At 43.3% G+C, this 60,948-nt stretch overlaps 1 protein-coding gene across 3 annotated transcripts; it reads left to right on the top strand.

The window, feature by feature from the left end:
• The first annotated feature begins 12,822 nt into the window (after positions 1–12,822).
• LOC119137032 (ephrin type-B receptor 3-like) lies at positions 12,823–57,356 on the top strand. Of its 3 annotated transcripts, XM_037275991.1 has the most exons (15): positions 13,645–15,086; positions 23,572–23,636; positions 26,062–26,734; positions 30,006–30,161; positions 32,541–32,876; positions 34,238–34,362; positions 37,528–37,684; positions 37,850–37,958; positions 38,959–39,011; positions 43,387–43,509; positions 44,737–44,984; positions 47,108–47,323; positions 50,868–51,017; positions 52,638–52,831; positions 57,126–57,356. In XM_037275991.1, exons 1-15 carry the CDS (start codon positions 15,029–15,031, stop codon positions 57,235–57,237), a joined length of 2,775 nt encoding a protein of 924 aa, XP_037131886.1. In that variant the 5' UTR covers positions 13,645–15,028; the 3' UTR covers positions 57,238–57,356. The 3 variants fall into 3 exon arrangements, with proteins under 3 accessions (XP_037131888.1, XP_037131887.1, XP_037131886.1); XM_037275993.1 differs by lacking the exons at positions 44,737–44,984; positions 47,108–47,323; positions 50,868–51,017; positions 52,638–52,831; positions 57,126–57,356 and adding an exon at positions 43,812–44,706 and having other exon boundaries at positions 12,823–15,086; XM_037275992.1 differs by lacking the exons at positions 44,737–44,984; positions 47,108–47,323; positions 50,868–51,017; positions 52,638–52,831; positions 57,126–57,356 and adding an exon at positions 43,583–43,738 and having other exon boundaries at positions 12,823–15,086.
• Positions 57,357–60,948: the final 3,592 nt, after the last annotated feature.

The raw sequence follows: 60,948 nt of genomic DNA, 5'->3' as shown, positions 1-60,948 counted from the left end.
GTATCCGACCATCTACCTGTCTTCCATCTCATCCACAATGATAGTAGTCCTGAAATCAAAGATCATATTGGAGATCAAATGAAATTCCGCAAATTTACTGAGAAAAACATGGTATCTTTTATATCTATCATCAGCTCTGTGTCATGGGATGAGGTTATCCTGTTGCAAGATGTCAACAAAGCCTATCACTCCCTTCTAACAATACTCACAAATGCATTAGAGTCCTCCTTTCCTTTAACTTCTAGTCGTAAAAATAACTCTAAGGGGAAACCATGGATAACGGATGAACTAAAAAAATCTTCACGTAAAAAAAATAAACTATATAGAAAATCTATTGCAAATCCCATCCCTATAAATATAGAAACATACAAGAAATATAAAAACAGATTTACAGCTTTACTAAGGAAAACCAAACAAACTTACTATGCTGATAAATTTACACAAGCCTCCGGTGACATCAAAACAACGTGGAATCTTATCAACCATTTATTACATCGCAAGAAATCAAAAACATCTACCCCAAGTGAGATGCTGGGGAAGAATAGAGCTCATTCAAACCCAATAGATATTTCTAATGGTTTCAATGATTTCTTTGTAAATGTTGGCGCTACCTTGGCATCTAGCTTCTCAACCTCTGATACAAGCCCCTGTTGCCTTATTAAAGGGCAGTTTCCTTCACTCTCCATTCTTGACCCTCCTAGTGTTGAGGAAGTTTACAACATCGTCATGAGCTTGAAAAACTCGGCCCCTGGCCATGATGAGATCAGAAGCATACTTATTAAGAAAATCATTCATTCAATAATAATTCCACTAACACACATTTTCTCCTTATCTTTAAAATTTGGCATTGTACCCCAAGAATTAAAAATTGCTAAAGTCATTCCTATCTTCAAAGCTGGTGAGACTAATGAATATGGTAATTATCGACCTATATCCGTACTTCCTTGCTTCTCCAAGATTCTAGAAAAACTGGTTTACTCAAGATTGGCAAAGCACCTAGAAACAAACAATATTCTCTATAAACATCAATACAGTTTCCGCAAAAAGTTTTCTACTGAGCATGCACTGCTTCAGCTTGCCAACCACATCTCAACGGCTCTTGACAATAAGAAATTCGCTCTTGGTGTCTTTCTAGATTTAAGCAAAGCATTTGATACTGTCGACCATAAGATCCTTATCGCTAAGCTAGAGAGATATGGAGTGAACGATTCTGCCCTGAAATGGTTCACAAACTATCTCGCCAACAGAGAACAATATGTATATATAAATGGTTGTTCTTCCAACAGATCTAAAATACTATTTGGGGTCCCGCAGGGCTCAATATTGGGTCCTCTATTATTTTTGGTGTACATAAATGATTTTTCCATGTCTTGTTCAAATTTTCTTCCTTTGTTATTTGCGGATGATACCAATCTCATTGCCACCCACGAGGATTTTAGTTTCCTCATTGCACGTGTGAATACTGAGTTGCACGCTGTTACAAAATGGTTCAAAATAAATAAGTTGTCACTCAATATAAAAAAATGTAACTTCATGATCTTCTGCAATATAAATAAATCTTACCCCAAAGAACAGACCAAAATTTACATAAATAATAACGAAATCCATCAAGTTACTAGCACTAAATTCCTAGGAGTTATAGTAGATAAACACTTAAACTGGTCTGAACACATTGATTTGGTTTGCAAAAGATCCATGAAAACGCTAGGTATTTTACGAAAAGTTTGTCCCTTGGTCCATCCGTCTGCTCATCTCACTCTGTATTATAGTTTCCTCTTTCCTTTACTCAATTACTGCAACATAGTCTGGGCAGCTACATATCCAACATACCTCAGCAAATTACTCATCATACAAAAGAAGTTCCTAAAAATGATCTCTTTTTCAAATAGATATGAACCATTGTTTAGAAATTATTCATTACTGCCAATTGATAAAGTAAATATTCATCAAACCTGTCTACTCACCCATAAATATATATATAGGAAACACTGTCTTCCAGCCACTTTTCATAATTTCTTCGCATTTGTATCGGATTTACATTCTTATCCTACAAGACAGGGGGACAATCTCCACCCACCGTCCTGTCGAACATCACGCCATCAATATAATATCCATTTTAGAGGGCCCTCACTCTGGAATGAGCTACCAATCCATATCCGATCCATATCTTCACAGGTTGCTTTTAGAAAGCACCTGAAACACCACCTTCTCCACTCATGATCCTACCAGTCCAAAATTACTTCACCGCACTCAGCTGATCCATACTAAGAACATCAACTTAAACCACTATTTATACCCTGATTCTTCCTTGTTTTGTTATTTTCTGTTTGCAGTTCTTCTGCTTCCTCTTAGCTATTTCTTACCTGGTGTTTTTTGATTGTTTCAACATCACTAAAGTGTCAAATTTTGTTTCTCTTGTTTCTCATTTTGTATAGTGTATTTGTTTATGTATGTATACGTTCACTTTCGTATATATGCATATATAAATATGACGATTTAATATTTAGCTAGTTATGCTTGTGTTTATTCATTGATGTTTATTCATTTATATATATATATATATATATATTTTTTTTTTTCTTTCTTAAACACTTGAATGATATTTGATGACACAGCACTTTGTTTGTTGTGCACTTTGTTTATACAGGAGTGGAGCTCCTTACAAGCCCTAGGCTTCGTCTCCCTCCCTGCACTGTTATTTGTTATAATAATATGTGCTGAACAATAAACTAAAAACTAAAACTAGACCAGGGATGTCAAAGTCAAACACACCGAGGGCCAAAAAAACAAATTTGCTACAAGCCGAGGGCCGGACTGGTTCAATGTTTATTAAAACATATCGAAATGATTGCACATAGCCTATTGAACCAAGACCTAACACAGTGTACATTATTTAATGATTAAATGAATATGGCAATATTTTGTTATGGCTCTGTCAGTAACTTCAAGGGAAAACATTTTCAACAGCCAAACAGCAAAAAATTAAATTGTTTTTAAAAACAAAATGTGTTTCTTAATATCAAGATAAATGCATAAATAAAAGTGCATGCATTATAAACTGATATGGGCTGATTTTGCGATCTCTTTTGCCACAATAAAGCTGCCTTGACAGCAGCCTCGCTTTGTGATTTAGCATATGTGAACATAGCCTGTCTGGACTTAAGGCCTCGTTTTAATTCTTCCACCTTCTGTAGCTTTTGTTCATATTCCATATTCTTGTCTTTGTCTGTGTCTTTCTTAGACGTTTGATAGTGCCTTCTTAAATTAAATTCTTTCATTACAGCCACATTTTCTCCACACAGAAGACACACAGGTTTGCCTCTTACCTCCGTAAACATGTACTCTGCCTCCCACCTGGCCTGAAACCCCCTGTTCTCAGCGTCCACCTTACGTTTAGCCATTTTTGAGGAGGGTGGTATCAGAAAGTTGATCTCTGCTCTGACTACTGATGAATAATGAAGCCGCTTGTGCGCGCTGCAGTGACATCGCGGGCCACCGTTTCATTGTGGGAAATGTAGTGTTGGTGCGTGCAAAACACCAGTGGGCGGCTGTGGCCTGCGGGCCGGTTCTAATAGTAATTAAATATCATCCAGGGGGCCATAGATAATCAATTCGCGGGTCGGATCTGGCCCGCGGGCCGTAACGCTGACATATGTGCTGTAGACTGTGTGAACCTGCATATCCATGCCTTCCCGCAGGATGTCGTCCTTGTCAGACAGGGACTTCCTGGAGAGGGTGTCTGCCACAGGAATGTCTTTGCCTGGACGGTGGATGTTGTTGAAGTCGTACCTCTAACTGAAGCATCATCCTCTGTAGTCTTGGAGGCGCTGCGTTGAGAGGTTTCCGCATGATGGACTCCAATGGCTTGTGGTCACTTTCGACAATGACGTGGCGCCCATACACGTACTGGTGGAAGCGTTTACATCCAAACAGAATGGCGTACAGCTCCTTTTCTATCTGAGCGTAGTTGACTTCGCTGTCTGTTAGCGATTTGGATGCATAGCCGATGAGTTTCTCTTCTTGAAGTAGGACTGCACCGAGGCCATATTTGGACGCTTCGACTTGCAGCCTGAGCTCTTTGCTGGGGTCGTAGAAGGCTACGACCGGGCCAGGCTCTCGTGTGACAAGCTCTTTCATCTTTTTGAAAGCCTCGTCGTGCTGTGCGTCCCACCTGAACTCACTGGACTCTTTCAGCAGGTGACGCATGGGAGCGTTGATATCTGAGAGCATGGGAGCGAATTTTGACAGGTAATTATGTAACTATGCCAAGGAATGTCTCTAACTCACCCTTGTCTTTGGGCGGCTCCATGTCTCTCACGGCAGCGATTTTGGCTGGATCGGGCCTGATTCCGTCCTTGGAGATGCGGTGCCCAAAGTAGCTGACCTCTGTGGCGCTGATCGTGCTCTTCTCTGGGTTGAGTTTTACTCCCGCTCTCTGGAGCGCTTCAGCATTGCGCGGAGGTTGCTGTCGTGTTCTTCTTTTGTGCGCCCGTAGATTAGCACATCATCTACGATCGCGGTCACTCCCTGGAGGCCTTCGTAGGTCTCATCAACCTTGCGTTGAAACTCGTCCTGGGCCGATATCAGTCCAAACGGTAGACGGAGGAAACGGTACCGACCAAACACCGTGTTGAATGTGGTCAGTTTGGAAGACTCCTCTGTGAGTTTGATTGCCCAGTAACCAGACCTGGCATCCATAACACCGAAGAAGCCGGCATCTGCCAACTTGGTTGTGACATCTTCAAGCGCAGGTAAGGGGTAGTGATCTGCTGTTTTTCCATGTTTTGAAGTTCCTCTTTGAGGCGGCCACGGAGTGCGTGTGGGACTCGCCTAGGTGGGTGGACTACTGGGACTGCGTTGGGGTCAATGTGAATTTTACACTCACCAGGAAACAGTCTGATTCCAGTGAAAACGTCTTTAAACTCGTCGATGACCGATGCACGCAGACTAAAGTAGCCACATGATGCCACCTACAACAATACTGTCATGCAAAGTTAAAAGACTTACGTAGGATCACTAATAGTCATATTTGTTAGCTTCACAGGTTTGCTAGACACAGACAGGATGAGCTGTATGAGTCCAAAGTCCAGGCATGCCTTCAGTCCTAGAATTGGAGGTGCCTGTGTGTCGACGACGTGGAACTTCAGCGTCAACTCCTTGTCCTTGTATTTAGACTTCATGTTGCACTTGCCTTGGACAGTGAGACCACCGTAGCCATACAGTGGGTGATTGAAGGGTTGTAACGTGGGCTGTATTCCCAGTCCTCTGAAGGTGCGTGTGGGAATGACATTAGCTGAGGCCCCAGTGTCTAGCTTGAAGCTAAGTACAGTCCTGTCTGGGCCAATTTGCACATCTGCAAAAGCTTTGTCCGTTTCATTGGTGCTACTTGCTTGTGTTAAAGTGTCAATAAACAGGTCCTCACTGTCTGCATTCGTGTCTGACGTACACTACCATTCAAAAATTTGGGGTCACAAAATTGTTTGGGTGACCCCAAACTTTTGAACGGTAGTGTATATATTTATTTAGATAATTATTTATAGATTATATATATAATCTGTGTAAAAAATCTTATAATATATATGTATACTTATATTCATAGATTATATATAATCTTATACAAATATAAGATATAATTTATAATATTTAATTCATGATATTTTATTATAATAATATTTACACTACCGTTCAAAAGTTTGGGGTCACCCAAACAATTTTGTGACCCCAAACTTTTGAACGGTAGTGTATGTTCATCTACTGTATGTACTCCCTTTCCTTGTTTGGAACGACACACAGATTCAAAATAGTTCCACTTGGAACAGAATTTGCACTGTTTACCTTTGGCTGGACAAAGGTTCTTGTCTTTGTGAGGCTGGAAACCACAGAAGCCACAGGTTGCGTGTCTCTGTGGTCCTGTGGCTCCGTCTGCTGGTCTAGGGGTGTAACTGCGCTCTACGTGTCCCTTTGTGCTGTCCTGCCGCTTTTTCCCTGGAGAATTCTTTGAATTCTGCCGACTGATTGCATGAACAGTTTGTGGGGCTGGCGTTGCCGCTAGCCATGGTTTTCAGCTGTGCCTGTGCCATATCATGCGACCTGGCAATGTCTATTGCTCTCTCCAGCGTTAGGGTGGAGCCTACATTCAGTAGCTTCTCTCTGATTTTGGGTGAGTAAATTCCAAAAACGAACCGGTCTCTCAGCATCTCCTCTCTATTTGCATAATTGCAATCTTGCACAAGCAATCTCAACTCTGTCAAAAACTGTTCTAGTGGCTCATTTGCTGCCTGTTTCCTCTCGGAAAATGTGTAAGGTGCAAAAATCGGCATAACATATGCTTCAAAGCCATCATAGTATGTTTTCAGTACCTTCCATTCACGTTCTGTGAGTGTCCAAGTGTAGTAGATATCTCTATCTTTGTCACCGACCAGAGAAGTAGGCTCTTCCTCTTCTTTCGCCTTGAACGGACTAGAGATGCACCGATCCGATATCTGGATCGGATATCGGCCCCGATATCAACAAAATAGATGGATCCGGTATCGGAAAATGCAGCCGATCTGTGAGCCGATCCTTTCCTTAATCTATTGGGACGCGGGCTACGTCATACGTCAGCAGCACGTGTGCCGCATGCCACGAGAGTTTTCTAAACAAACGCAAACATGGAGCGAACGAAAGAGTCAGCTGTGTGGAGGTACTTTAAACTGAACACGCCAACTAGCTCGACGGCAGTTTGTGATATCTGCAAAGCTAATGTTGCCAGGGGTGGTGGTAGTACTGCCAGTTATAGTACTACCAATTTAATTAAGCATCTCCAGAAACACCACGCAACGGAGCACCAGGAGTTCCAGCAGTTGAGCAGATCAAAGGGAGCGGGAGGTGGACCTACACAGCAGTTAACGTTAGCAGATGCACTGCAAAGACGGGAGAAATTCCCAGGCAATAGCGCAAAAGCTATGAGAATTACTGAGAAAGTGCTGGAATTCATGGTTTTGGATGGACAACCGATGAGTGTTGTTGAAAACGAGGGCTTCCGACGTTTACTTGAGCACCTGGAGCCACGGTACAATTTGCCATCGCGCAAGTATTTTTCTGAGACCGCACTGTCAGAAATGTATGAGAAAGTGTGCGAACACTTGTCACAAGAATTAAGAGATGTAGATGCCATGAGCTTCACAACTATGTAGAGACATGTTTACATTGCTTGATTATTGTATTTGACCAAGTCACTTGTTTATTCTCTTGTCCCGATGCTATATTTTATTTTTAATTCCACTCTGCACTTTCAGTATTTAGAAATAATTTTGAATGTTTTTTTTTGTGTTCGACTACGCAGAGCTTGTTTTCAGGGAGCACTTCTCATTGCTGCTTAAATGAGCATTTAGAGCAAAGAACTGTGTCGTCATGCCTGATGCCATTGCCTCTAGTCTTTTCTGTTCCACATGTAGAGGTATGTAGCTTGTTAAGTCAACCATAATATCGGATCGGTATCGGGTATCGACCGATACGCAAAACCACGGCATCGGTATCGAAACTGAAAAAGTCGGATCGGTGCATCTCTAGCAACGGACCAGAAAACATCAAAGAAACGTGGAGTTTGAACTTGCGCCATGCTTCGGACAGATTGCTAGCAACCAGTCCATGACTGGTGCAGGGACTCCAGCGAGGTCCATCGTGTCCTTTCTTCTCCTCTTTTATCTTCGTGTTTTACTCTGACACCATGTAGTGTTCTGTACTCACGCTAGGTACAAAATGTATAAGGACGACGACATGCAAAACTAATCTTTTAATGAATATTGCGGGAGCAGGAAAACATGCTGCATTCAGGAAGGCGTATGCTTCCAACATCCGGCTACGTCACTACGTGCTGCGTAATCCTAATGCTACGGACCAATCAGGACAAGACTTTTGGTAGATACCCAATACGATAGGCTAACGTTACTGGACTGGCAGTCCGGACATATTCTAAGAGAATATTACAGGACTTTAAAAATATTTTCTAAATTTCAGCGACAGCTCTGTCACAATAATGCGACCAGCGCGGTGCAGTTGCGCGGTTGGCGGCGCGCTACGGTTTCGTGTTCGGCGGTGCGCTGCAGTTGCAGGATCGGACAAAAATGCGCAAATGAAAAAATACTTTAAAAAGGCGTTTTTTTTTTAATCTTGGAACGGATTACATTTTTGTTCCCATTATTTGTAATGGGAAAAGGGTTAGGGATAGGGGTTAGGGTTAAGGCTGGTCCATGTTCTTGGAATGGATTAAAATATTTTCCATTATTTGTAATGGGAAAAATAGATTCGGAATTCGACCGATTCACTTCTCGAACCGCCTTCTGGAACGGATTGTGGTCGAAAACCCAGGTTTGACTGTATGTACATTTGTTCATTTCTTTGGACTTTGGGTCACTTTAGAAAAAATTATTGAGATTTCAGGATTAAAAAAAATTGAATTGCATTTGGTGTATTTTTATTCCTGTCAAATTTGACCGGAACATGGTTAAATAAGTTACAGCTTTGGCTGATTAGCACTGAAAGTTCTCAAGTCAAGAGAAGTGCAGCTGGTGCTCCAGGAGCTACCAGTGGCACTCGTAGCATCATGACAAGGAGTTATTTCCGTGAGATAAACATATCCAATTCATAGCCCCTCACTGCGCCGCACACTGACAAGCCATTGTAAAGAGCCCAACGGTGTCTTTGCCCTTTGGCACCTTCCAACAAGCAACTGCCTGACAGAGCATAATCATGAATCATTACTTTCCCATTCTGTGACGCAAAACGCCACCCCTGCACTTTTTTCATCTCTTGTATCAGCCGGGTTTGTTTCAGCCTCGTTAACAAATATGCTCAGACAGAATGACATTTATTAAAAATGATGTAGAGTGATAAGCAATCTTTTGTGTGGAATAGCTGTTTGGGCTCTGGGACCAGAACATGGTGCCTCTGAATTTTATTCACTCTGCTTTTGTTTGCTAGATTATGCGTCATGCTGGCAAATGTTTTTTAAATTTGTGGTGGCTATTCCGCCATAGCATCAGCAAGGTAACAGGTCATCACAAAACTACAAATCAAATGATTGACACCTCATTTGTCACGCCTTCTGTCTTCTGTTTTTTCTTTGTTTTTAGGAAAGAAAAAAAATCCCAGTGAAAGAGATGAGTTGAATCAGTGCTTCTACTTTTACCAGATCATTTTATCGCACAAGTATCTGTCCCAGAGTGTGAGCACCTTTGCCACCTCCGGAGATCCAATAAAAAACCAAAAAGCAAAACACCTGCTGTGGACAAAAAATATGCAAATTACCGCTGGTTGCTGAATATGCCAGAGTGCTGCCTACCAGGGGGCTCACACTCAAGGAGTGTGTGTGCGTGTGTGTTTCACACAACTTGAAAAATTGGGCAAGCGTATGAATAATTTTGGCCTCTACTGTATGTGGTTTATGTCTGCTCTCCTTGCTACATAAGGCTTGCACAATGATTTTCTGCCTTTGCTATATACTGTACAGCAGCCGATTTTTGCCATAATTTATGTTGCATCTTACAATTAACAACAAATTGTTATTCTTCTGCAAGTGGTGTCAAATAGACGCAGACGCCGCTACACATTTGAAGAAACGCTAACTCAACATTCTCATTAACTCAACAGGCCAAGCCTCGCCTTTTAGAACCACACACACTCAAAGTCAAAGATACTACAGTGTAGAATGTGAGGATAGCGATCTCAAGTGGACAAAGATAATAACTGCACCAAAAATGTACATTTGTATTGAAGGAATGGGGTCGAAATACAAAAAGTCCTGCCTAGCTACAAAAACAGATATGCTCAAACCTCATTGAATACAACATTAATAAATTGATGATGTCACAGCCAAAAGCTCACATAATTCCGTACAAAATGACAAATTGAAAGAATGATGAATGGGCGGTGTGCGACAGTGGGCGAAGTGGATGTACTATGTGCAAGAATGGTTTACAGGAAAGACACTTGGAGATAAAACCGGTAGAGGTGCCAGAGGAAGAGCGGCAGGAGGAAAACAACCAAGAACCCGGCCAAAGGAGATCGCCAAGGCCGAAAGACGGGATGGAAAACAACAGCCCCCACACACACCGAATCGCCCATAATCAGCACCCACCCCCACGGAACCAGCTCTCACCGAACCAGCACCCACTCCCATGGAATCAAACTCTCCTGCGAACTTGCCACACCCCCTGACTCATCACCCATCAAACTCGGCCCACACTGGCATGTGCAACTGAATATAAGCTGATCAAAGAACCTTGAACGTTGCCTTTTCTGAATGGAGACTTTCTGTTCTTGAGCATGGTCGCACGAAAGGCCCAGCGCTGTATTGTACTTTCTTGAAAACAGAAATACATATCAGATCATAAAGTTATAAAAACCTTTGTCATTACCACCCATCAAAAATGTCTAGTTATGTCTTCTTTATTGATTTGGTGTGCAGGTATAATTATATGCTTAAAATGTTTCTTTTATTGATTTAATATGTGAATATACTTGTCTGCTTATGTACTTTATTCAATGAGGTTTGAGCATATCTGTTTTTGTAGCTAGGCAGGACTTTTTGTATTTCGACCCCATTCCTTCAGTATTATGCATAAAGATTTAAAATGATTTAGGTGAAAATAAGGGACAAGTGTAAAAGATAAAAATGCTGAGACTATTGGCAGTTGGCTCTGATGCAGGGGTCCTCGAGGGCCGGTGTCCTGCATGTTTTATAGGTCTTCCTGCTGCAACACACCTGATTCAAATGATCAGGATTGTTATCCAGCTTCTGCAGACCTTGCTAATTATCTGACCATTTGAATCAGGTGTGTTGCAAAAGGGTGACATAGAAAACATGCAGGACACTGGCCCTCGAGGACCGAAATTGCCCACCCCTGCTCTAATAGAACGCTCCAACTTTTTTTGTTCAACAGTGGTCATATATTGCCGAGATTTAGAACTGCTCTATCATAATGAGCACCTTCCTACTTTTTAATCATTCCTTTGAGAAAAATTTTATATTTCCAGAATTTCTTTTGAACTTATCGTCACTGTTCACCATGCTTAACACCAATCACGTTCTCTGTTCCAGCAATTTTTATTAACTTCTTCATTCTCTCACAATCTGTTCTCATTTGCCTTACCTGCATAAAAAAAGGCTTATTTAAATAAATAAAATGAACAAGTCCTTTGGTTTTCCTCCAAAGTATTTTATGGTTATGACTACACATTGGTTGATATTTTATTTTTGCATGCAGATTAGAAACACATGGAATCCCCGTGTAAAACATGAGGAGGAACACTCATTTAACATTAATGACAGACTTGCAGCTGCACAAGCACAACATGCACGTCGGTGCTCATGTGTTGTTGAGTCTCTGTACAGACGCGGTGCGTGGCGGGGTGCAGGGCCAACTCCATAATTCACAAGTGGTTTGCAGTTCGCAGTTTTTGGGAGATATTCTGTCAACCCCTTCTTGTCGGCTTAACACTAACACCCCACAGATCTACTTGTCAGTGTCTGTGTGCTCGCCCCTCCCTTCCTGTGTCTACTCTCAATCTATGTACTAATCACAGTCAACTGCCTCTAGTTACTTGTCTCGTATATAAGTCCTGTCTGCGTGTCACACCCCTGTCGGATTGTTCTCGTCTCATCTGTCGTCACGTTTGTTGTCGTACTGTCTTGCTGTCGTCATGTCCTGCAGTCTTCTTGTGTCACGTCCCGGTCAGTCAAGTTATTGTTTTGTTAAGTCATGTCAGTTTGCCGAGTCTGTTAGTTTGTGTTCTCCAATAAACCCTGGTCCAAGCTGCATTTGGTCGCCCTGCTCCATCCGATCCATGACACTACTTTTCATTTCCTCTGCTTGCATTCGCGCTTCCAATACTTTATTACAGTAATAGCAGTCAAATATGATACCCGGAGACACCGTTTGGGTGAAGTCATCATAGTTTTGTTGGTGTCGGCTTATTCCCATGTATTTTTTTGTTTTTTACCTGCTCTTAATGACTGATGGGCTAACTGTACGAGAAGGATAGCATTTTCTCACTTTCTGTACAGCTTGCTAAAGGGAGCTGTCAATCACATCCCCGACAGTGTGGGCTGACCCAAGCCTGCTGGGAACTGAACTGTAGTTAATTAGTGCACAAAGCTGAGGGGACAAAAGAGAGTTGGAAGGCGGAGGGGATGAGGGTGGTCTGATTGCTAAAGCCAAAAGGATTGCTGAGGTTGGGTGGGATAAAAGAAGCGGGAGAGGGGATGAAGTAATGGGGGATCTTAAGTTTAGGATATTGTGTGTGCCTGTGTGTTTGTGTGTGCTTGTGTGTGTGTCGGGGCACGAGGATCTGGTGGGGTGGACTGGTGGGACTGAAAAAACAGCGGGAAGAACAGACTGATGAATAGGTAGTCTGAAAGGGAGCCTTGTGCTTCAGCTTTTAGAGTTCCACCTACATCAACACACTACAGTACTGTGCTGTGCTGTGCTGTGCTGTGCTATGCTATGCTATGCTATGCTATGCTATGCTATGCTATGCTATGCTATGCTATGCTATGCTATGTAATGCAATGCAATGCAATGCAATGCAGACCAAAGCTGGTAATGCACCCCTGGTACCCAACACCCCTGGTACCCAAACCCCTGGTACCTGAAGGCACTTTGAAAGATTTCGCGAAATTTTGGAGGGAGCTCCGGGGGGAGAGGCCGAATTCTCGCCGTTTGCGGCCAACCACGGTACTGTACTGTACTGTATTGTACTATACTATACTATACTATACTATACTATACTATACTATACTATACTATACTATACAATACCATACCCTGCCATACCACTGAAATAAAAGACTGTGTGACAAGGTGACGGACACTGTAAAGTTCAAACCTAATCTAACGATGCAGCCTTAACTGTGTGAGGCTTTGACTTTTTGTTGTGATTAATTTGTATTTACACCCAAATGAGTGAGTGGGAGCACATGGGGTTTTTGTTGTGCGGTATCAGTCTCAAAGGCCACTCAATAAGCCACGGGAGGTGCTGTCTATCCATTGTTATCTAGGCTTACATTGACACTCTCCAAAGTCCATTTAATACCGCGATTGATCGACACGCCTGCTGTTTGGATGGACAAATGCTGCAAGGGATGTTGGCCGTGCTCAGCCTGCTACGAAACCTGCTCAACCTCATCTTCAGCACTAGCGACCACCTCTGTCAAGAGCAGTGCACACTTGTAGGGGTAAATAGCCACTTTGACTACAAAATAAAAGACCTGATGTAATAATACAGTGATGGAACGACACAGTGATGATAGCCTCTGCTGCCCTGACATGTCATCAATGAAGAGATGACGTCAGATTTTGGTGAGTCTGACATCACTGCTTGAGGTCATTTTCAGGCAGCTGCTTCCTTGTGACTCATTTTTAATTGCCCCAGTCCAGGAAGAACAATTAACTAGAAACAGCTCACAATTAATGGAACAAAGTAACTGATAAATATTTACAGTAACTGTAATATGTAAATAAGTGTCTTTTTCTAATTAGTAACCAATCAAAAAATATATATTTTGCATTTTATCTTTCCTTTGTTTAAACTGGTGGCAAATATTTTAATTTAAATATAATTTACAATGACAAAAATGTTTTATAAATATGAATTCACTTTTTTAAAAACACGGTTAAGCTGCCATCTATATGCCTTTTAAGCCTTAAAACTAATTTGCTTAATGTTTTCTACTGATTGATAGAGAGGTAAGTTAAAGGCCAATACATCTTTCAATAGCATTCTTTATACACATGTGCTGAAATATGGTATTTTAAAAATAAAATCTGTGATGCTGCAATTTTATCATGTCTTTACCAGGAGACCTACCATAGGTATTAAGAACAAATGGCATGCAAAACAACTTTGTTTTTACAATTAATGATCTGCCCCAGGCACGTTTGTCAAATAGCCTTCATTCGTGGAAATGTCTTTTCATGAGAAAAAGAGTTCTCTATGAATAGTCTGCATGTAATGAATAGAATTTGTAGACTGATTGTTGCAATTCACATCTTTTCTCACTGCAAATTATTCCTCACAGTCTGTACCCGACACAATATGCCGGATGTGCCTTTTTACATCAGATGTCATTTTTCACTTTTTTATGCGCTCACTGCTTGTGCTCTGATCAGCTTGTTAGAGCAAAAGCAGTTCCAGACAACTTTGATTTGAGCTAAACATCTAAACCTGTATTTCCCGGCCATGGTATTTCAAGCATAGTTAAATATAGTTACATGACACTCACAAATAAACAAAATGCTTTAACACATAAAAGGCACATAAAAAACAAAAAATTCTTAACAGCATTTTTTGTAAAGAAAACGTTTTTGTAAAACAAATGGCGTGGGTAGAACAAAGTGACAACTCAAATATATTTTTAATATGATTATATTATTTTTGCGTCTCTGCATCTATTATTTTGAAAGCCATCACCGGATGCTACTTGTTTATGAGCCTGTGCAAAGTAACCCTTTGTCTTCTCCCCATCCGCCCCCCGTCCCGGTGTTGCCATTCCGACGCACAGCCCCCGACGGTGGCGCAACAGCAAAGGACTTGCCAAGTGGACAGAACCTCTGGTCCAGTACGCACATCTTCGAATACGGGTTCCTCCCACCTGCCATCCCAATACTGTGTGCGTGTGGTGGGAGGACAGCAGCCCCAGAGAGAGGGCGAGAAAGAGAGAGATGCGCCCGTGGTGAGATGCTGCTGAAGTCAAATCACGGGAACGAGACGGCGCGCAGTCACTGGAATGTTGGGACGTGACTGAGTAACAAGGGGTTCAAAAACAGAAGCAACAACAACAAAAGACACTTGGATGATGCCGGAATGGGGCGACAGGAGCCCTCCGTGGTATGAGTGAGGAACACAAAGCTCCGCAGCGGTGATCACTGTTTGAGCCACCAACCATCCATCCATCCATCCATCCATCCAACCAGCCAGCCAGCCATCCAGCCAGCCAACAGCCATCCTGAGGGTCTCTATTCATGTTACAAAAGCCTGGCTCCTGACAATGGAATACTTGCTGTGGGTGTGCAGCCTCCTCGTGCCAATGGTGTTGGCTGTTGAAGGTATGCTTGATTTCTTTCCCCCACCCTTTTTGCCACTTTTGTCTCCCACCAGAGAACAATGCAGATGTTGGAATTTGGTTCTATGGCATCCCGAGAGACGAAAAGTAGATTGTGTGAAATGTGCTTTCAGCGCAGTCACCTTTTGACTCGTTTAAGGCTGCAAAAAGAAAATACGTGTCAATGTATGATTCTGTGAATTTGCTATGTGTGATGATGCCCATGCATTGCGGCTCAAGGGCTGCCCTGTTGCTATTGTCCCTGTTGTTGTCACACCCACTAGCACAGCGGTTCCCAAACTGGGGTCCGAGGGTTATTGACAAGCCGTAACTTTGAGGGTCTGCAAAATTTATTGCAATCAGTTTATAAGTCCATAATTGTCAGTGCATAATACCCATGGTGACCATCTTAAACCAATTCCTTTTCCCTACCTTTCCTTCATATCAATCCGACGCGATTGTAATAGATCTAAACGTAAATTTGACATCCTTGCACAAATCAAGCCATTTTAAATATGATGTGTTATCAAATGATAGTGGTTGATCTAGCTATTCTACTAATCGATGCGATATAATAATATTAACGCTGAATGAAATTTTTGCCCATGCATATTTACTGAGGAAGTCAGGAAGGCCATTTTGCCACTTGCTGTCGACTGAAAATGACATCACAGTTGCCAGGTCTCAGGTCACAACCAATCACAGCTCACCAGATTTCTCAAGGTGATTTCAGAGTGTGAATTGACGCCTGTGAAGTAGAAACGTGCTTACATAGTTTTAAAGCACAGACCAGACTGGATCAATGGTGCCCCCCCCCCCCCCCCTCTCTCTTCAAACCCCGCCCTCACTATTCCTGTCTCAAAGCCAGCGGGGACATACACGTGAAACATGATAGGTGACAATGGTGAATTAAAGGTCAGCGGTTTAACAAGTACACCGCAGCCCGTTGAGTTGTCTTCACCGCACGAGTCGTGTTGTGGCTCTGGAGTGAAAGTCAAGACCACCCTCGCCTTCATCGCCATAGCCGCTAGAGCTCCTCCTTTTCTGGGTTTTGTCTCCCCAGCCATTCTGCCTCCGTTGGAGCGCAGCCAGTGCGATTCCTCATCAATTCTGGTGTCAGCGAGTAAATCAATGCAGCGGGCACAACGGCCCTTCCGAGTCCCGCTGGGCTTTCGTGCCAAGATGATAGGACCATTTTCTCCCAAGGTGGCAGCAGATTTTTACTCAAGGCTCAGGGGTTAACTAGTGTTTGTCGCTCTGGGGATAAACACTAAGGGAAGATCATCAGAGGGGATTTAAAAGTGAGTCAGGTCTTTTTCTGGTTTGTCATTATTTAGCGCTATTTCTATGCTGCCCCAGACAAAATTTAACGTGGAACTAAACCCCAGAAGTCAAACCTTTGTTCGATTTTTTTTATCTGATGATTTATAATTAAATCTACAAAATACAATTAAAACATGGCATAACACTCTAAGAAGCAGGCTTGCATTTTTACATCTTTTCAGTCTTGCAAGTGTGCAAATTCAGGAGGATGAGACATATGTCAGTTCATAAATAATCATCTACATCTCGTCATTCAGAGCAACTCACTCTCATAGTTCAAGTAGGATTTCTATCTAATATTGACGGCCAGTCATCATGGTTTGCTCATCCATTTATGGTAACGAGCTGCCAAAGCGCTGTGAGGGCCAACTTAAAAATAAAAGCCTACCAAATAATACAGGAACATCATTAGACATTTGTTTTGAAGTTGGGCCAGTATGGTAATGTATAGTTGGCTTGGCTTGACTTTGAGCGGAGGATGGCCAACGTGCGGATGAAATATGTAGTTGTTGCTTCAGCTGGGTAAGCAAATGTAGTGTGAGAAGGTAGAAGACATCGATCCAGGAAAAATGCGCTATGTTTGCTTTCTCATACATCCAAGTTGTTGACAGGAATGATGTTAAATAAATAAATTTGCATTTGGTGCACACGTTATACCGATTTTGTTGTCACAAATTAGCATTTTGTGTACACGGTATATCCACATTATAGCTTGAATTTTGTTTTTCTCTTTTTTAGCTTGGCAAGCTTCAACTTGTTGATGCTCGTGTTTTCACATCTCTTTTTCATGATATTCTAATATTTTGAGATAGGATATTTGAGTTTTCTTAAGCTGTATGCCATAATCAGCAATATTAAAGTAATAAAAGGCTTGCAATATTTCAGTTGATTTGTAATGAATCCAGAATGTATGACATTTTTGTTTTTTTAATTGTATTACAGAAAATAAAGAACTTTATCACAATATTCTAATTTTCGGAGACAGTCCTGTATGCAATATACCTTTTGAATGGCTGTATAGCTGATCATGCTCTTATCACTTATGCTAATATTTGCTGGTTAATATTTCATATGTTTGCTTGTTGGCAAGCGAGCCACGCTTTGTAAGATGAGGCCTCCCTTTCAGGATGCTCTCGCGCATTCTCAAAGTGAATAAAACATGTGTGAGCTAGCTCCCAAACTGAGCATGGAACTCGTAGATGTGTGGCATTTGGACTTTGGTGATCATAACTTAAAAAAGAGACAGTAAATGCTACTAGTGGAAATGCTCTTAGCCTCTCACTGCAGCATTGTTTTTTATTTGTTTTTTTTACCTCAGGGCACCTCCATTGCTGCTGCTGTAGTTTTATGGGCTGGGGCTGGTGGGGGGTGGTGGTGGTGGGGGGGGGGGGCGCTAGGGGAGATTTGGGGTATGAGTAATAGTGCCAGTTATGCCAAAGGTGTAGTAAATTTAACAAGGCTGGTTGGAGGCTTTCTGGAACAAATGGGATCTTTTACGATCTGAACCAGTTTCTGGAACAAATGAAGGAAATGTGTTATGAGTGGATAAGAAGTATGATATCAAACTTCTTTGTTGGAGATAAAAACAAGGCTTTTTTTTCACAAAGATTTAGATAAATTCTTTCAAAGCTGGTGCTGCAAACAACTAGTATGTGTACTAAATGCGCTAGTCATAATGTGTGCATAAAAACTCTTTTCAATTTTTTTTTCTTTAAAAAAAAAACATGAATCTTGTGGAATATATTCCGATTTTTGAAAAAAAATAGTTCCATATTTTCTTTTAATAGTGGTTTTATTTCCGAGAGTAAATCAATGAAAAACTGCCTAAAAAATTAACTTGTTAGTCTCAAATTCACATTTTTTAAGAAGTCAGAATCTTTAAAATAAAAATAAAAAATTTGGGGGGAGAAAAATATGTGAGGTTATTAGACCAAAGTTGTATATTTTAAAGAAAAAAATAGTTTTATTGGCATACTGGTCCCCATATGTAGTTCCGAACACTTAGAAATGTCACAGCACATTAATTTATTGCTCATTATTTTGTGGACCCCAAGTGACAGCTCGCGTTTGAGAACTACTGCTCCAGCTGCCCTTTAGTACCAGGGCCAAGAGCGGGTGAACTGGATCAGACTCCCGAGGGGCCGAGCAGGATCCGAAGCTCAGCCAGCTGTGTGTGCTACCCAAGGCCCGAAAGTAGTCAAACAAACACAGCTGTGATTGGTTGCTCCCCACCCCACCCCCACCCGTCGCTCTCACGACTAATGATAAAAACAAAGGTGTTCATTCTTGGGTGTGTTAGAACTGAGGTGCTAAGGTGCACACACACATGCGCACACACACACAAGGCAAAAACTGACTACACTGCAAAAGCTGAGTTTGAAAAACATGACAAAAGTAATGAAATTCAGCATATATTATTATCTGGTGACAGTGAACTCAACTCAACTGCATAATAAGCAGCAGTTTGACAGATAGAATTAGTGAACAGTTCATCAAAAAGAAGCCTCAAGCTGCTTATCGCTGCTCCCATTTGAAACTGACTGTCAAACTAAAAATAAAACAAAAAATATTAAAATTTTTCTATTTAAAAAACACCACATAGCTTCGACTAACTCGTCATTTATGTGGCCGTCTCAGAACTGTTTAAGAAACAGATACTTGATCACATTGTGTGTAGCAACACATGTAGACAGATAATTTGATAATGCTCACTAGCATATCTAGTTACCAGTAGCGTCATTTACTGTATGCTTTTATGAAGTACCGTAATTTTCGGACTATAAGTCGCGTTTTTTTTCAGTTTGGGTGGGGGGGCGACTTATAATAAGGAGCGACTTCTGTGTTTTTTTTCAAATATTTTTCAAAAAAAAAAAGTGAAACCGCGATAAACGAACCGCGATGTAGCAAGGGATTACTGTAATTTGAATTTCAAGTGACGTCAGCAGCGCGGCGTGGCGCGGCGGTTGTTTACATAAAGGACAAAGATTGATCACGGGATGACGAAGATGACGAAGGCATCATTAGCGGCTTTGTTTCTAAGTGCCCACGTACTACCGGCATCATTAGCGGCTTTGTTTCTAAGTGACACGGCGGACGAAGAGTTTGAAGGATTTAAGGATTTGGAGTGACACAGAAGGTTTGAAAAACTATTATGGCTTTTACCCACGCCCGGTCCTACTCTCCGGAGCTCTCTTTCACCTCCGTGGATTGAAGTCGGGGGCCGGCGCTCGACCGGGTGGCTGTCCAGGGACGGTGGATGGGGCTCGGACATGGCTTTTACGCACGCCCGGTCCTACTCTACCGAGCTCTCTTTCACCTCCGTGGATGGAAGTCGAGGGCCGGCGCTCGGCCGGGTGGCTGTCCGGGGACGGTGGATGGGGCTCGGTCTTGGCTTTTACGCACGCCCGGTCCTATTCTATGGAGCTCTCTTCCACTTCCGTGGCTGGAAGTCCACGCCGCCACACGCCTGGAAGTTTGTTTTGTTAAATAAAGAGCTGTTTACCAAACCCACGTCTTTCCTTGAACTTTGTTAACACAACAATATACCGTTTTTTTCCGTGTATAATGCGCCCCCATGTATAATACGCACCCTAAAAATGGCATGTTGATGCTGGAAAAAAGCCTGTACCCATGTATAATACGCACCCAATTTTCTTTTTTTTTTTTTTTTTTTTTTAAGTCCCAATGATCGTCACACACGCAGGGAGGCAATGGGTCCCATTTTTATAGTCTTTGGTATGGTCTTAACTAGGCTGGATGTATTTTTTTTGTTGGCGTTGATTTCTCCGACTGCCCGTAAAGGCACCACCGCGATCAGATGAAAAGAGAGGAAAGTGACGTGCGGACATGTGAAAAAGGCGGCTCTGTATGGGAGAGACGTTGAAGAGGAATAAAAACACCCTTGGAAACCAAAACTTGCCCCTCGTCGTGACTCGGAGCCGCAACAAATGTTTCGGATTTGTGTAGGGTACATTGTGACAGCAAACGAGCAGGTGATCGAGCAAGCGTCTGATACGAGAGCATTGCGTTCGTATGGAGCGTGTTTGAAGTGAACAGCAGAGACGAAAGGAACAAGGCAAAGTGTTGTGAAATAAAATATTACCTGTAATACGCATTTTGTTATTTGCTGATTGTATTAAACTATCACATTCATTGTCAGTCAAGAAGAGAAGAGGACTATTATCCCTTCTTTGACGAAATGACCAGAGCACAGTACAAACACACTATTGTTCTTTCGGTATTTATTCAACCCACATTCTTTCACAACATGACAAGAAGAGAACAATACATAAATCAATACTCGTACCAGTACCATGATTTTCTTAAAAAAATATATATATTTTTTTAAATAAAAATTAAAAAAAAATTGTACCCATGTATAATGCGCACCCCAGATTTTAGGACAATAAATTAGTTAAATTTTGCGTATTATACACGGAAAAAAACGGTAGTTATATAGTAGATCTGTGGAATAACGACGAGGCTGACGTCAGGGCGCACGCGCGGCGTTGTTGACGAAGGACGAGGAATTTGATCGATGGATTTAATGATTTAGAGTGCACAGATAGCTTGATAACATTATTGCTTATATAATAGTTATTTGATATATGATTTATATATCGTTATATGGGCCTGTGGAATATTTTGAAGTGCAAGCGCCGTCAGCGGCGCGCACGCATTGTTGACAAAGGACGATCGATGGATTTAATGAATTGGAGTGACACAGATGGTTTTATTAACGTGTTATTTATGTAATAGTTTTTTGAATAACTCTGGATTTTACGTCAGGGCCGTTCTCAGCTCTTCGTTTGTGTTTATGTCACGTTAGCATACCTATCGTTTAGCCTGTTGTTGCTCATTCATGACTGTTCTTGGTGTTGGATTTTGTCGAATAAATTGCCCCCCAAAATGCGACTTATACTCCGGAGCGACTTATATATGTTTTTTTTTCACATTTTTGGGCATTTTATGGCTGATGCGACTTGTACTCCGGAGCGACTTATAGTCCGAAAATTACGGTACAATAATATAGCATGTTATTTTCCTAATTTAAAAAAAAATATCATCTTGCTTTGAATTTAGTTTCTATAATGTGTGATTGTTCCTTTAACCAAGCTCAACTCGACTTTTTATCACGCTCCTTTAACCGACTGATCCAACTCTTCAACTTGATATTTAAATGCATACCCTTTCTCGAAATCTTGTTGTGAACCATGAAAAATAATGGAGTTTACGGAAAATAGTCCCAGCAACATAAATCATCTATTAAGGTTTGCTGAAAAATGTATGTGGCAACCTAATCAAAGGGAATGGAGGCAGCCAGTTGTGATACGCTCCTGTGAAGATCCTCATAGAGCAAAACGGTGAGCACCAAATCACCTTCAAAGTATAGGCAATCATGAGTTGCAAATTTGCAATTTTTGGGGGAAAATATCCTCCATTAGCTACTCGCAAAAAAAAAAATCATTGCTTCTGTGCTCAGGCCAGTGCATTAAATGCATTGCTTTTGTCCCACTTAGTGTCATCTTGGCACCATTTAGACAAAAGTAGTCCTTAGCTGCTATGTTTTGATACGTTGGCCAAATCCTGCCCATTGAAAAACTGATGTACGTCGGTGGCAGAAAATGAATATAAACACACGGGAAAAACGTCATGTTGAATTCCGAATGAAGGGTTGTTTGTTCCACTTTCAAGGTTATTACAGAGCATTACTTATGAGAAAAGGCTCCATAGAGTCTATGAATTAGGCTGTTAGATCAAGATATGAACTTGGATGTTCCTGCACGTCTCAGTGGTAATTGATTCAAGCGCACCAGGAATTTCTGCTGGATCCGCATTCATTCATTACAAATTGGGCTGCATTTATTCACTTCTTCAGGTTTTTTAGCATTGTACCAGTTGTCAGGTCTCATCTCCATTTACACACACACATTCATGCGAAAAGGAAAAGCTCATTTGCATTGTAACAAGAAAGTCTTACAACTCTTTTTGCTCCTCGTTTGCTCCCGGCACCCAACTGTAGTGAAAGCGAAAATGAGACGACAAGCATGTTTAGTTTTTAACACAGATTTGAGTCTTTTCAAGAGATGAATACACATATTGTGACTAGCAATAAAACGCAAGTAACTGAAACCGCCCCATTTTATTTTGATTAATTGTCGTAAATACCGTATACCCCAAAGTGTGTTCCGAAATACTTTAACACAATTTCAAACTACATACATGCTAATTTTCAGCAGCTAATATTCTCTCTATACACAGTTAACATCAATCTATTACTATTGGGTCCGGATTGTTTCTCTGTTAATAGATAAAGTCAAATAGCAAACCGCAAACATGTATTCAAAAGAAAAGTGAGGCCATTATGGCTTTAATAATGAAGGCTAATCAGTGTAAACAGTGCGCACTCTTTAACTCAGTGGCTACAGATGATCCAATGATCTCTTCAGGCAAGTCAGGGACACAACATGCCTTCGTTTTTTGAAGCACAACAGTATGGAACCACATTGGGAAGAGTGTGCCTTGTCTTATGTGCTCTACCAAGGCCATGCGTGTGCGTGTGCACGTGTGCGTGTTTGCCCGCACCATCTCACTCTCCTTGGACAGCACTATCAACAACTTGTGAGCAAATGGTGCCCAGCAGGCGCCGTGCCATTGAGTCTCTGGGAAGAAAGTGTAATTGTTTCAGTAATTATGCGCTAACAACAACATCACTTTGGGAGGCCTCTCGTCCATAGTGGGAATCAGGAGAGGTGTAATAAGCTCACTGGACCGGCTGAGAACTGATTGACATCTGGACAATAGTGCCTATTGATCTGTTGTTTATTCTTTGTGTCTACCTTCCTCTTCTCACCTCTGTGCAAAGTTGTAAATACAGTGGGGGAGGGGCATCAACTGATAACTGTTTGATAAAATCTCAATTGAGAGGCTTCAGAAGTGAGGCAGGTTTTGTTCTTTCAATGCAAAATTTTAAATCAAAACAAGATTAAATATCTCAAATCAGACACATTAAACTATCTACAGTATCTGCTTCATTAGAATTCATACTTATTTTAATTCAAGCAAATTCTGAAGGAATTACATTTTCCACCAATTTCACTATGTTTTTTGTGAATTAATTGAAGTTGCTGTGCATTCAATCTAATGAGTTTTTCCTGACTTTGCAGAAACGCTTATGGACAGTCGGTGGGCTACAACAGAGCTGGCCTGGACGACATTCCCAGAAAGTGGGGTGAGCATATATTTGCCTGTATTTTGTGGCCCCGCCCACTCGTTTTATTTCCTCCTTTAACAACATTTGTTCCGTTTGCTCATTAATAGAGCCCCAAGTGTCTTGAGCAGCAGATCTCCTACCGTTTTATTGCTTAGTTTTTACAGCATGTGTTTGCGTTTCTGGGATAGTAAAAACGCAAAACAGAGTGACATTGGGGGGTGGGGGGTATAGAAGAAAAAGAAGCGAAAAGCTTGATGAGCCACACACAATCTGTGCATCGTATTCTCTAAACAAACCAATGTGCAAACATGCAGATAAACTAGAGCAAATCCCCAGTGTGTAAAAACTGTCAGAATTGGGCAGAGAATATTTTTTTTCCAAAGATCCCCATATGGTCCTAATGTACTTCAAACTACATTACAGTGAGTACCCTTAAATGGCATAGGAATTAAAAATGTTGAAGATTATTTACAATAGTTTAGGACTAAATACTAAAATTAGAACTGTATGATTGTTTTTCTTTAATGAATGAATTATTGTTGACTCAAAAAAATAAATCCAAAATCAACACCCTGCCCAATGCAACCTTCAAAATACTCTATGCTGCTATTTCATAAAATCTTTCCCATTTACAGTATGGTCATCCTTCAACAAAGGCAGTATTATTTGAAACACACAATAAAAAAGTAATTGTGATAAAAAAAATAGAAAAATGTCTCATGAAGAAAACTAATATTGTGTTGTGGCATTAAGTACGTCACAAGTGGCCATGCATGTTTCAACGTAGCTGATTTTCCAGTCAAATCCGTGCTACTTTTAAGTGACCTTCCTTCCAAATTTACGCCCATAAATCCAATTTTAAATGATAATTTATTGGCAATTATTTTGTGCTGCCCCAAGCTACAGCCAGTTTAAATACCACTGCTCCAAATAAGGCAAATCGCAAACATGGAAATCAGCCAACGCACAGTTTTGAAGAGTGCCTGCTAATTGAAATCCGAGAGCGCAAAACAAAATAAAGTTGTTGTGTTGATATGCCCTGTATGAGTAGTGGGAAAATGAAGCAACATGAATTTGACCCAAGGGCTAACAGCCTGACAGACCTCCCCCCACTCCTGGCCAGTGTCATTTGTCTTCGCTACGTGAGCGCAAAGTCAGTCAATAGAAATGCTGGGTTTCCATGGAAACCATCTCAGGCAGCACCGGCTCCTTTCCTTTTTTTGCGGAAAAAGGCCAGAGTTTGAGCATCCCTGTATCTGTAAAGTCGTATGTCAGCAGCAACGTCCGCTCGGCCTCCAAGGCCATCCATTGAGGGAGCAGCAATTATCATATTTGTCAGGTAGTGCATCAATGTGGCTGTTAATTTATGACGCCGAATGCTGACTTCTGGGCTCATCGCGTGGAAATAAATTGCACGGCGGTTCAAAGACGTGAGATGACTTACGCAGTATTTTCTTGCTGTGGAAATAATCAACTTCTGCGAGCTCATTTGTTGCTGGAAATTAAGCATTTAGTCCAACAGGGAATTGGGGGGATGAGAACATCCAAATAAATAAATAATAGATTGACTGCCACAAGGTGCTTGCTTAATGGACTATACATTTATTGACTAACTGGGCCATTAATCAGACTCTAATGTTGGTTACCATGCATTAATATGCTGAAGAGCAACATATGCACGAAGCTATTCATCTACTTTAGATGATATTGACAGTCTGAATCAAAAAGTGATAAACACATAGAAATACTTTACCTAAGCAGATGATTATTGCAAACATCTGTAATATGAGTATGGAAGTGTATAAATATATTCAAAATATATAGTGTAGTTTATTTTAAACTGCCCCTGTAATTAAATATCTGTAGGGCGTCAACATCATTTCTTTTCAAAGCAAATGAACAGAAAAATTGCAAAAGAAAGAAAGACGTTTTTACTCGTGAAGGGACTTTGTGGACAAACTGTGTAATACACAAATGTTCCAACAAGAGTAGACACCAACTTTGCATGATAAATGCAAAACAACCTTGTTTTTACAATTAATGATCTGCCCCAGACATGTTTGTCAAATAGCCTTCATGCGTGGAAATGTGTTTTAATGAGAAAATGTGTTTTCTATGAATAGCCTGCATGTAATGAATCGAATTTGCAGACTGATTCTTGCAATTCACATCTTTTCCGGCTGCAAATTATTCCTCACAGGGGATGTGCCTTTTTTATATCAGATGTCATTTCTCACTTTTGAATGCACTCATGCTTCACTGCTTTGTATTTGGCGCTTCTATGTTTAATACAACTCGGTATTAATTAAAACATAGCAGATAAGCGCCTATCTGCTGTCGCCAAATGAGAAATAGACCCGTCGTCCAATTAAAATAAAGCGTGTCATCATCAAATGTCTCCCTGCCTTCCTTTGTCACAGTATGTGTTTTTTTAATCCCACAGTGGGAGGAAGTGAGCGGTTATGATGACTCCATGAGCCCCATCAGAACCTACCAGGTGTGTAATGTCCGACAGCCCAACCAGAACAATTGGCTCAGGACGGACTATATCCCCCGCAGGGGTGTGCTCCGCGTCTACGTGGAGCTCAAATTCTCCGTGCGCGACTGTGCCAGCATCCCCAACATCCCCGGCTCCTGCAAAGAGACCTTTAATCTGTTTTACTATGAATCGGACGGCGACACGGCCACGGACAGTAGCCCCCTGTGGAGGGAGAACCCTTATGTCAAAGTGGATACCATTGCCCCCGATGAGAGTTTCTCTCTCCTGGAAGCCGGCAGGATCAACACTAAAGTGCGCAGCTTTGGCCCCCTGTCCAAGTCAGGCTTCTTCTTGGCCTTCCAGGACCTCGGAGCCTGCATGTCGTTGATCTCGGTCCGGGTGTTCTTCAAAAAGTGCTCCACCACCATTGCTAATTTCGCCGTCTTCCCCGAGACCGCCACGGGGGCGGAAGCCACTTCCTTAGTCATTGCGCCGGGGGCTTGTGTGACAAACGCCATGGAGATGTCTGTCCCGCTGAAGCTCTACTGCAACGGTGACGGAGAGTGGATGGTGCCAGTGGGCGCGTGCACCTGCGTCGCTGGTTATGAACCCTCGGCAGATCGCACCCAGTGCCAAGGTATGTGACTTATGTTTGACCTGCTTTGACATTGGGCCGCAGTAAAAATACCATAAATATCAAGAGTATTTACTTTCCTATGTTGCTGGTGTAGATAGAATAAAAAAAAAAAAATTAGTTGTAGTAAGTGAAATTGGATAATTTCCCACCGTGGCACATTAGTTGGTAATTAGACTAAATTAATGGGAGAGTTTCAATTGCTTCAAGACATGATTAACCAAAAAGTAATTACACAAAATCCACTGACTTCTTAATGATCAACTAATCGATGATCATGCACCTCTTTAGTATCTCATGTGACATTTCAACCATTATTGAACCAAAGCTATTTAATATTTCCCCCCACTATTCACCCCAGTTTTTGCCCTCTCGGCATGTATTTTGTGGCTCCTGAATGGAGGTGAAGGAGGGTGGAGGAGAGCATGAATTAATGAGGTGTTGCCGAAAGGAGCGGCATACAAATACAGTAAGAGGGAAGGGAAGCCAAAGATAAGACAGCCAATAGAGGGGAAATACAGATAGCGGCAAATAAAAAAGACCTTTGAAGTCCATAGACGAGCAGAAGAGGAAATGTGTGAATTGCCAAACATGGGACGAGAGCCAAGAGTGAACAAATGAAAAATGGAGGGTGGCGGGGCAAGGGGGGGGGTAAATGCTGTGGGATAGACGAGCATTACCGTCTGTCTCACCTGAGCTGAAAAATGGTGTGGAACACGCGGCGGAGATATTTGTCGTGGACATTTGGCGGCTCAAGGTTAAAAGCTTGCCGCCACTGCCTGATGAAAAGCTCTCCAGGGCCTCAGCCTGGGGTTGCGATGAGGAAGTGTAATTTCCTCCGCGGCCTCCTGTTAGTTCATCTACAGGCAGCCGTGCTCATTAACACCATTCAGAGCAACATGAGCCAACTTGGCCGCCACGCCAACATTAATCACTCAGACGTTTGACTTGTTGCCTCAGTACAGGTGATGTTCTCGAGACAAAATGCAATTTTTTCGAGAATCCCCTCATCATCCACCCTCTAAATTCAAAACATTTGTATCTCGAATTATCTTCCCCCACTGAATGAATGGTAATGCCTTTAATTCGTTTCTGCATCTCCAAGGAAAATACTGCTATATAATTTTACTTTAGTTTACCCTGAGTTTATTTACATATTTGTACTCTCAATTTAGCACGTTGACAAGAAACAAAGAACACACACAGAGGAAATGGTAGCGTGATGAGCTTTGCAAAAAACCGTTGTTTTTTTTTTTTGAAACCCAGAACGCCTGTTGCGCGCAGTCCTCAGTGGGAAGCAGTGGGGCTTGACAGATATACGGTCGTATACTCCGCTGCCCCGGAGAATTGCAGAATTGGAGGAACAAAGCCATCCACTGTTTGGTTCCTTTCTGATGCTGCAAACCTAATAAATAATACTTTAAGCTAGAGTCGTTTTACCCCCTAGATCTAATTCAGGCTGGTATGTCAGATTTATGTGGTGAGGTCACAATCGTACCAGAACTTTTAAGATGAGCCAACACTAAAATAGGGAGGAGTAAAAATAAATACAAATTTGACTAATCATGGAGAAACTGTTTCTTTGTACCAATTTGTCACAGTCCTTATGTTGGCCATCTGCTTTTCCACCAGCGGCCTGTAGGTGGCCTCTAGGTGTGCGAGGTTGTGGTTCGATTCTCCAAAGAAAGGAGAGAAGAATAGCCATATGCTATATGAAAAGCCTTCACATTGACATACAACAAGTCCAAATTTGTTTGAAGCATTTTATAGATGAGAAAGAAGAACATGATTGCGCTTGGATGCTGAAAATAGAATCTCAATTAATCTTGCTTCAATTTCAGTTTTTGCTAAACTCTCTACAGAATGCAGGAAAGGCAACGGAATGGAGAGGGGCCGAATCGAGTCGATAAAATGTCAGTATCAAAAAACGTTGAATCATCGTAGCTCTGGTGAAGTTAATGGATTGAAGCAACAACTTCTCAAAAGAGGCCATGAGAAATGAAAACAAATAACCGAGAAACAGAAATCGGCCTGAAATTTTGCCCTGTCATCATTTAGGGTTTAGCTTTTTTTTTTTTTATTGCGTCATTTTTCAGTACACTGAAAGTCTGCGAGGATTCTTCTAAAAGTGCCATTGTTGAGAATTAGCCTGCAACTTGAGTTCAAACTGAAAAAGCACTTGAGCCGACCAGTTAATCATTCACTCCCTCACCGGTGGGGTTTTATGAGCCCTCATGCTGACATGACAGATGTTTGCCAGAGACCGCCACTTTTACACCAGCGCTTTGGAATGTGGCAAATGGGGCTGGAGACACTCACGTCCACATCTTTTACCACTAATCCCATTTATCAGAATCCTTCTTTAGTCTCTGCTTAATATGCTTTACATTTCAATCTTAGCTAGATTTAACATCAAGGATAATCCAGTTGATCTTTTCACCATGATGTCACACGTACTTCCGGATGGCAAAAGACTCTGACGGAATCATGAGTAAACAAGAGACAAAAAGAGATTTTTTTTTTAATTGCAAACTTGCCTTTTCACATCAGTCACTTTTCACCATTTTTTTTTTTTTTTTTATCTTTACCAATTGTTAACAAACACTATCTATTTTTCCGAATAACTCTTCCGAGCTAATCTGTGTCTTGTTGACATTCCTTCAAACCCAGAGTTGATTTATAGGCTAATTATGAGAGAGCTCTGTATGCATTTGGAGGCTTGATGGTATCCTGAGGGCTGCCTGCTGATGGATAGGTTTAGGGTGTATCCGTCCCCTGGAAGGCATTCTGCATCTCTGTTTGTGTGAAAACAGCAATCTCCTGTCAGCGCTCTATCGTCATCTTTATTTCCACCTCTTCGGCATTAAACGACACGGTCATCCAAGCTTCGAGAGATTAATGTCACCTGGAAAAAGAGGGAGACCAGATGCAAATATAAAGATAATGGTTTCTTAAATGTGGTGCATTTCTCACTCGGGTACTGACATCTCCATAAATAGTGAGCTTCATCAATGCACTTTTTTTTGTTTGTGGACAGGCGTGACGGCCACTTGTCTTACTGTGACAGCACTCCTTTTTCTTGTTTGCTTTATATCTTCCGGAAGCGGCAAAAGCACTTAAGCACCAACCAATGCTAAAATTTAGTTAAAAAAATAAATAAATAAAAATAAATACATCTAAATAAATAAAATCAATCTACATCAGTACCTTCACAAAATATTTGTACATGGTTACTTCCAATACCAACACAGATTTCTTCTCTTCTCTCATCCAGCCTGCATCCCCGGGACTTTCAAATCCAAATTTGGCGACGGTTCCTGTGTGGCCTGCCCGTCCAACAGTCGCACCGGAGCCCGAGGGGCCAGCGTTTGTCCCTGCCAAAGTGGCTTTTACCGCTCTGATAGCGACTCGCCTGACACTGTCTGCACAAGTGAGTTGTCCTGCAACGCAAATGCTCAAATAAATCTTGCCTGGGCTTTATGGCATTTAACAAGAACAGAGCAATGCGCAAAATCATTTAATTAATATTTTTTAGGCACAGTACAGCAGTCCTCAACCTTTCTTTGCGCGACAGACAGGTTTCACATAAACATATAATTCCACAGACAATGAGAATTTCACAAAAATGTAATTTTGACGTCTATAGTTGTCAACGGCAGTTAATACTGCTGCATTAAAATACAACCTGATATACACAGTTGTCATCAGACAATAAGTAAACAAGTGTTTGCTATGACAGTAGCAAAGTGCTGGCTTGCTGATACTAATGTGATCTGATAGAGTCCATATCAGTTGTGGATGGACAAAGCTCTTAGCCCAGCCTTGGTCCTGATGGAGAGTGACATGAGCTGCCTCGACTGTGTAAAATCATTCCTGGGGAGGCCTTCCACACGTTAAATGACACACACGGCCTCCGCAGATCACTGTCGCGGGAACAGTGTGCACTCTGACGCTGACCAGACCACACGCACACACACACACACATGCACACACACACACACACACACACACTCACATGCACACACACACACACGCACACACGCACACACAGGCAGGCAGGCAGGAACTCAAGGAGCACCACCAACTAAACATACAAACACACAGTCAGGCTTGACACTTGTGTCCCTGTGTCCTGGCTGAGCTTGTGTGCCAGCCTGTTCTTTGTGTGGTGTTGCACAAGTTCAATCGAACCGGTCGGCAGCTTGGGCTCAGCGTGCGTTTTATTCGTCGGGCATCCAGTTCGAAGAGGCTCCACTCTCAACTGTCTCTTTCTAATTAGAAAGGACAGGGCGAGGGGGATCGTACGTGGTTGAGGGCAAAGTTAGTGGCTGGCCGGTTTGGACGAGGATTCTCGCCTAAACGATGGCTGTCTTCCCTGTGTTCAAATTATATATTTAAAGCCTTGGAAATTATTTTTAAACTTTTCCTGACTGATATTTTTGAACAATGAGACCCCTCTGATGCTGTGAAACCCCCATGCTGACTATACAGCTTTGTGCTGTAAGAAAAGACTCCAAAAATGTCAGGAAAAGCCTGACATAATAATAATAATAATAATACCGTTTTTTTCCGTGTATAATGCGCCCCCATGTATAATACGCACCCTAAAAATGGCATGTTGATGCTGGAAAAAAGCCTGTACCCATGTATAATACGCACCCAATTTTTTTTTTTTTTTTCCTTTTTTTTTTTTTTAAGTCCCAATGATCGTCACACACGCAGGGAGGCAATGGGTCCCATTTTTATAGTCTTTGGTATGGTCTTAACTAGGCTGGATGTATTTTTTTTTGTTGGCGTTGATTTCTCCGACTGCCCATAAAGGCACCACCGCGATCAGATGAAAAGAGAGGAAAGTGACGTGCGGACATGTGAAAAAGGCGGCTCTGTATGGGAGAGACGTTGAAGAGGAATAAAAACACCCTTGGAAACCAAAACTTGCCCCTCGTCGTGACTCGGAGCCGCAACAAATGTTTCGGATTTGTGTAGGGTACATTGTGACAGCAAACGAGCAGGTGATCGAGCAAGCGTCTGATACGAGAGCATTGCGTTCGTATGGAGCGTGTTTGAAGTGAACAGCAGAGACGAAAGGAACAAGGCAAAGTGTTGTGAAATAAAATATTACCTGTAATACGCATTTTGTTATTTGCTGATTGTATTAAACTATCACATTCATTGTCAGTCAAGAAGAGAAGAGGACTATTATCCCTTCTTTGACGAAATGACCAGAGCACAGTACAAACACACTATTGTTCTTGTAACGTGTTTTGTATTTAAGTCCTGTCTGCCCCTCGCTCACCGTCGGATCATTGCATGTGTTACTGTCATGATGTCTGTTTGGTTTCTGTTCCTGTCTTGGGTAATGTCACCCTGTCTTTTTGTTCCACGTCTTTGTCGGTCAGTCCTGTTGTTGGTTTTGTTGTACCATGATTTTCTTAAAAAAAAAAAAAAAAGAATTTAAAAAAAATAAAAAAAATTTAAAATTTGTACCCATGTATAATGCGCACCCCAGATTTTAGGACAATAAATTAGTTAAATTTTGCGTATTATACACGGAAAAAAACGGTAATCATAATAATTATGATGATGATGGTTATTATTATTATTATTATTATTATTATTATTATTATTATTATTATTATTATTATTATTATTATTATTATTATTATTATTATTACAATTATTTTATTTTTATTTTTATTTTTATTTTTATTTTCATTTTTATTTTTATTATTATTATTATTATTATTATTATTATATTCTATTTCTACTATATAAGGAATGATTGACTTCTGTTTTGAACACCTTGCAGCTATCCCATCTGCCCCTTGCAATGTAATCTCCAGCGTGAATGAGACCTCGCTTTCCCTGGAATGGGAGGAACCTGAAGACACGGGTGGGAGGAGTGACCTAGTGTATAACGTGGTGTGTAAGAAATGCCTGCGAGACCGCAGCCCGTGCACGCGCTGCGACGACAACGTGGACATCTCCCCTAGAAGGCTTGGGTTGAGGCAGAGGAAGGTGGTGGTGAGGAATCTGCAGGCTCACACCCGCTACAGCTTCGAGGTGCAGGCGGTTAACGGTGTCTCCGGGAAGAACCCCGCCTCCCCCCGTTACTCGACAGTCAACATCACCACCAACCAGGCTGGTTAGTAGACTTGTCAATGATGCTACATGTGTGTTCACAAACCAAGTGAATCCATAGTCCTTCCCCAATCAATATCACTTAAAAGCACAATGAAAGAGCCTTTTAATCGGATCTCACGCTTTGTCAATGTCAATGATTGTCTTAATGAGCGACTTCGCAACACATGCCTCAACTTTAGTCAATTGACAGTTGCAGAATTTGGGACTCTACTTGCTTTATTGAAGGACATGAGATTTCTTTATAACTTTAATCAGTTGACAGTTGCAGGACTTGGGACTCGACTTGCTTTATTAAAGAACATGAGATTTCCTTATAACTTTCACATACGGATCGTCACTCACAACTGTCCCTGTGACCCAACCTTGGATAAACATAAAAAAAATGGACGGGTGTGCGGATGGATGACTGGACGGGCGACTGACCATATTTGGAAATATGAGATTTGACGACAGCAACAATATGTGACTTACTCTCTTCTCTGTCTCTAAGTATTAGCAACAGTAAACACTGATGACATGGATTAAATTTAAAGAAGCACTTGTGTAAACCAATGTCACCTTCATATGTCTTGGCCAAGCAAAGTTTTCAGCACCTTTCACACACTGTAATCACTTAAGTCAACCCACACTTAATCCACTTTACTGCGGTTAATGGAACGTAGACAATGGCTGTGAGATGAGTCACTTCCAGGATTCACCAATCCATGCAGGAAATGTGAAACATGCACCATTTCTTCAGCCATTACATCTGGACTGTTGAGCCTATTAAATCTATACTTTAATTTAATTTGGAAGATCTTACTGGAGGCGGCTCGGTGGCGCACTGGGTAGCACGTCCGCCTCACAGTTAGGAGGGTGCGGGTTCGATTCCACTTCCGGCCCTCCCTGTGTGGAGTTTGCATGTTCTCCCCGGGCCCGCGTGGGTTTTCTCCGGGCACTCCGGTTTCCCCCCACATCCCAAAAACATGCTTGGTAGGCCGATTGAGCACTCCAAATTGTCCCTAGGTGTGAGTGCGAGTGCGAATGGTTGTTTGTCTCTGTGTGCCCTGCACACGATTGGCTGGCAACCGGTTCAGGGTGTCCCCCGCCTACTGCCCGATGACAGCTGGGATAGGCTCCAGCACGCCCGCGACCCCCGTGGGGACTAAGCGGTACAGAAAATGGATGGATGGATGGAGATCTTACTGGAAGCTTTGCTTTGAAGGCAGGTGAGCAATAGCAAAATTTTGGTCCTTGACTGGCAGACACATTCGGAAGGGTCAAAGCACCTTAAGGTGAACTAAACCAAGAAGCAAACAAATAAAACAAAACCACACAGACACTGAAGAGTTTTGTATGATCCTTTTTTTTTTTTTCCTCCAGCCCCCTCCGCAGTTCCAACAGTCCATCTGATGCGTTCCACCGCAGACACCCTGAGTCTATCATGGCTGCCCCCGGAGAAACCTAATGGGGTCATTCTGGACTACGAGATTAAATACCATGAAAGGGTGAGTTGGAGTTTTCATCTTTTCCATATGCTGGGAAATACAATATGAAAGTGGTGCATATGAGGGAGTCATTTCTATTGATGGAGGGCCTCAGTAGCTCTTGCAATGTTGAATCGTTGCTATTGATCAAATTCCCGGCAAGAGCCTGTAAGGTTTAATGTGTTTCTTTTATGACCTCCGACAGTCCAACGACCTTCATATTGCAGAAAGATGCTCAGTGGGAGTGTACGCTTACATGATGATGACTGTTTAGGAAGCAGAGAGTTTTATTTTCACATTAGTAATACTTTAAATTGCCGCTGTAAATTTTTCAGTCCTGTCCTAAAGTAATTACAATATTCTGAAGTAAAATTAAAGAGCTGGTCTCATTAAATCAGGGGTCACCAACATGGTGCCCGCGGGCACCAGGTTGCCCATGAGGACCGCATGAGTCCCCGGCAGGACTGTTCTAAAATTAGCTCAAATAGCGGCACTTGTCAGTGAGCTGCATCTATTTATTTTACAGTCAAACCTCGGTTTCCGAACGTCCCGGTTCTCGAACAAATCTGAATTTGAACAAAAAAATTCGGGATTTTTTTTGGCTTCGGTTGTTGAACAAAATTCGGAGGTCGAACCTCGCGAGATGAGCCGGGAGGACCCGAGAAAACCCGACCGCGCGGCCCGGATGCCGACTGACTCCGTAGTTATTGTATTTTCGTTACTTTGAGGATTGTATTAACCCCTAATCATGCCTCCAAAGAAAGCAAGTGGGAGCAGTAAAACCATCTTAAAACATAAAGACGCCCTTAAAGCAATGCGACAGTGAGCGCCCGGCGCGCTGCGGTTGCGCGATCGAACCAAATTAAGCTCCCTGCGCACTGAGGTCCACTTAAATTTTGGAAAGTACAGCGGGACTTTAAAAATATTTTCTAAATTTCAGCGACGGCTCTGTCACAATAATGCGACCAGCGCTGTGCAGTTGCGCGGTCGGCGGCGCGCTACGGTTGCACGTTCGGCGGTGCGCCGCAGTTGCGCGATCGGACCAAATTAAGCTCCCTGCGCACTGAGGTCCACTTAAATTTTGGAAAGTACATCAGGACTTTAAAAATATTTTCTAAATTTCAGCGACGGCTCTGTCACAATAATGCGACCAGCACGGTGCACTTGCGCGGTCGGCGACGCGCTACGGTTGCGCGTTCGGTGGTGCGCTACAGTTGCGCGATCGGACAAAAATGCGCAAATGAAAAAATGCTTAAAAAAAGGCGTTTGTTTTAGCCTTGGAACGGACTAAAATTTATTCTATTATTTGTAATGGGAAAAATAGATTCGGAATTCGACCTATTCGCTTCTCGAACCGCCTTCTGGAACGGATTGTGGTCGAAAACCGAGGTTTGACTGTGTTTTTGCTATTCTTGTTAAAATCACACATGTGAACTGTAAATGACAATAATAAACATAGTGAAAGCTAAATTGAGCAAATTGGCTGTTTCAGAAGTGTGTGTTAAACTGGTAGCCTTTTGCCTTAATCAGTACCCTGGAAGTAGCTCTTGGTTTAAGAAAGGTTGGTGACCCCTGCATTAAATGGTTAGACTTGTCTAAATAGGAATCGGTATCAAGGAAGTATGATGAAGTTGATTTTCGAGTTACATGTAAGGTATTTGTTTAGCCCTAGTTGTTACATCCACCTCCGTCAACTCATTCGTTCAACTAGTTGTTTATGGAAGTTACGCAGAGACTTCACCGCATGTGCAAGTCATTTGTTTTAAGGGTAATGTTGAGCTCAAAATGATTTAAAACTGTTTTCAGCTCAGTGTCCTAGTGGTAGAGTGTCCGCCCTGAGACTGGAAGGTTGTGGGTTCAAACCCCGGCCGGGTCATACCAAAGACTATAAAAATGGGACCCATTGCCTCCCTGCTTGGCACTCAGCATTAAGGGTTGGAATTGGGGGGTTAGATCACCAACTGATTCCCGAGCGCGGCACCGCTGATGCTCACTGCTCCCCTCTCCCCCAGGGGATGGATTAAAATCACACGGGGATGGGTTAAATGCAGAGGACAAATTTCACCACACCCAGGTGTGTGTGTGACGATCATTGGGACTTTAACTTTAACTTAACTTTTAACTTTGTAGTATATTTATGGTTTGAACTATTAATGTGACGTCAATTTCTTGCAGCAGGACTCGGTCTGCGAATAGCAATTGAAATTCAAAATACAGTGTAGCCTCGGTTTTCGAACGTCCCGGTTCTCGAACAAATCGGTATTCGAACAAAAAATTCGAGATTTTTATGCTTCGGATGTCGGACGAAATTCGGTTGTCGAACCTCGCGAGATGAGCCGAGAGGACCCGCATGCCAACTGACACCGTTCGTTATTACGTTCTCGTTACTCTGAGGATTGCATCAACTCTAATCATGCCTCCAAAGGAAGCAAGTGGGAGCAGTAAAGCCATCCTAAAACACAAAGACGCCCCTAAAGCAATGCGACACTGAGCGCCCAGCGTGCTGCGGTTACGCGATCGGACCAAATTAAGCTCCCTGCGCACTGAGGTCCATTTAAATTTTGGAAAGTACATTAGGACTTTAAAAATATTTTCTAAATTTTAGCGACCGCTCTGTCACAATAATGCGACCAGCGCGGTACAGTTGCGCGGTCGGCGGCGTGCAACGGTTGCGCGTTCGGCGGTGCGCTGCAGTTGCGCGATCGGACAAAATTAAGCTCCCTGCGCACTGCTGTCCACTTAAATTTTGGAAAGTATAGCAGGACTTTAAAAATATTTCCTAAATTTCAGCGACGGCTCTGTCACAATAATGCGACCAGCGCGGTGCAGTTGCGCGGTCGGCGACGCGCTACGGTTGCGCGTTCGGTGGTGCGCTACAGTTGCGCGATTGGACAAAAATGCGCAAATGAAAAAATGCTTACAAAAGGCGGGTTTTTTTTGGGCGGGCTTGGAATGGATTTTTTTTTTCCATTATTTGTAATGGGAAAATATGATTCGGAATTCGACCGATAAGCTTCTCGAACCGCCTTCTGGAACGGATTGTGGTCAAAAACCGAGGCTCCACTGTATAACCTTTTATCAATTCAGCTGCTCAGTCCTGCTTGTACACCACAGAAGTTAGAAAAATGTCCTTATTTGTGAGGATGCAAAGCCATCTGTAAATCATGATATGTCAACGTCTTCCAGGGTCAGGCTATGTCACACACAGTAACATCCCAGCACAGCTCAGCCAAGGTGGAGGGGCTTAGAGCTGCCACGCCCTATGTGGTGCAGGTCAGAGCTCGCACTGTGGCAGGATATGGTCGCTACAGCAACCCCATGGACATCAGCACCAGCCTGCACAGTAAGACCTCTGTTTATCGCCGGGCTGATCTGTTGCTATGCTTTACGGTTTGATAGTTTCACAGTTTTAATGGGTTCTGCTATCCAGGTGGTACACAACACTCTCATTCCTCCAGCCACGCTTTGCCAGGTACTCATTTGTGCCTTTTTGTGTGATTCGGTCCAGGTGATCCTCAGAAGTCTGTGCAGGACCAGCTGCCTCTCATCATAGGCTCCGCCTCTGCAGGGTTGGTGGTCATTGTTGCCATGGTGGTAATTGCTGTTGTCTGCCTCAAGTAAGTGCACGGCAGCTCTGACAACGTGAGCTACGTGTTTCATTTAGCGAATTAGAGTCTGAACAAAGGGGCTAATTAAATGTTTACTTGCCTTCAGAGGTGGAAAGAATACACAAGTTGAAGTACTGATACTAATGTAAAAAATGTCTTGTATTTAAAAGGGGATGGGGGGTGCTGTTTAAAACTGTTAGGAAGATGTGAACTGTACTCAACGTGCAGTGTAAACAAGCCGACGTTTGCCACGGTTGCAACGTTCCTAGTATGACTTAATGCGCAACGGGAGTGATACACTGGCCAATCAAAACGACTCCTTTCATTCTCAATATGATGCGCTACTCGCATACTGTTGTCTCAACATCTGCTCCATGAAGTGTGCGCTTGGAGAGCGCCAAAATATAATATGAAAATCAGGATCTGCTGCGTCGCAGATGCGCTGTCCTTGAAAATAGGGCAAGATTGTTTTTTTCGAACGCACAATCACGTCTGCATCCTCTCGGCTGGCTGTGGCCTTCCATCTCCTACGTTTCTCTTGTTGTATTTTGGGATGCTTCCAATTCCTTCTTTTTAACTTTCCTTGTGAACCAGAGATGGATATTCCACCGTAGTTTCAGCAAAGCAGCAAATGTGTGTGTGTGTGTGTGTGGGGGGGGTTCTTCAGGAAACTCTCCATTTACATGCTTATTTACGTCTTTTCTGCAGATGTTTAAAAGGTAGCAAGCCCACTTTCACAAAGAATTTTGATGTATAGACAACTGTTTTTAAATGCAGGGGCTGAAGGTGGATAGAAATTAAATTCCCAAGTACCGATACCTAAAAAATCTTCTCGACCATGACTTCCATGCAGCGCATGCTTTCATAAAGTGAGTGTACTTAACTTTCAAAATGAAGCCAATCTTGCAGCAAATAAACAAAGTTGTTCAGGGGATTCATCTGATGGCGGAAATATGTTTACCTGGAAAAAGTCAAGACTAATGAATGTTAATGTGACTTTTGTTTATAGGAAGCAGCGCAGTGGCTCTGAGCTAGAGTACACCGAGAAACTACAGCAATACAGTAAGCCAGCTTTATTGGTCAAGCCTGTTCCGTTAAGCACCTGATTGAATAAAGTCACCTGGCCCAGGGAGGAAATAAGTTTTGCGTTTGCACAATCCCCCCTATTCAATCAGGACAATGTTTTGCTCTGTTTATTTATTTTTCCTTCCTACGTGAATTAACCGAGTTAAATACACTGTTAGTGTGCCGTTTAAACATTTGCATGAAGACAACAAATTGTGACGCTGACATGACCACAGCACAACTCGTTTCTTTTTTTCACTGATCGTGGGCTAATGTTTGTCATAGTACAACTCTGAGGTGCTTTCAGGTCAATATGTCATATTTTTGCATTGAATGAATGCAATGAAAATGTGGAAGTTCCAATTTTTTTGCCATGTGAATCTGTTGAACAATTATCAAAATATGGAAACAAACAAAGTGGGAACCTTTCAAAGAGGTTCTGTGCGAGTTGAACATTTTGACTTTGGAATGGTATGAATTGGTGGAAAAATCAGGTTGTTTTTCCATCCATCCAGCAATCCATCTTCTTCCGCTTATCCGGGGTCGGGTCGCGGGGGCAGCAGCTTTAGGAGGGACTCCCAGACTTCCCTTTCCCCAGCCACATCATCCAGCTCATCCCGGGGGATCCCAAGGTGTTCCCAGGCCAGCTGAGACATAGTCTCTCCAGCGCGTCCTGGGTCGTCCCCGGGGTCTCCTACCGGTGGGACATGCTCAGAACACCTCCCCAGGGAGAAGTCCAGGAGGCATCCTGATGAGATGCCCGAGCCATCTCATCTGGCTCCTCTCAACTTGGAGGAGTAGCGACTCTACTCCGAGTCTCTCCCGGATGACCGAGCTTCTCACTCTATCTCTAAGGGAGAGCCCGGACATCCTGCGGAGGAAACTCATTTCAGCCGCTTGTATCCGGGATCTCGTTCTTTCGGTCACGACCCATAGCTCGTGACCATAGGTGAGGGTAGGAGCGTAAATCGACCGGTAAATTGAGAGCTTTGCCTTTTGATTCAGCTCTCTCTTTACCACGACGGACCGGTACAGAGTCCGCATTACTGCCGACGCTGCACCGATCCGCCTGTCAATCTCGCGCTCCATCCTCCCCTCACTCGTGAACAAGACCCCAAGATACTTGAACTCCTCCACTTGGGGCAGGATCTCATCCCCGATCCGGAGAGGGCATTCCACCCTTTTCCGACCGAGGACCATGGACTCGGATTTGGAGGTGCTGACCCTCATCCCGACCGCTTCACACTCGGCTGCGAACCGCTCCAGTGAGAGCTGGAGATCACGGCCTGAAGAAGCCAACAGCACCACGTCGTCTGCAAAAAGCAGAGACGCGATGCTGAGGTCCCCAAACCGGACCCCCTCAACGCCTCGGCTGCGCCTAGAAATTCTGTCCATAAAAATTATGAACAGAATCGGTGACAAAGGGCAGCCTTGGCGGAGTCCAACCGAATCCGACTTACTGCCGGAAATGCGGACCAAACTCTGGCATCGGTGATACAGGGACCGAACCGCCCTTATCAGTTGGCCCAGCACCCCGTACTCCCTTCACAGAACCTCCCGAGGGACACGGTCGAACGCCTTCTCCAAGTCCACAAAACACATGTGGACTGGTTGGGCGAACTCCCATGCACCCTCGAGGATCCTGCCGAGGGTGTAGAGCTGGTCCACTGTTCCACGGCCAGGACGAAAGCCACACTGCTCCTCCTGAATCCGAGGTTCGACCTCCCGATGGACCCTCCTCTTCAGCACCCCTGAATAGACCTTACCAGGGAGGCTGAGGAGTGTGATTCCCCTGTAATTGGAACACACCCTCCGGTCCCCCTTCTTAAAGAGGGGAACCACCACCCCAGTCTGCCAATCCAGAGGCACCGTCCTTGATGTCCACGCAATGTTGTAGAGGGGTGTCAGCCATGACATCCCCACAACATCCAGAGCCTTTAAGAACTCCGGGCGGATCTCATCCACCCCCGGGGCCTTGCCACAGAGGAGTTTTTTAACTACCTCAGTGACTTCGACCCCAGAGATTGGAGAGTCCGCCTCAGAGTCTCCAGGCCCTGCTTCCACAATGGAAGGCTTGTAGGTGGAATTGAGGAGGTCTTCAAAGTATTCTCCCCACCGACTCATGACGTCCCGAGTTGAGGTCAGCAGCATGCCATCCCCAGTGTAAACAGAGTTAACGTTGCACTGCTTCCCCCTCCTGAGACGCCGGATGGTGGACCAGAATTTCCTCGAAGCCGTCCGGAAGTCATCCTCCATGGCCTCGCCAAACTCCTCCCACGCCCGGGTTTTTGCCTCAGTAACCGCCGAAGCCGCGTTCCGCTTGGCCATCCGGTACCCGTCAGCTGCCTCCGGAGTCCCGCAGGCAAAAACAGCCCGATAGGACTCATTCTTCAGCTTGACGGCATCCCTTACCGCCGGTGTCTACCAGCGGGTTCGGGGATTGCCGCCACAACAGGCACCAACAACCTTACGGCCACAGCTCCAGTCGGCCGCCTCAAGAGTGGAGGCGTGGAACATGGTCCACTCGGACTCAATGTGGGAAAACTCTGCTGGAGGTGGGAGTTGAAGCTCTTCCTGACGGGTTTCTGCCAGACGTTCCCAGCAGACCCTCACAGAGCGTTTGGGTCTGCCAGGTCGGACTGGCATCTTCCCCCACCATCGGCGCCAACCCACCACCAGGTGGTCATTAGTTGACAGCTCCGCCCCTCTCTTCGCCCAAGTGTCCAAAACATGCGGCCGCAAATCCGATGACACGACTACAAAGTTGATCATCGAACTGCGCCCTAGGGTGTCCTGGTGCCAAGTGCACACATGGACACCCTTATGTTTGAACATGGTGTTCATTATAGAAAATCCGTGTCAAGCACAGAAGTCCAATAATAGAACACCGCTCGGGTTCAAATCGGCCTTCCTCCCAATCACGCCCTTCCAGGTCTCACTGTCATTGCCCACGTGAGCATTGAAGTCACCCAGTAGAACGATGGAGTCCCCAGAAGGAACGCTCTCCAGCACTTCCTCCAGGGACTCCAAGAAGGGTGGGGGACTCTGAGCTGCCGTTTGGTGCATAAACAACAGTCAGGACCCGTCCCCCCACCCGAAGGCGGAGGGAGGCTACACTCTCGTTCACCGGGGTGAACCCCAATGTGCAGGCGCCCAGCCAGGGGGCAATAAGTATACCCACACCTGCTCGACGCCTCTCACCGTGGGCAACTCCAGAGTGAAAGAGAGTTCAGCCCCTCTCGAGAGGGCTTGTACCGGAACCCAAACTGTGTGTGGAGGCAAGTCCGACTATGTCTACTCGGAACCTTTCTGCCTCGCACACCAGCTCGGGCTCCTTTCCAGCCAGAGAGGTGACATTCCATGTCCCAAGAGCCAGTTTCTGCAGCCGGGGATCGGACCGCCAAGGTCCCTGCCTTTGGCCATCGCCCAGCTTACACAGCACCCGACCCCTTTGGCCCCTCCCACAGGTGGTGAGCCCATGGGAAGGGGGACCCACGTTTCCTTTTCGGGCTGTGCCCGGCCGGGCCCCATGGGCGAAGACCCGGCCACCAGACGCTCGCCTTCGAGCCCCGCCTCCAGGCCTGGCTCCAGAGGGGGGCCCCGGTGACCCGCGTCCGGGCGAGGGAAAACGAAACCCATTTATGTTTTTCTTCATAAGGGGCTTGTGTGAGCCGTGCTTTGTCTGGCCCCTCACCTAGGACTCGTTTGCCATGGGTGACCCTACCAGGGGCATGAAGCCCCAGACAACATGGCTCCTAGGATCATAGGGGCACGCAAACCCCTCCAACACGATAAGGTGACGACTCACGGAGGGTTGTTTTTGTTGTTTTTGTAGGACAAAAAAAGTGGGAGATTAATTATAACAAATGGCAATTTAATAAAATGGAAAGTGTCAATGTCGGAGGTCTAATCGTTTTATTATGATTCATTTGTCATGGCTGTACACTGTGGCATTGGTCATCAGAGCTTCTGGTCTTGCTAGATAAGAGAAAGAAATACTCAAACAATGATTATGAACATATTGCTACATGAATACCTCTCTCACAGTGTCATTCCAAGCTGTATTGGAATTTCAATTTCTGCAATGGATCTTAATGGTATAGTCTACTGTTTGTATGTCAAGTGCGTATCGGGCCCTGTTCAGCATATTCATTCTAAAATGTTTTTTTAGCCATAAAATAGAAGGAGGCTATCTGTCAGAATTTTATAAAAAGCAGGAAAATAAAAAAAAAACTCATTCGCTGTGGAAAATCTTTCTTCAATTCATTCACGCAGAGAAGGACGGAAGAGCGAGAAGAGATCCTCTGTGGGGTGTAAAATTTACAAGACATGTATTCTCATTTCAATGTTTTTTTTCCCCTCTCTATCTCAGTTTCTCCAGGGGTAAAAGTGTATATTGACCCTTTCACCTACGAGGACCCCAATGACGCTATCCACGAGTTTGCCAAGGAAATCGACATCTCGTGCATAAAAATTGAAGAAGTCATCGGTGCAGGTGAATAGCTCTGCCGCTTTTGTCCAAAAGCAACGGCCCGATGAGTACGCTCATTAATGATTTATCCGAACAGGAGTACGCCATCAAGCCCTCACGTTTGTGATGGGGCTTGAGGGCAGAAAAATGGCTTTAGATTCAGAGCGTGCATGTGTGAGATATCTGGGAGGAAAGGGACGGATTAAGGTGAAAACCTTTCCCTCCCTCTAAATCTGTTTTGGGTTTTCTCCTTAGACGATGATCCCTTCCTATTCTTGACTGTTCTTCTTCTTCTGTCTGTTTTCTTTGTGAATGTTTGGAATCAGGCAGCACATGCACAACACCCAAGTTCCTCACCCGTCCACGTTGTCCCTACACTACTCCCAGACTGCACACTCGATCACAGCCACTCACCCCTTTGCTCCCTGGCATCTTTACCCTTTGACCTGTCTTTAGTGGCCTTTTACCCAGTATCCAGTTGAAATTGTACAAAAAATATGACAGCATACAACTTGGCCATTTTGATCATCTGGAGCCATTTAAAGGTGGGATTTATCCAATAACATGACAAAAACAGGAAAAAAACCAATAAACTTGAATTCAATGTCAGTGACTTTTTGACGAGACGTTCGCCTAAATTCATCCGACTTCCAACACATTGGCATTTCTCTTCCTGATAATTGACGAGACATACCTAAATTCACCACCTACGTATTCTTTGTTTGACTCAAAAGCTGTGCTAATTTCAAACCCAAAGCAATGCAACATTGCCATTTCTAGGCATGTGTTAGTAATTACAGTGCTTTACAAAGCTGAATTTCTCAGAAAATTTGGGCGAGACCCTCTTTGATGCCTAATGCCATTGAAAAAAGGTACTTGAGAGTAGGTTTGGATTCCAGCTGACGGACAAAACCGTCCACATCAGTGAATGAGCTAATTAATTTGTGCAGGTCTCTACTTGCGTGTTTTGCTCGTCAAAATTGGATGTAATTTAACAAGTTTTGCTCAGACCAACCAAGCAGAGGACACATTTTAAATCTGACTGGCCCATCACTGCTATTTTTTACCCCCAACACACAATTTGGCACTGACCTCATTCAGATCAAACCAAAGTTTCCCTTTTGCCATCATACTGTACACTCTCCAGCTTGCCCTCCTTTTCTCTCCTCAACTCACTTGACCCTTTTCCCTCATCACCCTCACCTCCCTCCCCCACACCCTTATTTGGCCACACCGCTTGTATCACCTCAGGCGAGTTTGGCGAGGTGTGTCGTGGGCGACTAAAGCAGGCCGGCCGCAGGGAAATGGTGGTGGCCATCAAGACCCTGAAAGCGGGGTACACAGAGCGCCAGAGGCGGGACTTCCTGGCCGAGGCGTCCATCATGGGCCAGTTCGACCATCCCAACGTCATCCGGCTGGAGGGCGTGCTGACGCGTAGCTGTCCGGTCCTTATTATCACGGAATTTATGGAGAATGGCGCGCTTGATTCCTTTCTGCGGGTAAGCCTGGAAACAAGTAACTCACCATGTGAGTTTTAGTGTATGTGCATGTGTGTGTTTTCTTCAACGATATGGGAGCTAAATGTTATTTTACCTGTTGAGGAACACGGTCTCAAAATATGCCTGCCAGAACGGCACATAGACAGCGGCAGGCGCTCACAACACCCTCGGGTTATCGGAATGTTTTACGCTCCATAAAACAGCCCGAGGTGTTGACTTGCTGAGTGATAGAGATTAAATGCGCAATCTAACGTTTGTAGACGCGCGCAGTGTCTCGGCTTGACGCTCCAAACTGATGCTGACACTCTTTTTCAACGCGTAAACTCCAGGTGGGAAACTGTTGCGTTTGAATGCGGGCTTCAATGTATTCTTTGTGCGACTACAGAATACATTAGTGATCAGAGTTTTTCGCTTCGCGCCTCCCCTGCCCCCACAAAGTGCCGAACAAAGACAGGGTGGGAAATGAGGCGTCGTACAGTACATTTACAACTGTGCGGGGGGCTATTACGTGTCGTTTACATCTGACAAAAACACATGGTTGCTCTGAAAGAAGATTGTTCGGCAAAAGGATTTTTTTTTTCATGTTTTTGGTGAATCAATGATCTGACCTTCAGTTACTGTTTTTCTGGTTACATATATCCACTAATCATGTGTCACACACAAACGCACGATCTGGGGGATAATAATAATAATAATGATAATATGAGATACAATAATATTAATAATGATGATATGCAAAAAGGCATATATAGAAAAGGACCAAATAATAATAATTTAAACAAATAATTATAAGCAAATCCCAGCAAAATCATTTGAGTATCCTATAAAAATATGATTCTGCATTTCGTTTCAAATTGTTTTGGTTTTAACACCCTCACCTTTTATTAGAAAAAAAAAAACCAGTCAAATTTGTTCCACAATTTATTTTGCTATGTAAGGACTGCTTATCCATCATCCTGCACTTCTAAAATTGAATAAAATATAAGTTGTGCAAGAGTAGACTGTCAACATCAGTTTATGACTTTGAAATCCACCAGACATTTATTCCAGCCACAAGCACCTCCATCAATTGGCGAGCTGTATAATTAATCAGCCGCAGCGCATTAAATGGCATGTAAACATAATAGCAAATGCACTTTTAAATGTTGCTGTGGTCATTACTCATTATAATCACTGATAGAAAGAATCCAATTAATGTTTTTTTTAGGATCTGGACAAAATGGCATTTTTCTCTTGCTTCTGTTTCAAATGCATTAATGTTCCCAAAATGCCTCTGGAGAAGTAAACACAATTGTCTTCTTTTGATAGAAATTGTGTTGTTTACAGAGAAATGAATGCCCACTCAGAGTCTGCTCCTCCCTAAGGCCATTCTTTCCAGCGAGTTGTCCTATGCCATAAAACAATGACACAAACAAAAATACTAAGTGTGCGTGTCGCCCCTGTTCACACTAACTATGATTCAAAAAGACAAGAAACAAAAGCAACAAAAATGTATTCTCTTATTTCAAAACGTTCAAACCAGCAGTGTTGCATTGGACTTTGATGAAATGCTCTACGAATCTAAATTTTCTGTTTCAGCCTTGAAGAATCCAATTTTTACCTTAATTGTGTATTGACGTTTTTTATTATTAATTCTACTTCCATTTTCAGACATAGCACTCCAATGAGTGCTGATCTATAATAAATATTGAGTCCCATTTGGGTTAAAACTAAATAAATAGAGTTTTGTGTCAGGCTTCTCCAGTGGAAAGAGAAGAAAATGGAAACGCTGTACCATATTGAGGTCGAAATTTGCTAAGTGATAAAAACTCATTTTAATAAACAACAAACAGCTGCCAATGATGAACAATATAGCAAGAGAACACAGTAGTTAATTATAGAGTGCAATATTCACCTCTGTTTTTTTTGTCTAATTGGAGATCTGATTGGGCAGAATGCACATAAAAGGTCAGCTGTCAGTAACTGTCACGCAGCTGTTGTGTTTATGTGCCTTCAGTGACTGACTGCTCGCCTCAAATGTATTCCTTCAGCTATTTTCTTTTTGTGACATATCCTTTGGCCACATTTCTATTTATTTTGCTTGCCTCTCTAATCAAGCACCATCCACGCTTTTGTGCCCTCAGCTGAATGACGGCCGCTTCACAGTCACTCAGCTGGTGGGGATGCTGCGTGGCATCGCTTCGGGAATGAAGTACCTGTCGGACATGAACTATGTCCACAGAGACCTCGCCGCCCGCAATATCCTGGTCAACAGCAACTTGGTGTGCAAGGTCTCAGACTTTGGTTTGTCTCGCTTCCTGGATGACACTTCGGCTGACCCCACTTATACAAGCTCGCTGGTGAGTATTTTGTCTATTACTTTCAAATGCTAAGGTTTTGTCAGGAAAAATTTTCCCTATATGATAATGAAAGAAGAAATATATTGCTTAATGAGAAACAAAAGGTCAATTAATTCGTTTAACAAGGCCATTAAATCTGTCATTTGGGAAATTAAGATTGTGGTCAAAACCAAGGGCGGGAAAAAACAGAAATCTATGGCCAATTTATTTATATAGAGATGCTAGAAGTGAAAATTACTTGTGAAATTTAAATATTTCCTGTAAAAAAAAAGTGCCGAATATATGAGATTTATTCTTCTCTGTTCTTTTTCGTTTAAAATTTGTGGATTTATGTAAACTTCTTTTTTAAAACACAAAGAAAAACAAACTTCCCATGGGCTCACTACCTGTGGGAGGGGCCAAAGGGGTCGGGTGTAAAGTGAGCTGGGCGGCGGCCAAAGGCCTTGGCGGTCTGATCCCCGGCTGCAGAAGCTGGCTCTTGGGACATGGAATGTCACCTCTCTGGCTGGAAAGGAGCCCTAGCTGGTGTGCGAGGCAGAAAAGTTCCGACTCGACATAGTCGGACTTGCCTCCACACACAGTTTGGGTTCTGGTACAAGCCCTCTTGAGAAAGGCTGGATTCTCTTCCACTCTGGAGTTGCCCACGGTGAGAGGCGTCGAGCAGGTGTGGGCATGCTTATTGCCCCCCGGCTGGGCGCCTGCACATTGGGGTTCACCCCGGTGAACGAGAGGGTAGCCTCCCTCCGCCTTCGGGTGGGGGGACGGGTCCTGACTGTTGTTTGAGTCTATGCACCAAACGGCAGCTCAGAGTACCCACCCTTTTTGGAGTCCTTGAGTCCTTTTTGAGTGCTGGAGAGCGCTCCTTTTGGGGACTCCATCGTTCTGCTGGGTGACTTCAATGCTCACGTGGGCAATGACAGTGAGACCTGGAAGGGCGTGATTGGGAGGAAGGCCGATTTGAACCCTAGCGGTGTTCTATTATTGGACTTCTGTGCTCGACATGGATTGTCTATAATGAACACCATGTTCAAGCATAAGGGTGTCAATGTGTGCACTTGGCATCAGGACACCCTAGGCCGCAGTTCGATGATCGACTTTGTAATCGTGTCATCTGATTTGCGGCCGTATGATTTGGACACTCGGGTGAAGAGAGGGGCGGAGCTGTCAATTGATCACCACCTGGTGGTGGGTTGGCTCTGATGGTGGGGGAAGATGCCAGTCCGACCTGGCAGACCCAAACGTACTGTGAGGGTCTGCTGGAAACGTCTGGCAGAATCCCCTGTCAGGAAGAGCTTCAACTCCCATCTCCGGCAGGGCTTTTCCCACGTCCCGGAGGAGGCGGGGGACATTGAGTCCGAGTGGACCATGTTCCGCGCCTCCATTGTTGAGACAGCCGACCAGAGCTGAGGCCGTAAGGTGGTCGGTGCCTGTCGTGGCAGCAACCCCCAAACCCGCTGATGGACACCGGCGGTAAGGGATGCCGTCAAGCTGAAGAAGGAGTCCTATCGGGCCGTTTTGGCCTGTGGGACTCCGGAGGCAGCCGACAGGTACCGGATGGCCAAGCGGAACGCGGCTTCGGCAGTTGCCTAGGCAAAAACCCGGGTGTGGGAGGAGTTTGGCGTGGCCATGGAGAATGACTTCCGGACGACTTCAAGGAAATTCTGGTCCACCATCCGGAGTCTCAGGAGGGGGAAGCAGTGCACCGTCAGTGCTGTGCTACAGCGGCGTGCTGCTGACCTCGACTCTGGACGTCATGAGTCGGTGGGGAGAATACTTCGAAGACCTCCTCAATTCCACCGACACGCCTTCCATTGTGGAAGCAGGGCCGAAAGACTCTGAGGCGGACTCTCCAATCTCTTGGGTCGAAGTCACTGAGGTAGTTAAAAAAACTCCTCGTAGGTAAGGCCCCGGGGGTAGATGAGATCCGCCTGGAGTTCTTAAAGGCTCTGGATGTTGTGGGGCTGTCCTGGCTGACACGCCTCCACAACATTGCGTGGACATCAGGGACGGTGCCTCTGGACTGGCAGACTAGAGTGGTGGTTCCCCTCTTTAAGAAGGGGGACCGGAGGGTGTGTTCCAACTACAGCGGAATCACACTCCTCAGCCTCCCCGGTAAGGTCTATTCAGGGGTGCTGGAGGGGAGAGTCCATCGGGTGTTCGAATCTCGGATTCAGGAGGAACAGTGTGGTTTTTGTCCTGGCCGTGGAACAGTGAACCAGCTTTATACCCTCGGCAGGATCCTCGAGGGTGCATGGGAGTTCGCTCCACCTGTCCACATGTGTTTTGTGGACTTGGAGAAGGCGTTCAACCGTGTCCCTCGGGAAGTTCTGTGGAGGGTGTTTCGGGAGTACGGGGTGCCGAACCAACTGATAAGGGCGGTTCGGTCCCTGTATCATCGATGCCAGAGTTTGGTCCGCATTTCCGGCAGTAAGTCGGATTCATTCCCAGTGAGGATTGGACTCCGCCAGGGCTGCCCTTTGTCACCGATTCTGTTCATAACTTTTATGGACAGAATTTCTAGGCGCAGCCAAGGCATTGAGGGAGTCCGGTTTGGGGACCTCAGCATTGCATCTCTGCTTTTTGCAGACGACATGGTGCGGTTGGCTTCTTCAAGCCGTGATCTCCAGCTCTCACTGGAGCGGTTCCCAGCCGAGTGTGAAGTGGTCGGGATGAAGGTCAGCACCTCCAAATTTGAGTCCATGGTCCTCAGTCGGAAAAGGGTGGAATGCCCTTTCCGGATCGGGGATGAGATCCTGCCCCAAGTGGAGGAGTTCAAGTATCTTGGGGTCTTGTTCACGAGCGAGGGCAGGATGGAGCACGAGATCAACAGGCGGATCGGTGCAGCGTCGGCAGTAATGCGGACTCTGTACCGGTCCATCGTGGTGAAGAGAGAACTGAGCCAAAAGGCAAAGCTCTCAATTTACCGGTCGATCTAAGCTCCTACCCTCACCTATGGTCACGGCCGAAAGAATAAGATCCCGGATACAAGCGGCCGAAATGAGTTTCCTCCGCAATCTCCTTTAGAGATTGGGTGAGAAGCTTGGTCATCCGGGAGAGACTCGGAGTAGAGCCGCTGCTTCTCCACGTTGAGTGGAGCCAGATAAGGTGGCTCGGGCATCTCATCAGGATGCCTCCTGGACGCCTCCCTGGGGAGGTGTTCCGGGCATGTGCCACCAGTAGGAGAACCCATGGACGATCCAGGACACGCTGGGGAGACTATGTCCCTCAGCTGGCCTGGGAACGCCTCGGGATCCCCCGGGACGAGCTGGACGAAGTGGCTGGGGAGAGGGAAGTCTGGGAATCCGTCCTAAAGCCGCTGGCCCCGCGACCCGACCCCGGATAAGCGGAAGAAGATGGATGGATGGATGGATGGATGGATGGATGAAAAACAATTGAATGATTCAAAGAATGTCATTTGTCAAGGCAAAAATTAACATTTGTTTCTGAACGTTCACTGAATGTGCGCTAACTGCCTATTTCTCATGACTTAGTATTTCTCAGACTGTGACCATTCACCCTCTTACATATGTGTGTGTGTGAGCAGGGAGGGAAAATCCCCATCCGGTGGACAGCGCCGGAGGCCATCGCTTTCAGAAAGTTCACCTCTGCGAGTGACGTGTGGAGTTATGGCATCGTTATGTGGGAGGTGGTGTCATATGGAGAAAGGCCATACTGGGACATGAGCAACCAAGACGTGAGTCAACACTATTGTCCCATCAACAATACTAAATAATGCTAACATATGATGTCAAACTACATGGATGCAGTATCTTCGAATGTTCCTATTCCTAATAGCTGGTCGAACTTATCTGTCTCATCTTCTTGCTCTCAATTATGCTGCTTCTCTTCAAGTAGGTCTTCTCAGTGCTGCCCCCACATTGTGGCGCAACATAGTACTACACTAAATGCGCACAACTCTAACTTTGATCTTATCTGTGTTTCTGTTCAAACACAATTGCTTAAAAAGATGTGACATGGATGTGGAACAAATCATGAACCTTGCTAAAAAGTGCCCACCTGCACCCAAGTAAAGCACAGATATTTGAAAAATCTACAAAAGTACAATTGGAGATGCAAGGCATGTGCAGCTTCACATTTCAGGCCGTGTTTCCAATCCACTGTCTGACTCGGCTGCACTCTTTATCTCCTCACTGCAGCAGTGTGTCTGTGTTGTGCTTTATTTCACCCTATTTTACAACTTTAGTCTGCTCGCCCTGCAACCCTCCCAAATATGCAGACTGCAAAGCTCCCCCATGACACATCCACACATACACTCTTCGACATGGGCTGTTGTTGCCCTCGGGCTATCTGCAACACACAGACGTAGCAACTCCAGTGCTGAGCTCACAGCAAAGTGTGTCCCTCCATCACACACACTGGATCTGCTTCACGATTCTCAGTGGAATATCTGCTCGGCACTGCGATTCAAAGGCAGACTTGTCATGCCGATAAGAACGGAGCAAAATAAAGAGGCGATGAAAATTGCCACCAACAAAAGCCGCGTGCGGTAATGAAAGTATCAAAGTCAAGGGCCTCCATTGTTCCCACTCGCTTTTGTGCCACAGTCTTTGCTCAATAAGCAACAGTCAACAAACAGATGATGTAGAGAGGTTCTCGTCTGCTGCAAGCCTAATATAAAAATGAAATTCCACGCTGAAGGAGAAGAGGAGGGCGATGGAAAAAAACTGACTGTAGTCCCTGATAGCAATTTTTTTTTTTATTGTTGGGGGTTTTTAAAAAGCGTATGGAAAAAGTACAATCCCTCTTTGAAAAAATATCCTGAAATGAAGCGGGTAATATATGATAGTGAGGTTTATTGCCGCTCATAAAAATAAGCATCTGTAGATTATTTTCATACTTCCATAACAAAATAAACAATCACCAAGGCTCAGCGAGAAAACATGTCGAATTGTGATAGTTAAAAAGAACTTTAATCCCAACCCTGAATTCCCTCTGGCTTCAAGAAAGTCAAATGTACTAAGAATCTTATCTGATAAGATTAAGCTTCGGAACATGTTCGATTGGATTTCTCACTTAAATTGTATTGCTCCCAAATGTCTTCAGCAAAGCTGCTTTTGACAATGCAGCTTTTCACTTTGCATACACAAAAAAATATCACTCAAATTCAACAAAGGTCTACAACAAATTGCAAATGTCGGCAATTCATATAAAGTGCTACTAGCTCAGGAATATACATATACTCCACTGTAGGCCTTATTTATTTTATAAGAACTTGTGTAAGCCACAGTGCCGCTCTCCGCTTACCTTAATTGCTCCACTGCCATCAATAAAATTTTCCAAATGCGTTATGCAGGTGATGACTGCAGTGGAGCAGGACTACCGGCTTCCCCCACCCATGGACTGCCCCATGGTGCTGCACCAGCTCATGTTGGAGTGCTGGATGAAGGAGCGCAACCTGAGGCCCAAGTTCTCGCGTATCGTCAACACGTTGGACAAGCTGCTGCGCAACGCCGGCAGCCTCAAGGTGGTGACGAGCACGTACTCAGGGTATGTGCACACAAGCTTTAAATGCTCTTTTGAATGGAAGTTGTGTATATCAGGGGTGCTCAGACGTTTGGGGTTCTTACAAGGAAGTGACTTTCTCAATCCTAGTGCCAATTAAGCTTATTAAACATGTTTTCTCAAGTTGGTCAGTCCCCAAGTGATTGTATTATTGACATTCTAAATTATTATTATTTATTATTTTCACCATCATCATTTATTTATTCATCTATGTATTTATTATTATTATTATTATTATTATTATTATTATTTAATTGAATTATTTCATTATTATTATTAATCTAAAGGTTGAGAACCACACGTTTAAAGGATTTGCCATTGTTCTGTCAGCTGTGTTTAGAGACGTGATTGCACTCAACTGTCCGCAAATTAATAAATCATTAACCAGCCTCATTTATTCTTCAACAGAAGGCAGGCCTTCAAGATGTATTGATTCCCATGTGTGAGTTGATGTTTTTAAATGGAGGCAAATAACACAACTAGGCCTGTTAAAAGATACATTCAACTTTATCGAACCGAAACATGAATCACGATCGTCATCTTTATTTGTTAACGTCGGTGCAGTACAAAGGGGCTATTTAAAAGAGGGCTCTGCTTTCTTATGTCTCTCATTTTTACCTGCCTGCTTTCAGACACAATCGTAAAATCTGTCTCAGGTTAGATCAATCACATTGATGGTGCTATATTCATCTCATTTGCATACACTTGTCCTAAAATGAATACTTTTTGGCAGATGCAATCCTAGATGGTTAGTAAATCAACATCCACATCCATTTGCATCAACAATCAAATTTGTGTCAGTTTCTGCCTTGAGTGAGTAAAATTGTGAATTAAATTGAGGTGAGCTCATCAATGTTTCAGTATCCACGTAGGCTATGCTTATGGTTTTCTTTTTTTGTGACAATGTATGACACTTAAGGGGGAGGATTGTGTGAGCACAGCTTTGAGCCAGCTGCCTGCTGTGCACCAACTCAGTGGGAAGTAAAGGGAGCCTTTTTCACTCTTAGATGGCTGTGAAATCCCACTGTGTGTTTTTTATCATGTGACTGCCCACCCAAGTCAGAGTCAGGTTTAATGATGTGATGAGCACCAGCATTGTAGCACCAAATTTTCACATTTCTGCTAGAAGTTGTATTGTACAGTAATCATCGTCAGTAATAATGAGCAGCAGTGGCAAAAGAACTCATTATGTTCTTAGAAGCAGAGATACTTGAGTTTTTTTGGGAGGGGAAAAAAGTCTGAGAAAAGTACACGTGCTGATTTACTTCTTTTCAAGTACTAAAAGTACATGCACTTTGGGAGAAAAGTAAAATAAAAAAGTAAACACTAACTGTGTTGATAGTTTGACACAACTGAAAAAAAGAAGAAATCAAACTGAGTGACGTGACCGGAAAATACGACAGAATAGTTTTTTCTGAAATTAAAAATGTGAATTATTTATACATTCATCCAAACGTTAAAGACATGTCATTGGTTTGACACTCTTGATTGACAAATTCATACTGTATGAAGACTACGGCTAAATTCAAGTGGGTGTGATGCAATGTGTTTCTTTTTTTTTTTCCACATACATATGAATGAACTTCTCAGTACTGTTAATGTGGCATTTTCTTTAAAGTTTTATCTATCCAATAAAATAGTTTATACTATAGTCAATATACAGGAATATTATGATTTGATTCATTCGGTTTGATTCGGTGCACTGGGATCCTTTGAATCAAACCTGTTTTTCTATTTCAAATTGGTTTTGGTTCCACCCCCAATAGATAACATAAAGTCTATGTAGTTTATTCGCCACCACTGATAATGAGCGTGTAATTCTTTCAGCCCACCGCCAACAGAAACCAAGCTCTGCAAATAAAAACAGAAGGATGACGCAATATGTGCTCTTTCACCCCATGTGAAATTGTGCCCTCTATTTTATATGTCAGCTGTGAAGCAGAGGATGAAGCCTTCTTCACATGGAGAGATGTCTATGCCCCCGGGGTTGTTGGAATAAGATGTCTTGCTAAAGACAAATATGGCGGCCTGACAAAGAGGCAAATGAGATTCCTTCTTGTAGGGTTTGACTGCTTTCAGCTTGTTTGGAGAAAGAAACCACAAGACCTGGAAGGCTTTTGTTGTGACGTGTCTCTCTCTGCCACTGTGAAGTCAACGTATTCATAGGCACTGGTACGCCTGGTTCTCGGTGTATCGAGCGCAGCGAATACGACTGTCTAAACTGCGTTTGTGCAGAAAATGTTGGGCTGGCATCCAATCTTCAGGATGCCAGCCCGATGTGAACAATGTACAATGTTTATTGTGCTTTATTATCAACAATTTGCAGATTGTCTGTCACAGGAATCCCCGTACTGAATCCCATACTGTATTTTCTGGACTATAAGCCACTACTTTTTTGCACCGGCTTTGAACGCTGCGATTTATAGTCCAGTGCAGCTTCTAAATTAAGAGAACGAGATTTTCCCCTAATTTTAGCTGGTGCGGTTTATAGTCCAGAAATTACGGTATACTTTTTAGCCATTAAGCTACTTTTTACTTCTTCATATGCTTGTGAATGTCTTAAATACTTGTATTTGTAAATGCTTTCAATTTTTAATGATATGAAGCTCATTGAAATGCGCTGTGTAAATACAGCTTGACTTGCACTGTGCTGCTATCTGGGACCGTGTAATGACTTAAGCACACGTCGTCTGTTTCCGGCTCTGTAATGCTATCCCGCTTGCGATGGGCACAAAAGGTGACAATGACACATCAGGCATCCAGGTGGTGTGCCAGCTCCTCGGCTCACAGCTTCAGTCGAGCAGCAGAGGCCCCAATGGCAAGCGATACATGCCAGGCTTTGGGCTCAGTGAAGCTAATTGTGTGTGGAAATGTAATGGCTGACCTCAGTTTAATTCCCTCAATACTTGCTCGGCGAGATCTTGGAATCTCGGAGATAGGACAGACAGCGGCCAAGGCCACTGATGTGGAAAAGCAGGCTGTGATGAAGTGTGAGTAATAAGGGAGATTGAGGAGACGCTAAAAGAGAAGAATGTGTTTAATTAGCTAGCTAATGAGCTTTTTAATGCATCAGGGAGAGTGCGCGCCCGCTGCCGTCTTGGGGCAACGGCGGAAAAATGCGCGCGAGACGAGCGTGTACGCATGTTATGCTACGTGTCACGGTGTGCTGATGACATGCCAATGATTAATTTATGGCCTCATCTGTATGCAACAGCGAGAGATAGTGAGGAGGAGAAACGTATTGTGTTGTCGGAGCGACTGCGATTGTAACGATGGTTGGCTAGATAGCGTCCCGAGGGAGAGGATATGAAGGCAAAGCGTCTCCGAGCCCAGTTGTTTTCAAACGGTGGGCCCTGGGTGGTCGGCAAAATAAATTTGCATTGAATTATGGTGTATCTTTTTTTTTTTTTTTAAGTCCATACCTTCCAAATCGCTTACAGTCCAGCATCATTTAATTTGGTATTAGCTTATTACCTAATATTGCTCTCATGTACCATCATTAACACACCACCCCAAAATCATGTTCACTGATTTAATACACTTAAAGATTTTTAATTGCGTACACTGTCATTGATTTAAGTTGCAGGATCCGTCACCAGCGCATTTCCTTCCACATCAAATTCTCTGCTCATTCCCCTAACCAGACAAAAAAAACCAGTTGAGCTTTCAGGAGTGAATACATTTATTCAAATTGTTTGATGCGTAAAAATAACAGATGAGGCAGGCACAGACCAATAGTTGCCTATCAGTTTTTGGAACAATATCAAATTGACCATATTTGGGCAAATAAGGTTTCCTTGTGACGGGAACTACCGATACACCAATAAAACAAACACACTAAATCAACGAATCTTCTCCACTTTAGCTCCAGGCCAATAAAAGATAAAATATGATTGTGTATCACTTAAAAATGACATTCCTGCAGCTCTTTTCCCATGTAGAAAAGTCACTGATGCACTTTGAATACTTGCTATACCACTATATTTATTTACTACAAAGAAATGCATGTTTGTTGATTTATTTACAGCTTGCCAGCAACATAGAGACAGGTAGAATAACTAATTACACCCACCACACATCATTATTTCAGGATATATACGCGCTGTGACATTGTGAGATTTTTCCACTCTAAAATATGTGCCTTGGCTCAACAAATATTTGGAAAGATAGCGCGAGCAAATTGTACAGCACCCCAGGGAGCAAGTGGCGAAAATGACGATGGTTACGGGTCACATCATTCAGGACCCGGCTGCTGACGTTGTACGACTTGTACCGACAGGGACCTGCTGAGGCTCGGAGGAACACTGCCGGGACACAACAGGAAAAGTCCTGACAGCAGTGAGGAAATCGTGCGGCAACAAATGAGCCAAACTCTCCCAATCAGAGTGTGAGCTGACGCAAAAGCAGCCTGGAGAAGATGGAAAGCCCAAAAGAAACTACCTAGAAAATTCTGATGTGGAGAGAAGAGAGAGCCCTATGTACAATAAAGAAGAGAAGAAAAAGAGGGAAGCTCCCGCTGCACAGGAAGGACCACTTGAATTAGTTTGTGCGAGCGGTCAGAGACTTTCTGTTCAAAGCGGACGTTCCATTGCGGTTTGTGTGTGTGTGTGTGTGTGTGTGTGTGTGTGTGTGTGTGTGTGTGTGTGTGTGTGTGTGTGCGCGTGCGCGCATGTGTGTGTGCGCGTGCGCGCATGTGTGTGTTCTTCATTTGTGGTTTTGTGACTGTTGGCATAAAGCCAAACTTCTTATGGGCCCTCTCAGGTTGTGTTTGCATGTCTGCATGTGTTTCTGCTGGTTGGGAGCCAGTTGGACTTCTCTTCGAGAGTGAAGCTCACACAAACTCGGATGAGGGTCTCCAAGGATCCGACAGTGCCAAGATTCAAAGATGACTAGTAGATGTCTTTTTCTTTTTTTTTTAGTTATTCAATTTGTTCTTTCCACTATAAATATATATAGTATATATATACAGTGGAGCCTTGGTTTTCGACCACAATCCGTTCCAGAAGGCTGTTCGAGAAGTGAATCATTCGAATTCCGAATCATGTTTTCCCGTTACAAATATTCTATTTTATTTATTTATTATTGTCATATATTTGTTATATTTATGTATTATTTTATAATATATAATATATGTATGTATACTTTTATTATATTTTATTATATAATATATATATATATATATATATATACTATATAATAATAATAAATAAATATATAAAAAATATAAAAATAATAAATAAATTAAATAATGAGATCCTTTGATTCCCCCGCCCCACTCTCTTTATTTCGATTGCCAGTTAAAAACCGAAAGAACAAATGATACACAGATTTTTAATTTGATTTGATTTTTTTACCTAACCAATCGTGTTCTTTTCTCTTCCTTTTTTGGGGAGGGGGGACAACTTCGAGGTGAATCGGCTTCCTCCTATACTCTGTCTTCCACACATGTACCTAGCGCACTGGGAGAATTGCGTGTTCTCATTGTGTACAAAGCATCCAAGTCTTCACGTGGTCTCTCCTGTCAGAGGAAGACTGCACATGACACTGTGCTGGACACGTCCGTCACATGCATGCCAAAGTGGAATCTTCCACGTTATATGTTGCTTTGGTGGCATTTGCTATTGGACTTTAAGGTCCGCGTTTTCTTATTTGAAACATATATGCATTGTTTTGAATGCTAACTTATGACTGATGAAGTGTATTTGTGCTTTTTTTACTGGGGGCTCAACGTTTTTTATTACAACGCTTGTGCGCTTGTGTGTTCTTTTTTTTTTTTTCTTCCTGTGATTAATCAGACCAGAATGAATGAGTAACTCTTTGAAAGGACAAAATGGCGACATTTCCGCTATTCAGCTTTTTATCTTATTTTTTTTCCATTTAAATGAACGAAACCTGTGAATTGTAGCTCTTACTTGGGCAAACATGTCACAGTTTGAGTTAAAAAAAAAAAAGGGTCATGCTAATGTAAGCATCATGACCTTAATATCGAACTGACCTACAACGTGGATTGAAAGTCGACCGTTTAGCGGTCCGTTTCTCGTGAACATTGTCCACTGCAGTTCCTATTTAGATAAATGACTGCCTGTATATAAATTCATACAGTAACTCTTTAGATCAATCAACATTTTACTGCTTTCTGACCTGACTTTGGCCTCTGTGTGACCTCTGTTTACATGCTTGTTTGTTTGTTGTTGAGGAGCAAACAATGGCAAAATTTAAAGTGTAACGGTCATTACATATCTGAAACTATATGTCACAATGAAAGAAAATGTGCGTCTGTAAGGGCAGACTTTTTCCTGTGCAATTCAAGGTGTAGTAGATACTGTATATAAAAAAAAAAACGCCAGAAAACTAGAAGAAAAATCTGCATTTCTCCTTCAGTATTTTTACGATAATCATATGCAAATAAATTATTAAACAGATCTCTGGTATTCTCTTTGATTTCCCGGCATGTTCAGCAGGCTGGAGTTCCAGGTCTTATGGACCGAGGGATGAAAAAAAGGAATAGCAAATATGTTTTACCTCCACAGTTGGAATATCGCAACAGTTGGGGATGAACTCATTAGCTTTTTAAGATGAATTCAAATGAAAGTGCATCCGTGCCGCTCCCTAAATAATGACATCCCGTGAGTGAACGGGAAGATTTTTTTATTTTTAGTGGAGAAGCTTCAAGGACACAAAGATAATACGGTTGTCGGTGTTGTTCCGCTTTCATCCGTCAGCCAGGACACAAAGCTCACAGAAGGTGAGCCAAGTTGTCACCTCTGGTTTTTATCGAGTGGGAAGAACACTTATGTGCGTATTTGCTAGAGATGAGGGGTGGAGGTGCTCTTGCCTAATCATCTCCAATGACTGCTCATACAAATAGAGGACAGCTAGACTTGTTGGCTTAATAGTTGGACTGCTCTCCTGCAATGCGTTGCGTACACAGCACAACACACCAAGGAAAACATATATAATACCAAAAATATATAATAATATATATATATATGTATATATATATACATATATATATATATATATAAAATGATAAATAAAATAACTAAGTAAATACAAATGAATAAATAAAAATAAATTGATTAAATAATAAAAGGATAACGCATAAATATTTCAATACTAAATTTATTCGGTTAATTCACATTATTTTTGGTCTCTACAACTGCAGGTGGCCTTTAGCTTCCAGATTTTTATGTGCATGACAAACAACTGCTTTGGCCAAAATGTCCGATGGGATTGTTGCACATGCATTTTCAATTTCTCGGTCGTGTATTGCAGGAAAGCGACTACATTGGTGGCCCTCAGACAAGAAATATCAAAGTGTTTGAACTCAATATCAATGTCTGATTCTGAGAATGCCTTACTTAGAACTGAGCCCAGTCTAAAACCTAAAAGAAAAATATATATGTTTGCTCTGTATTTTCCACTGTATCTGAGATCTGACACTATGATGAAACATGAAAATTATGTGTCCTGTCTACCATTAAACATTTGAAGAGTCTGGCTGACTGCTCACCAGAGAAAACATTCCTCGCGTCTCATCAGAAATGCCTTTGTAATATTTCTGGCCGCCACATCCGAGAGATGATGCAAAACGGCTGCAAAAAGGAAACGTCTCATTAAGGTAGTGCCGATCGCACACATTTTAATGAGCACTCTGGGAACGTGCAAGATTTGAGAGGATGACAGACACTTTTTCAGGTCAGTGACCTGCCACTTTGTAGTTCAGGGCCAAAAGCCTGTCACCAGTGAGACCCTGGAGATTAACGTTGGATTTACTAGCAGCAGCGCAGTTGCCTACAAACCAAACCCAAGACAAAATAGACAAATGCGCGTCCGTATATACACACAATACACACACTTGTGTCGGCCGCACAAATCTGCTGGTAGCGATTTGTCAGATTTAGCTTGACCGACTTGTGTACAAGCTTCCGGAATGTACCAGGCAGTTCTCTTCCAAACTCCTTCACTAGCCTGTCCAAAGCGAGTTTAATGCCTTCAATTACCAAGGGGGGCTGCAAACGGGCAGATTTGGAGCAAGGAGGGGCTTTGGCAAGAGTGTTTGCAACGCATCAGGGTCTTTTAACAGAGTCGTGATTTGCTGC

The sequence above is a fragment of the Syngnathus acus genome, chromosome 17 (genome assembly GCF_901709675.1).
Source record: "Syngnathus acus chromosome 17, fSynAcu1.2, whole genome shotgun sequence".
Classification (NCBI taxonomy): domain Eukaryota; kingdom Metazoa; phylum Chordata; class Actinopteri; order Syngnathiformes; family Syngnathidae; genus Syngnathus; species Syngnathus acus.
The sequence above is the reverse complement of the archived record's forward strand: the minus strand, read 5'-3'. Positions and strand labels throughout refer to the sequence as shown.

Bases quoted from the DNA above. Each gene is read 5' to 3' on its own strand.
- LOC119137032 (XM_037275991.1), top strand. From the start codon at position 15,029: ATGGAATACTTGCTGTGGGTGTGCAGCCTCCTCGTGCCAATGGTGTTG. The intron at 26,735-30,005 runs GTATGTGACTTA...TCTCTCATCCAG, and splicing joins AGATCGCACCCAGTGCCAAG to CCTGCATCCCCGGGACTTTC. The intron at 39,012-43,386 runs GTAAGCCAGCTT...TCTCTATCTCAG, and splicing joins CGAGAAACTACAGCAATACA to TTTCTCCAGGGGTAAAAGTG.